The 72,089-nt window shown below is 35.3% G+C and overlaps 1 protein-coding gene across 1 annotated transcript; it reads right to left on the minus strand.

The window, feature by feature from the left end:
• Positions 1-8,272: 8,272 nt before the first annotated feature.
• On the minus strand, positions 8,273-48,413 carry Fam174a (family with sequence similarity 174 member A). The gene is made up of 3 exons (XM_004841731.3): positions 47,744-48,413; positions 31,559-31,693; positions 8,273-8,865 (listed from the first exon to the last, which is right to left on the minus strand). The coding sequence occupies exons 1-3, from the start codon at positions 48,172-48,174 to the stop codon at positions 8,862-8,864; spliced, it is 570 nt and encodes a 189-aa protein (XP_004841788.2). The 5' UTR covers positions 48,175-48,413; the 3' UTR covers positions 8,273-8,861.
• Positions 48,414-72,089: the final 23,676 nt, after the last annotated feature.

A 72,089-nucleotide genomic window follows, 5' to 3' on the forward strand; every position in this document is an offset into this window, starting at 1 on the left:
TTATTAATCATGTCTTGCACTATGGGCACAATCTCTGCTATTATTGGAATATTATTTCTGATGTCACTTTTTCCAGATCCTCTTTTGTTGCCAGTTTGGGGAGTCCAGGTGGTTGAGTATCAGATTGTTCCATCTTGTTTCTCTTTGGGGTTGCTTTAGGTGTTATGGAAGTGTGGTTTTGAGACTTCTTTAAGTGTCTTCTCATTTTAACCAGGGTTGAGGGGGGGTGCTGCTGGTGCCTGCATGGCTCTGCTCCTTGACCCTGGGAAAAGTGGTATGGTGGCCCAGAAGATTCACCTCCCCTGAGCTGGGGGCAGCTGTTCTCCTCAGCACTGGGGGTGCTGGTACGGTGGCCCAGAGGATGGCATTTGTCTAATGGAGTGAATCCCAATAAAGATGGAATAAAAGGCATAGAAGTCAAGCACAATAAGAAAAAGCAATGTTGGAAGTTCAGACTTTTTACCAACATAAAGTAGGGTTTGACATGTATCCAGCAGCAAGCATGTATTATTTTTAATGAAAGGAAAGGAAATCTTAGTGTGCAATGCCCATAGCCTAGAGGACAGAGTCAAGTGGTGCAGAGATTCTTTTCCCTGGACAAAGGCAGGGATCCAATCAACAAAGTGTTAATATGCTCAACAAGCATCATGTGGTGAATTAAGCTAATAACCAAGTATCATACATTTCACTATCACTCAAAGAGTAAATTTTAAATATTCTCATCACTGAAAAAGGTCAAATATTTGAAATGATGGATAGTTTAATAAATTTGATTCAACTATTCTGCTTTATATTAACAATCACAACATCTTTTGGTATCTTATTAGAATATACAGCTATACTTTGCCAATGTGCAATGGAAAAAAATTACAATGACTGCTATGTGTTTCCTGCCAGACCTATTCCTTTTTTAAATTTGATTTTTTTTTAAAAATTACACTTTTATATCACCATCTTAATAATGAGTATTTTGAGCAGCTATTTTGTCTTTTAGTTCATATTTCTTCTGTTAAAGAAAAACCATGCTTAAGGAAATTCATCTGATTAGTTTGAACTGCTTCCCCTAAAATTTAATTATTATCAAGTTATAGGCTTCAGTGCACTGCTGTTTTCATTTTAAACACTGACCTTTGGGAACCTAGCTGCCTTGATACAAGAAGACAAAGCCACATATACACATTTTGTCTGAATTTGCTGCCATTCACTATCATCAAATCTCTTATACATGCATGTGTAAGCTACCTTGGGTTTCATCCAAATTAAGCTTTCAGCTAAGTCCTGCCTCCAATACACTGACTACAATCAAAGAAAATACTCCAAGTTCTTTGAGGTATCTCCATACTGATTTCCACAGTGGTTGCACCAGTCTACACTCCCACCAGCAATGGAGCAGGGTTCCTCTTTCCCTACAACCCCACCAGCATTTGTTATTGGTTGATTTCATGATAGCAGCCATTCTTTCTGGAGTGAAATGGAATCTCAGCATTGTTTTCATTTGCATCCCTCGAATGGCCAGTGATGTTGAACATTTTTTCATGTATTTATTTGCTATTTCTACTTCTTTGTCTGAGAAATGTCTGTTCATTTCAGATGCCCATTTTTGGATTGGGTCTTTAAATTTGGGAGGTCTGATCTTTTTAAGTTCTTTATAGATTCGAGATAGTAGACCTTTGTCTGAGGAAGAGCACATGAAGATTTTTTTCCACTTGTGGGTTGTCTCTTCACACTGCTGGTGGTTTCTCTTGCTGTGCAGAAGCCTTTTAATAAGAAGAGATCCCACTTGTTGATCCTTTGTGCTAGTTCGTGGGCAACTGAGGTTTTGTTCATAAAATGTTTTCCTACACCAATGTCTTCAAGGGTACTACCTAACCTCTGTTCCAACTGGTTCAGAGTTTCTATTTTAATATTTAGATCCTTAATCCATTTTGATTTTAGTTTAGTGCATGGTGAGAGATATAGGTCTCGTTTTAATCTTTGGCAAGTTGAAGCCCAATTTTTCCAGCACCATTTCTTAAAGAGGCTATCTTTCCTCCAGTGAGGGTGTTTGGCTCCTTTGTCAAAGATGAGATGGCTGAGTGTGTCTGGTGTTGTTTCTGCACCTTCTAATCTGTTCTACTGGTCCTCAAGTCTGTTTCTTTGCCAGTATCATGCTGTTTCTATCACAGTAGCTTTGTAGTATAGTTGCAGGTTGGGGATTGTGATACCCCCTGCCATGTCTCTGTTACCTAGAATTGCTTTTGCTATTCTGGGTCACTTCTTGTTCCAAATGAATTTTTGGATTGTTTTCTCAAGGTCTATGAAGTATGGTGCTGGGATCTCAATTAGAATTGCATTAAATCTATATAGCAGTTTGGGAAGTATGGCCAGTTTCACTATATTCATCCTTCCTACCCAGGAGCAGGGAATGTCTGTCCATTTTCTGATATCATCTTCAATCTCTCTTTTCAGAGTGCCATAGTTTTCAGAGAAGAGGTCCTTGATTTGTTTCTTTAGGATGATTCCTAGGTATTTCAGTTTTTTGGATGCTATTGTGAAAGGAATTATTGTCCCTATTTCTCTCTCAGTGAGTCTGTCATTGGTGTAGAGGAAAGCTATTGATTTTTGTGTGTTGACTTTGTAACCAGCTACTTGACTGAATTTGGTTATTAAGTCTAGAAGCCTTTTTGTGGAGTTCTTGGGGTCTTCTATATAGAGTATCATGTCATCTGCAAATAATGACAATTGGAAGTCCCATTTGACCCCGCTATTCCACTGCTGGGGATCTTCCCCTAAGAATTAAAAGAATCATACCACAATGATATATGTGCACCCATGTTCATAGCAGCACAGTTTGTAGTAGCTAAAACTTGGAAACAGCCCAAATGCCCATCAACTGGAGACTGGATCAAGAAAATGTGGTTTTTTTATAAAATGGAGTACTACTCAGCCATAAAAAATGAGAAATTAGAGACATTTATACCTAAGTGGATGCACATTGAGGCGATACTCTTGAGTGAAATAAATAGGACACACATGAATAAATACTGAATAGTTTCTCTGGTGTGAGAAACTGAAAGTGTAAATAAGGACTAAATGTATAATAGGTAATGTGAAATAAGAAGAAAAGGGGCAAAGGGGAAGGAAGTGGGAGGGCTAGGGGAAAGGATAGAAGGGAATGGGATTAATATGAGAAAATGGAAAAATAGGAACAAAATCTTTGTAAATAGGGAGGAATGGAGCGGTTGAAGGGAGGGCTGGGCAAGGGTGAAAATAAGAACCAAGAGAGACTATGTAAAGGTGCAAATTTCCAATGATGAATGTTATTATATTGTGTACCTAAAATGTACCAATGATTAGAATGAATTATCGATAATACAAAATAGGAAGAAAAGGTCCAAAGGGGTAGGGGTAGTGGGAGGGGCAGGGGAAAGGAAAGAAGGGGAAGGAAAAATGATGAGAAATGGAAAAAATGGAAATAAAGTCTTTGTAAATAGGGAAGGGTGGAGGGGGTGAAGGGAGGGCTAGGAATGGGGAAAAAATAAGAACCAAGATGCATCATGTTAAGGTACAATTCCCAATGAGAAGTGTAATTGTGTTGTACACCTACAATGCACCAATAAAAGAATTTAATTAAAAAAATAAAAATAAAAATAAATTTAAAAAAAGAAAAAAAATAGAAAATACTCCAAGTGAGGACAGCCAAGTCTTGTCAATACACCAAAATAAAACTGAGCTAATACATTTTTTAAACTACTAAATTTTGAATTTTATTTGAAACAAGTGATCCCTGAGACAACTGCTTAAGGCTCCTTTTTTTTCCTTTTCTTTTTTGTTCTTTTGGTCCTGTCCTGCCTTTTTCAGAGAAATGCTTGCTGGCTGGAGCCAATCTTGAGATCATGAAAACTTTAAATATCAGAACTTTAAAACTTAGTCTTTGATGCTGAATTATTTGATATATAAAAGAATCAATCATAATCACAAACTTTATGACATCAGGTATTAGATAAAACAAACTCTTATTTGAGTTTGTGTTGCATGTAGCCAAGTACCACACTGGTCCTCCAGTGGCTCAGTGAATACATACAGATAATATCTTGTAATTTGCAAAGTAGAGGCTGCCGGCTCAATTCGGAAAAGAATTGTTTTGTGGGAAAAGAAAAAGAATCAGTTATAGAATAACCAAGTTCCCAGCATATACAAAGTAAAAATCAAACTATCTGCTTAGTAGAAATTCAATCAATTTTGATAGTGAATGTAACTAAATATTTCTCATTAATCCTTATTTTAAAAAGGACATAGTATGGTATACAACACTCTTAATACCAACAAATTAAATATAAGCTTATCTTTTCTAACTATGTATTTTAAAACACTTCTCTTCAGTAATGGCATAATGCCAGATAGCTACAAGATAAAAAACAATGTAGTCAAGTTGTATAGCTGTTGGGGATCTGAATTGGCTCAAGGATAAAATTCAGAATAAGGGAGAATTGGTGGCCAGAGAGGTATAGGTATAGGTATAGATGTAGATAATTTGTTAAAATCCTGTAGCCTCAGAACCATCATACTTCCTACAGAAGTCATCTTGTTCATCAAAACTTCTATGAATTACAGTGCCTTTGGTCCTACTAATAGTACTGGCTTTCAGTTCTTTAGATATTTTATACCCTTTACATCATGAGGAAGCTAGAGGTAAATAAAACTGTCAGCAGGTATTCAGAGTTCAGATGCTTTTGCTAGAAATATTCAGTGGTGTTTTGACAGACAAATAGGATAAGAGCAATAATCTGTAGACCTCTGTGGATGTGAGAAATAATGTTGATTAATCTACCTTTATCTATCAAAATCTGCTTCACTGTAGAGAATTAAAAAATAAAACCATGCGACAATATATTCAGTGAGAAAGACAAGAATAAATGATGAGAGCTAAAGTTAGGGGCTTAGATGTTGTCAACCCTGCTTTGGAGACAGAGTTAGGAAAAATCAGCCAAAGTTGCACTCTGTCAAGTTTTTTTTTTTTTTTTTTTTTTTTTTTTCAAACAGGGAGGTGAGCAAAGTCAGAGAGAAAATGAACTTCCAATATTTTTAAGCAACAGATGGGTACCCAGGATACCCAAAAAAAGTCTCAACAGATTAAGAAAAAAATATGAGGAATTTCGAATTTGCATTGTTTAAAAAAGCCAATTTGAGAAAAACTACTTGCATAAGTTTTTTTTATCTGTTCTAATATTGAATGGGTACTGAAGGAACCTATATAATAGAGCACACTCCCAGGTGTGCCTGGGTGGTTAAAGGAGGAATGGCCTTGTGTACTCTATATGGTCCCACACCTATTCCTTCCTGTATTATTCCCATGCTCTGTACTAAGAAGCTTTGCTCTGCCATGCCCGCCTGGCATGAAGTTTCTGCCTTGAAGAGTGTATACCAGATTTATAGTCAGAACAAGGGGCAAAAGTAGAATGAAAAGAAAATTTTGCAAAACTTAAAATTTTGTCCCAGAAGGAACTATGCATAAAGTTGGAGGTAAAGAATGTGTGGGTGCTAATGATATTAGTACAATTAAAAAGAAGCCAAGTAGTTTGTACAGGGACAAAAAGAGATCCCTTGAGGGCATTTTAAGAATCAGCAAGACCTTGACCCATGGCAGCCTCAAAGGGTGTTAACTTCTCATTTGATAAGAGAATTCCTGGGACTCCTGCTACAGAAGATCCTCCTAGGGAGTTGGTTTTCCAGCACTCAATTCAGCCATCCATGCACTCAGAAGCAAGTACAGTCATGGTCCAAGGGTCCCTGGCTACTGCTTTCAGACAGCTGATGTCAGCATTGTCCACATGAAGGTAGTTTTACTGTCCTATAGAATGAAAGAGCTGTGATGTCAGGGAGCCTTCCATCCAGATTTTAAAGGAAAGCCTGATAGGCCAGGAAAGGAATCCCCAAGAGGGCTGTGCATGAAGCTGTGGGAATATAACTGAATGTGCACTGGAGACCCCAGGAAGTTACAGAAAGTACAAGGAATGTGAAACATAGGCTGATCAAAAAGCTGTAGGGCATGAGTGAAGCCAGTACAAGACAGAGGTCTCATGGGCTGCAGCTGGCAAGGCTGTTGGGGTAGGGTTACCCAAGGCCTTTAGAACTCACATTTTACCATGGTATCCAGGGTACTAGATGTAAAGCTTCAGGACTTAATGTTTGTCTTCCTAGGTTGTGGTTTTGCTTCAGTCATATTCCTTTTTTCTTATCTCATTTCTCCATTTTAGAATGAAAATGTTTAACCTGTGTCATTGTACCTTTGGGTCAGGCAACTTGTTTTTGATTTTTCCAGATTTTTCTCAGCTTAGAGTTTGCCTAAGTCTTAGAAGAAACTTAGAATTGGACTTTTGAAACATGGTTGAATCACTGAGATTTTGAAAAAGGGATGATTGCATTTCTAGGTTGTATGTGAGATAGTTGTATGGTAGGTGAAATTATGAACTTCCTATTGTCTGTTTTGTAGATTGAGTATGATTTAAGGCATATTTGGATGTAAAATTGATAAAGGGTCAATTGTGACCATTAATCCTGATATATCCACTTCACTGGATTATGAAAGGACTAGAGGATTACAAAATTCCCTCCCGGGTATTTGTGTAGGACATGGCAGCCTGGCCTTGAGTAATATATATTATGGTCCCTGGCATATTCCTTTCTGGCATGGTTTCCTTGTTCTGCAACTCAGCCAAATAAACCAAACAACTTTCCTGTCTTCTGCCATGATGTTTCCTCTTTGGAGCCTGGTAACCATGTACCGAATCTCCTGAAACAAGCTAAAGTTTTCCTCCTTTAAGCTGTGGGCATCTTGATGTCATGTCTCAGTGACAGGAAAGCTGAATGACACAAATGACTATGTATGTGTTAATTAAAAATGATTAAGAAGAAATAAACTACTTGAATTTCTGACCACAGTGGCGGTCAGAAACTTCCGATTCATTGTACACATCCATAAATTACCCCCAAATCTTATGTATTTTTTTTTAATCTATGTATTTTTCTCCTGAAGTATGGGGCTCTGTAGATATCAATGTGTTCTCTGTAAATATCAATTTAAAATAGAATAATTTTATATAAGAAACTTGGAATATTGGCTTCCTTGGAAATTAAAAGCTGAGTCAGCATGCCAGGAAAGTATTTCCTCGTAGTTACTATTAATGAAAGGAGAAGAAAGCTGATCCCTTTGGAATAAGAAATGTCCTTTTTAGTGCCTGCTTATACACTATGTATATATATATATATATATATATATATATATATATATGCTGAAATAAAGATGACCTGACTCATTGTGCAAAAGCAGTTGACATATAAATAAAACTGTTTTGGTATTGTGAGCATGTGTGTGTGTGAGTGTGTGTGTTTCCTGGTGCAGAGAAACAAGTACAGGATCTCATGCATGCTAAGTAAGCATTCTAACACTGAGCTACATTCCTAGCCCCAATTTGACATTTTGGGTGGACAAATATAAATTTTTTCCTTGATAGAAGATTATCTATCCTTGTTTTATTGAAGTCTAGAGTGGCCTAAGAGGTTTTTGATCAATAAAATGTAACTGGAATTAAGATTCTCAATTTGAAGCAGAAGCCTATAAGGTACCATATGGTTCATCATGTCTGTTTAGTTATAAGACAATATTGGAAGCAGGGTTTCTTCAGCAACTTTGGTCCAGAGAAATAATAAAGAGAGGAATCAGAACTCATAATATACATGTGGCATGAGTGAGAAATAAATATTTGCTATAACCCACTACAATTCAGGGCTATCTTGTAATACTGTATATCTATCCTAATCTGTTCTTACTGATACACACATTTAAATCCTATCATCACAAAGCAACTGAGTTTATCATTCATTTTTTGTATAGATTATCTAACTTTTACAATGGGAAAAAATGAAGCTCAATGAGGTTAATTCATTTGGAGATGATGAAGTCAGTGTCTACATAACACTCTTGACTTCAAAGGAAATGCATTTACTTTAATTCCTCACTTTGCTATAGAACCATACCATTATTTTGCCATTAATTCTGTCTCACACTATATTATGAATAAATATAATTTTAAAATTAACATATGTATAAAATATCTAATCACATTAGATACTTGTATCTCACTCTGTATTTACTATATCACTTAATAGAGGCATCACAGTTTTTATTTTATTTTGTACCATGTACAAGTATGTGGAAGTTACTAAAAGATGAAAAGACTTTCTGAAAAGATTTTTACTAGAAGTCATATAAAATACATGTATTCATACATAATTTTATAGTCTTTAGGTTTATATTTTAAACATATTGTGTGTGTACCACATTAAAAGAATTTTAGATCACATGTATTGTATTGCATACAATAACTAATTTATTAATATTTTAAAAAATCCAAACAGCATAATAAATTTGGCTTCTTCTCCCCACAGAAATGGGAAATATATTTCAGTAAAGGACAATTTAATTATTTTTACATACTAGACTATTGTTAGGTTTTATGTTTCTTTAAAATATGATACTAGCAAAAATACATTAACTGATTAGTACAGAAAAGTTTACAATAATATGGCAAGCAAAAAACAAAAACTCATGAGAAAAAATCCTGCTTTAAAGAAAAATTTCAAATAAACTATTACAATACAGTTTATCCCTAACATTAAGTCCATTAATAGAGCATTTCTGTACACACATACAAAAAAATAACAAACTGTGGCATTTATTGCAGCAATACAAAATTAAAGGTCATAATGTATATGACTTAAATACCCCTCCCCCATTGATATAGTGGCTTCTTATTCCTTAAACATAGAAACTCTGCTCTTCATGGTAGAAAGATGAAGTCTGTTCATCAAAAGGCACATTCTTATCTGCAAGAAAAGAACATTATAAATGTCACTTTTGTACTGAACTGAAACATTTTAAAACATTCAGGATTCAGAGAGTAGAATAAAAAGTACTTAATCTAAACAAATTATAACAAAAGACTCCAATAAAACATGATTACTTTATATTACTTCAGATATTATCCTTTGAATAATAACTAACTTTTCAAAGAAATTTCATATATAATTTTATTGGTAATTAGAGAACATGCTATAATCACAATAAAATTACATCCTCCCGTAACACTCATAAGTGACTTCAACTGACTTATGTATCCTCTGTAGTTGTTAGTATATAGTTTCTTTAAATATAATTGTTTACCCATGGATGCCAGCAGTGCACGCCTGCCAGAACCCAGTCCCACAAACTCCGTGGCCCCCTGGACCATGCCACGGGGACGCCGCATGTTGCATCTGAATCCGCACAGCAGAGGCACCAGGGGGGAACATAAAGGCCATGGTTATGAACCCCAGTAGAGCAGAAGTGAACAACAGAAAGGGCCTTTCTTATGCTCCCCAATGAAAACTGAAGCCCACTGGGAAAGTGAAGAAAACTATTCAATAAAAGCACACTGGATCATTGTGGTTGGTAAGTTGATGGGACCAGCACCTCCCATAGAAACCCAGGCTCACTTGAGGGGGAGGACAGCTGGAACCTGAAGTAGAACCTTGCAGAGTTGAATCCTGCAGGAGGTCAGGGACCTCAACTCAGACCTTGCAGCCTGAAATCAGCCTGAGTCTCAGTAGACTACAGCTGGCTTGCTGAGACTAATCCACTTAGACCTGCACACTGCTGCCCACATTTCCTACCAGAGACATATCCTGAGGGAGACCTTTTTTTGTTTGTTTGTTTTGTTTTATATTTATATATATTCTTTTTTTCCTCTCTCTATCCCGTCTGGCTCTATATTTCTCTCCCTCTTTGTTCCTGTTCCTGTCCCATTCTGAATTTTTTCTCTCACTCTATCCTCTTGACTGTCACTTTTATATGAAGGTGAACACAATTTCTAGCTTCCCGATTGTTGTCAGTTTGTTCTGTACTTTCTCTGTTCTTTTGTTCTGTCTTTTCCTATCTTCAACACATCCCAACAATTTGCATGACCTTCCTGTGTCCTCTAGCCTCACCTCTAACCTTTTCCTCTCCCTCTGTCTCTCTACCCTTCCCTCCCCAACCCCTCCTAAATTCTTATCCCAAAGGGTAAATTTGCCATATTGAAGGGTCTACTTACTACAAACATATTTTGATCTAGCTCTCGAAGTTTAAGGGACAGATTCACTGCTACCACAAATTGTCATTTTCTAAGCTGTGTTTGATGCTAATTGTGTCAATTGGGTTAAGGTGTTGTGATTTATCTAATCAGTTGTCCTCCCTAGTACACTGAAAATGAGATTGCCTAAGAGTCATTAGAGACTCAAAGCCTAAAAAGTCCAGCTATACCTGGAACATATCTCTGAGAAGCAATCACTCCATAGGGACTCTAAACACCAGTAATAAAGATACTCAAAATAAGAAATATTGGAGTATCAGCACAGGAATTAAAGCAGAAAACAGCACCATCAACAGAATTAAAAATGAGAAGACACGTTAGCAGGACACAAACACAGACTTCCAGTTGGCAAAAGGCAAATTCTGGGGGAAATGAGGTGGAGAAGTCTGATAATCAACCACCTGGACACCCTGAACTGATAGCACAGGAAGTAACAAAACAGATGAATGAGGCTCTAGAAAAATTCAAAACAAATAATTTCCCAGATAACTACAGAGATGGTGGACAGAATGAAAGACATGATTAGAGGCTCTAGAACAGAAACAGATAAAAAAAATCGATGAGCTCAGAAACATGCTGGAAGCCATGAATATCCAGCATAAGAAAGAAATGGAAACCATGATAGCAAAACATAGGAAAGAAATGGAATCCATGAAACAGATTCAAACAGATATTCAGGAGATTAAAAACTCCACTGAAAGCACTCACAGCACACTGAGCAATTGTGAAGATAGAATATCAGATATAGAAGACAGGATTGTGGTTAGTGACCATGAAAACAGATATTTCTTCAAAATAGTAAGAGACAATGAGAAAATCAATCCAGCAGCTGCTAGATGATGCAAGGAATAACATAAGACTGATAGGAGTCCATGAAAAAGCAAGAGAAAGTACAAATGACATAAAAAATCTGTTCACAGAATAGTAGAAAACTTCCCAGAGGTAAAGAATTTGACATACAGATAACTGAGGCATACAGAACTCCAACTAAACATGATCAAAAAAAAGCTACACCTAGACATATAATAGTCAAGATCCCAGAACAAAATCCTATAAGCAGTTAGAGAAAAGAAATCACCTACAAAGGAAAGCCCATCAGAATCACAGCAGACTTTTCAACACAAACCCTCATGTTAAGCAGATCCTGGAGTGAAGTACTGGCAAGCCCTGAAAGAAAATAGCTTCCAACCTAGACTGCTGTATCCTGCAAAATTATATTTCAAAATTGATGGGGAATTTAGATACTTCCATGACAAAGAACACCTGAGAAATTTCATGAACACCAAACCAGCACTCCAAACAATTCTAAACAATATCCTAGAAAAAGACAATGAAGGTCACAACTCCATGAGGACCACCAGAGCAAAGCCACCAGGAAAAGCAAGAAACTAAAGGGAAATGGGGAAAAATAAAAAGGAAAAGAGCCAACAAAAGTAAAACATCATGGTAAGGATGAGTAAATATTTATCAACTATAACCATCAATGTTAATGGCCTCAATTCACAAATCAACAGAAATAGACTGACAGAATTGATTAAGAAGCAAAATCCAACAATATGCTGTATACAAGAAATACACCTAATTAAAAAAGACATTCATAGACTGAAAGTAAAAGGATGGAAAACAGTTCTCCATGTGACAGGAACTTGGAAAAAAGCAGGGGTAGCAATCTTATTTGCAGACAAAATAGATTTAAAACAAAAACTAATTAAGAGAGACAAAGATGGTCACTATATCCTTGTGAAGGGAACAATCCAAGAGGAAGAGATGACAATCCTAAACATATATGCACCAAATATGAATGCCCCCAACTATACAAAACAAATATTAATGGACATGAAAAACCAAATACGCACTAATACAATTGTAATGGGGGAACTCAATACCCCACTGTCACAAATAGACAGATAATCTGGACAAAAAATCAACACCAAAATTCTAGAACTGAACCTAGCTTTTGAACAAATGGACTTAATAGATGTCTACAGAGTGTTTGACCACACAAAATCAGAATATACATTCTTTTCAGCTGCACATGGGTCATTCTCCAAAATAAACCATATGGTAGCTCATGGGGCATGTTTAAGTGAATGCAAAATAACTGAAGTTACCCCCAGTATATTATCAGATCAAAGTGCAATAAAATTGGAGATCAATAGCATAAGAAACTGCAAAACCCCCCAAAACACATGGAAATTGAATAACATTCTCCTGAACAACCAATGGGTCACAGAGGAAATTAAAGAAGAAATTAGACAGTTTCTACAAGTAAATGATAATGCCAGTCCAACATATAGGAATCTATGGGACAAAATGAAAGCAGTTCTACAAGGGAAATTCATAGCAGTGAATACCCATATTAGGAAAACAGAGAGCTCAAATAAACAACCTAATGCTGAACTTCAATCTCCTGGAAAAAGAAGAGCATAACAAACCCAAAGATTGTATAAGAGAGGAAATTATGAAGATCAGAGCAGAAATCAATGCAATGGAGACTAAGAGAATGATACAAAACAAAATCAATGAATCGAAGAGGTTTTTTTTTTTTTTTTTTTTTTTTTTTTGGCACCAGGGATCAAACTTGGGACCCTGTGCTTACAAGGCAGGTGGTGGAACCACTGAGCTAAATCCTCGGCCCCTCCTCTGAGCTAAATCTCCGGCTCTGGTTTTTTGAAATAATAAATAAAATCAATAAACCCTTAGCCAACCTTATCAAAAAAAGGAAAGAAAAGGCTCAAATCCATGCAATTAAGAATGAAAAAGTTGAAGTCACAACAGATCCAGCAGAAATACAGAAGATCATCAATAACTAATTGAGAATGTGTACTCTAATAAAATGGAAAACACTGAAGAAATGGACAGATTCCTAGATACATATGATTTGCCAAAGTGAAATGAAGAAGATATAGAAACTTGATACACTCCAATTACAAACAGTGAAATTGAAAACATAATTAAAAATTTTCCAACAAAGAAAAGCCCAGGTCCTCATGACTTCACTGCTGAATTCTACAAGACATTTAGAGAAGAACTATCACTATTACTCTTTAAATTTTTCAATGAAATTGAAGGGAAAGCAATACTTCCAAATTCATTCCTGCAAGTAAGTGTTACTTTGATTACAAAACCAGTGAAAGACCTAACCAAAAAAGAGAACTACAGGCCAATCTGCCTAATGAACACAGATGCAAACATCCTCAACAAGATACTGGCAAACAGAATATAGAGGGTCATTGAGAAGATCATACACCCTGACCAAGTTGGATTTATCCCAGGGATCCAAGGATGGTTCAACATAAATAAATCAATAAATGTAATACACTATATTAACCAAGCCAAGGACAAAAACCATATGATCGATCTTCTCAATAGATGCAGAAAAAGCATTCGACAAAATCCAACACCCATTCATGATAAAAACCCCACAGAAAAATGGAATAGAAGGTCTTTATCTCAACTTGATTAAGGCTATCTATGAAAAATCAATAGCCAACATCATACTAAATGGTCAAAAACTGAAAACTTTCACCCTAAAATCAGGAACAAGAAAAGGATGTACACTATCACCACTCCTATTCAATATAGCTCTGGAAACATTGGCCACAGAAATTAGAAAAGAGAAAGAAATAAAAGGAGAACAGATAGGAAAGGAAGAAGTTAAGCTGTCATTATTTGCTGATGATATGATACTCTACACAGAAGAACTAAAAAACTCTTCCAAAAGACGTCTAGACATAATTGAGAGATTCAGTAGAGTAGCTGGATACAAAGTCAACACTCAAAAACAATAGCCTTCTTGTACTCAAATAACAGACTGAGAGAGAAATTAGGGAAACAATTCCTTTCACTATAGCATCCAAAAAATTAAATATATAGGAATCAATCTAACAAAGGAAGCAAATGACCTCTACACTGAAAACTACAGCACTCTGAAAAAAAGAGATCAAAGAAGATATAAGAAAATGGAACGACATCCCTTGTTCCTGGGTATGAAGAACCAATATAGCGAAAATGCCCATACTTCCAAAACTGATATATAGATTTAATGTAATGCTGATTGAAATTGCAACAAAATATTTCACAGAACTAGAGAAAACAATCCAAAAATTCATTTGGAATCAGAAGAGACCTAGAATACCCAAGGAAATTCTAGGCAACAGACACATGGCAGGGGGTATCACAATCCCCAACTTGAAACTACACTGCAAAGCTACTGTGATAAAACAGCATGGTGCTGGCAAAGAAACAGACCTGATGATCATGGAATAGATTAGAAGGTCCAGAAACAACTCTAGACATACTCAGCCACTTCATCTGTTTTTTGTTTTGTTTTGGTACTGGGGATCAAACTTGTGTCCTCGAACTTGCGAGTCAGGTGGCGGAAACACTGAGCTAAATCCCCGGCCCCTCAGCCACCTCATCTTTGACAAAGGAGCCAACCATCCTCACTGGAGGAAAGATAGCCCCTTTAATATACGGTGTTGGAAAAACTAGATTTCAGCCTGCCAAGGATTAAAACTAGACCCATATTTAACACCATGCACTAAACTAAGATCAAAGTGGATTAAAGATCTAAATATTAAAACAGAAACACTAAACTTGCTGGAAGATAAGTTAGGTAGAACTCTTGAAGACATTGGCATAGGAAAAGACTTTATGAACAAAACCTCAGTACCATGGGATTAGCACAAAGAATCCACAACTGAGATCTCTTCTTATTAAAAAGCTTCTGCACTGCAAGAGAAACCACTAACAGAGCTAAGAGACAACCTACAATATGGGAAAAAATTTTAGCATCTGTACCTCAGACAAAGGACTACTGTAATCTAGAATATATAAAGAACTTAAAAAAAATCAGAGCCCCCCCCCAATTTAAAGACCCAATTCAAAAATGGACATCTGAAATGAACAGACATTTCTCAGACAAAGAAGTAAAAGCAGCAAATAAGAACATGAAAAAATGTTCAACATCATTGGTCATTTGAGAGATGGAGATGAAAACAACACTGAGATTCCACCTCACCCCAGAAAGAATGGCTGCTATCAAGTAAGCAACCAATAACAAATGTTGGCGGTTGTGGGGAGAAAGGAACCCTTCTCCATTTTTGGTGGGGTTGCAGACTGGTGCAACCACTGTGGAAATCAGTGTGGAGATACCTCAAAGAACTAGGACAACAGGTCCCATTTGACCCATCTATTCCCCTGCTGGCTATCTTCTCAAAAGAATTAAAAGAATCATACCACAGCAATATATGTGCACCCATGTTTATAGTGGCACAGTTTGTAAAGCTAAAGCTTGGAAACAGCCCAAGTGCCCATTAACTGGAAACTGGCTAAAGAAGATGTGGTTTTTTAAAATAAAATAAGAGTACTACTCTGCCATAAAGAATGAGGAACTAGAGACATTTATAGCTAAATGAATGCATATTGAGGCCATACTCTTAAGTGAAATAAATGGGATGCACATGTGTAAATACCGAACAGTTTCTCTAGTGTGAGAAACTGAAAGTGTAAATAATGATTGAAATTAATAACTGATAATGGGGAATAGGAAGAAAAGGTCCAAAGGAGTAGGGGAAGTGGGATGGGTAGGGGAAAGGAAAGAAGGGAAAGGAAAAATTATGAGAAAAGGAAAAAATGGAGACAAAGTCTTTGTAAATAGACTTTGTTAGGGAAGGGTGGAGGGGGTGAAGGAAGGACAAGAAATGGGGAAAAATTAAGAACCAAGATACATCATGTAAAGGTACAAGTACCCAATGATAAATGTAAATGTATACCTAAAATGTACCAGTAAAAGAATTTAAGGAAAAAAATAAATATAATTGTTTAACTAATCCTGTTTCTAAGTTTTCAGAAATGAGAATTAATTAAAGATGCAGGACTAAAAGTAGAGTCTATGAAAACACAATGCTTTAGGTGCTAGCAATGTGGTATTTACAACATGGCTATTCATACATAAGACACATGCAATAAACACATGAAATGGTACAAATTTGCTCATTTTTCTCTTATTGACTGATTTATGGTAATCTGAAGTGATATCTTTATCATACAAATTTTTATAGATCATAATTTTAAACATAGAAATTGTTAATCCAAATCTTTGCTTTTAAGAAACTTCTGCTAATAACATTCATCTAATTTAAAATTTAGTCATACTAAGTTATATTCAAAGATGTATAGAGTTTACAAACTGATAAATCTCCATTGTTAATCAACAGGAGAGTAGTATTTAGAACTTCTCTGAAAATACATCTGAATGAGTAAAGCTCTTTTTCATATTATTGTCTTATCTAAATCTTTAGTTAGCTGTCTATAATAGATCTCTAAATGATTAGTATAAGGTAATGAACTTCTTATATTTTTAATCTGAGAGTAAATTCAATCTTTTCAAATATATATTACAGATTATTTTTTTAAAATGTAATGCTCTGACCCCATTTTACAATTTCTTGTACTTTTGATGCTTGAAACCCATTTTTAATTTGATGAAGAAATTTCAGGTTATTAAAAAAATAAATCTGTGAAATCAAAAGTGTCATTTCATAGAGTAGGAAAAAAAACCCACATAAGTACTAGGACCCAACCAAATTCTACCAGGAACCCCACAGAAACCTTCTGAATGAGAGTGTGTTGGGGATTCTAAAGAACACCTAGCAAATGGAACAGGATACTTTCTGACAGAGAAGTACCTGGAACAAAGAAATAATGTTTCAATATGTGTCTCCAGGAATGTATTCTGAGATCATCATAACCTCAAAGCAAATGTGAATAAGGATAACTGTGTATCATAATCTATCCTACTGCACTATGCCTGTTTCCTTGAAAGTTTTACACAAGACTGTCCTTTGCATAGAATGTTGCATTCCTTGGGTTTGGATTTCCTCACAACTCTAGTCTGTCCAGCAACTACTATGTGCTACACAGAACATAGTAGCAATTCCTTCCTAGCATAAAAAATTAAAAGCCAAACTTAATAATGAAGACATTTTTATCTATTTTCTTCACAAGAAATATTTTTAGCCAATCATCTTCCCACTTGAAACTTTGTCTTCCTCTGCATCCACTTAAATCAAATAATGATGTCATCTACTTCATCACCTTTCCAGGGGGAGTAGGAAGATCACCCCTAATTACTTTGTATGTCCTGAACCCTAAGCACTGTATCACACATCGAAAACATATCAATGTTTTCAATTCCCCCATCTTCTAACTCAGCCTCTATCTCTGCTGTGTCACCTCCTCTGAAAAACTGAATGAGCCTCAAAATATTAGACTTTAGTTTTATTTAAACTCCAATTCTTTTTTTTTCAAGAAAGTCAGCAGAATAATGTTCTAGAACCTAAAAATGATTGTATCACTCCTTCATTCACAAGTTTGATGATCTGTGGGCAACCTGAACTGCTAAAATTTACATCCTTGGTATGACAGCCCCAACAGCAACAGGTCAGCTTTTGCATGACCTGTATTCACAGAGGCTTCGGATCTGTGCACATCCTCAAACAGGGCCATGCTGTGGCTCATGGTTTCCACTCTCCTTCCATGCAACTTTCCATACCATGGGCTCTTACTTAATCTTATTACATTTTTTTAAAAATCACTGCAATTCAATACTACTTCTGCAGTGTAATCTTCTAAGTTGTCATCCCTAACCCAGCTGCTCTTTTTCAGGAATCTTGTAGCAGTTTAAAAACATGTGGAGAATTAGTATGATATGAAAAAACATATCCAAGATTTCCTAGTACCTGGAGAGATTATATGAAAGTTGTAAAAGGTTCTGGTAGACTCAAAGAAGCCTGGAGAAAGAATGGAATTAATTACACAGTAAAATAGGTGTTGATCTATTAACAGGAGGATTTATGGCCAAAAAGACAGGTTAGTAAATGCAGTCTTATCCCTCAACTGTGGTCAGTAAAGGTAGAGGACTGGAGGTACACCATCTCCTATCGATACTATTATAGTTCATAGTTTATAAGACAAATATTTTTCTTATTTCATCATCTTTGAATTTAGGAGGTATCTTCCAACTGACAGTATCTTTGTTTTTTTTGGTACCAGGGATTGAACTCAGGTCCTTGAGCTTGCAAGGCAAGCGACAGAACCACTGAGCTAAATCCCCGGCCCAAGTGACAGTATCTTATAATTGCTGTCTGGTGGTAATTCTCACACCGATGTAACTGCCTGTATACGCACAAGGCTGATCAAAGCTGTTTATTTTGCTATCACTTCAACTGCATCATAAATACTGCTGGTATGAAAAGAGATGAGTTTAATGATGTTTGAAAAATCTTTAAAACAATTATGTTATGCATAATCAATGAAGCAAAAATTATCGCATATATAAAGATATAACAGAATACTAAGCTAGAGTTTGATGTCAGAAAAGGAAGTTATTTATTTTACAGTACTAGAATGATGCAGTCAGTTCCAAACATTCTTGCCAAGAAACGAAGAACAATTTCAAGATGGGATTATAACCTAGATAAATAAAATCTGTTCATTTCTGTTCTAATAAGCTACTACATAGCAAGAAATCCAACTGCAAGTAAATGTGGCCAAATTCTCAAGAAGGGATTAAAATATATAAGCATTTTGGGAGGCCAGAGTGCACAATTCTTGCATAATTTAAAACCGTTTTACATTGCTTCACAATAAAATAGGCAGTTACTTCTTTCCTTTCCTAGTGCTTAGCCTAAAATTATAGTGTCTAAGATAAAATAAATAATAGTATAAGTCTCCAGAGAAAATTTTAACTTACTAGAAATAGCTGAAATTAGATCAAATGATTTTGATCTAGATCTGTGTTGTTCAACATAATAGCCACTAGCCATGTATGGCAATTTAGGTTAAAATTTCAATTAGTAAAAAGTAAATAAAATTATAAATTCATTTGTTCAGTCATACTAGCCACATATCAATTTCTCAAAAGCCATATACGGCTAGTGACTATGAAATTTTTATATTGTGGTTGCAAGTTATTAATGGAGTAAAGAAATTTTTCTTTTATGGCCCAATGTCCACAGAAAAGAAAAGCATTAAACATCAACAAAAACTAAATGAAAGTTCTGTTTGTGACCCATCTAAGAAAAGGCAAACATAATAGTTCCCTTTACAAAAAATAAAGTATGAATTATCTTACTAGAAACAAACCACTGGTCATCTTAAAATATAAATTTCTCTCTAAAACAAACAGTACTATAATACATTCTTATATTCTACTCACTCTGAATAATTGCAGTGTTTATTTTGATAATACATTATACTTAACAATTTATTTAGTGCTTTATAATTACAACTACTTTCAAATTGATAACTATTTGGATAAGACCTTCTTAATTAGAGTTTTTAGTTAAACAGTTGTATCAAATCTGCTTCCTGATTTTGATACACTAATGTTCACAATGAAAGTATTTTATGGCCAAATAACTTTGGGCACAAAATGTAATGAACACATACAATACAATATTAAATTCAATGAAGCAGAACAGGAAGTAGCCAAAAAGCAAATTTAGATCATTTTAAATTACGTACTTGACAGAAATTACTAGACTAGACTTGAAATGACAGAAGTACTAGCTGTTAGAAGCTGTTATCATTTTTAAAATGTCCTCTAGTATACATCATTATAAATAATAATAATAATTTTACTATTTAGTAGGAATTAGACATAATAGCATGCATATATTGTTTCCATTTATTACTCTGTCTGGTAAAGCTCTGTTTAAATATGTATTTCTGAGTGTGGCTAAGGGTATTTGTCTCCAACATTTTTTTTTTTTTTTTGAGAAAATTGAAGGGAACTTCTTGTCAGCATATGCTATCTCTGATTCCTCTTCAGTTTTTCTCTCTGAGGCAGCTGAAAACTACACCACAGTAAAAAACTGAGATTGTATTCTCAGTGTTATAGTTCCTTTGTCCAAAATGTTTTAGTAATCAAAATTAGGATAAGAGACAAAGGGGAACCAGACCCTAACTTCCACTGGCTGTCATGATGGAAACAGTGTCATTATCCAATCATCAGCCCAGAAAGAGGCACATGATACTGGGAAGCACTGAGGGACACAGGAGTCACAATCATGAGACACGGTTCTGGCCTCAGCCCAATCCATAATACACTATTATATGAAAAAAAGTTCCCTTAGGAAATTTAGTTTAAGTCACATATTGGCATTTTCATACGGTTTCATCTAATACAAAAAAGCAGTGAAAATAATTTCTTCAACCTGATGACAAAAGATCATTGTTAATATTTGCATGTATTTAAGGGCACATTAGAAGCATTCCTCTGAGGAAGAGTACAAAAAAGCTTATTTTATAAAATTGTAAGCAAGGAAACTCATGTACCTCTTTGGAAATGAGTTTCATCCTGTTATGTTTTGGATGGACTTTGGAAAATAAAGTGGAACTAATTTTAGAATCTCAAACAAATAAGACCACATTAGTAAGATATGATCTAAAAATAATTAGAAATTAATTACACTGTAGAGTTCTAAGACTCTATACTGCAGCTGGGAAGAAACAAGTCATACTCTTACTATTCTTCACTTCTAGACTTCTTTGGTGCACACTGGAAAAACTAAGAGTAAAGGGAAATCAGCGTTATAAGACAATGAAGAGAATGAGAATAATTATCTTTACAGGCATAAATAAGCATTAAACAAACAGAACAAGATTGCACTAGGAAGAGAAGCAGAGAGTTCCCTGAACTTTCCAGCCTCAGTTTTGCTATCTTTCCAATGAGAATAGTAGAAATTACTTTGTAAGACTATTCTGATGATTGTGTTGGTGCATATAACAATCCTGCACTAAAGGAGATATTTACTAACAAGCAGCTATTTTATATTTACACATTTTATTTGCTAAATCATTTGACAAGATTGAGTGGATTCACAGTATTTTATTTTATTTTTATTTTGCAGTGCCAGGGATTGAACTCCACCTCCTATGCGCTCAGCAACAGCTCTATCACTGAGCCTTATAAGCAGTCTTTACCCAAGGCTTGAAGGGCTTCTAGAAAAAGTTTAGTAGTTCTAAGAAAAAACTGCTTTTGAAGGGATCCTTTCAGGGCAATGATTCCAAACTTCAATTGCTTTATGTTTCCTGATAGTCTTTGTATATCTGCCTTTAATTTGCTCTGGTTGACAAAATATGTGACTAATATAATCAGTACAGCAACATATAATGCAAACAACTATTGTCACTAGTGGTTTTTCTACAAAAATGGCCATAAAACCTACTCCATGTACTGGAGGATATTTTTAGTGATCTTGGCAATTAAGAGCAGAATCATTTATAACAGCAACAACAGCAGCAGAAAGGACCCCAATTTCTCTACGATTGTACTACTTTACTTTGTATCTTTAGAAAGATGAATGTAGTTATCAGAAGGCTTGGTTTTAAGAATCAATGGAATACAATGGGAGGCAAGGAGCAACAGAGAGAATTCAAGTAAAGAAAGGCAATAAAATAAATAGAAAAAAATAAATGCTACTTCTGAATAATTTCAATATGTCAAATACAATTGGATAATAGCTTGGATTAATAAAAGATTTTGCACAATCCTAATACTTCACTAGTATACAAGTAATGTGATATATATACACACATATATATTCAAGTATAGAACCTACATATATCTCTTTCTCTGTATATAGACAAAATAAATGATCAAAAGGAAAATCAGTTATGTGAAAGTTATTCACATAATCAACCACTTTATTGAGTAATGTTTTAAAAAGCCAAATTTATGGACAAATTTCTTGAAAAAGAAAATTTAACAATGAGATAGGAAGAAACAAAACATATAAATACCTTTAAATCTATTTTTAAAAAATTGAATTTGTTACCAAAAGTCTTCCCCTCCAGAGGAAAAAAAAGTTCATTCTCTGATGGTTTCACTCATGGATTCTATCAAAGATTCCAGGAAGAGATAATACCAGTGTTAAAAAAAGTTTTAAAAACATAGATGTAAAAGGATCATTTATCAACATATTTTATAGTAAATATCAAAATATGACAGACATTACAAAAATATAGACATTATCTACATACATATAATGTATAATTTACGTGCATAGATGTATATGTCTCTCTATATACCACATATATATATATGTCTATATTTATATGATTATGGAAGAGATAAAAAGGATCAAAATGGATGGGGTGTATGTACCAATTCCCCATGATGAACGTATCTATTATGTATTGCAAATATATACTAGTAAAATAATTTTAAAAGAAAAAAAGTAGCCAGAGACAAAAAAAAAAGGAAAAGAAAATAATTAGTGGTAACATAAAGAAGATATCATGCCAAAGTCGGATTTATATAAGAAATATAAGGTTGTTGTAACATTCAAGAATAAACATACTATATTTACTACACTCACTAATTAAAATGGAGAGAAAGAGAATCAACTCCTTACACATAGAGAAAGCATTTGACAAAACTCAACATAAAAATTCATAGTAAAACTCTTAATTTAAAAATAGTAGTATGGGCGCCTCACCTGCCTGGCAAGCTCAAAGTCCGGAGTTGATCCCTAGTATCAGGGAAAAAACCAAAAAAAGGCCAAAAATAAAAAACTTGAAAATAAAAGTAGTAATGTCCAGGGGTGGTGGAGCATGCTTGCAATCCCAGAACTCAAGAGATTGAATCAGGAGGATTGCTATGAGTTCAAGGCCAATCTGATGTACACAGTCAGACTCAATTTTTAAAAAAGAAAAACCAAAATAAAACAAAACAAATTTATGCTTCAAAATAGTTTAAAAAATTGACAGCTTGGCCCACAACATGGAGGAGCAGAGCCTCCCCCAGCGCAGAGGAGGTGAACCTTCCTAGACACCATACCCCCCCCCCGCCAGCACCTAGGAACAGAGCCACCCCCAGCACTGAGGAGGTGAATCTACTGGGCCACTGTACCACAGCCCCCAGTGCCCAGAAGCAGAGCTGCCCTGAGCATCCAGGAGGTGAGCTGTGGAGGCACCAGCAGCACACCCCCCTCCCTCATTGAAATGAGAAGACACTTTAAAAAGTCTCAAAACCACACTTCCAGATCATCTAAAGCAACCCCAAACAGAAACGAGATGGAACAATGTGATACTCAACCACCTGGACTCTCTGAACTGGCAACAAAAGAGGATCTGAAAAAAATGAAATCAGAAATAATTACTCAGATAATAGCAGAGATTGTGCCCATAGTGCAAGACATGATTAATAAATCTAGAGAGGACACAGATAAAAAAATAGAGGAGCTGAGGAACACAATGGAATCCCAACATAGGAAACAAATGGAATCCATAAAACAGATGCAAACAGATTTCCAGAAGATTAAAAACTCCATTGAAAGTTTATGCAACAGAATGAGCCAATGTGAGGACAGAATTTCAGATACAGAAGATAAGATTGCAATTAGTGAACAGGAAAAGAAAAATTTCATTAAAGTACTAAAGGACCATGAGAAATCAATCCAGCAGCTGCTAGACGATGTAAAAAAAAATGGAGATGGAAAATCAAATAAGTACTAATATAATAGTAGTGGGAGATCGCAATACCCCACTGTCACAAATAGATAGATTAGACAAAAAATAAGCAAGGAAATACTAGAACTCAATCAAACTCTTAAACAAATGGACTTAACAGATGTTTACAGAGTGTTCCACCCTGCAAAATCAGAATACACATTCTTTTTTCTTTTTTCTTTTTGGTACTGGGGATCAAACTCAGGTCCTTGTGCTTGCATCGCAGGCAATGAAACCACTGAGCTAAATCCCCAACCCAGAATACACATTCTTTTTAGCTGCACATGGGTTGTTCTCTAAAATAGATCACAAACTCGCTCATAGAACATGTTCAAGTAAGTGCAAAGGAACTGTATATTATCAGACCATAGTGCAATGAAATTGGAGATCAACAGCAAAAGAAACTGCAAGAATTTCATAAACACATGGAAATTGAACAACACACATTTGTGTAACCAATGGGTCACAGAGGAAATTAAAGAAGAAATCAGACAGTTCCTACAATTAAATGACAATGCCAATACAAAATATTGGAATCTATGGGACTCAATAAAAGAAGTCTTATGAGGGAAATTCATAGCAGTGAATATGCATATTAGGAAAACAGAGCAAGCCCAATTAAACAACCTGATGCTGAACCTCAAGCTTCTAGAAAAAGAAGAGCAGGACAAACCCAAAACTCATATAAGGGAGGAAATTGTAAAGATCAGAGGAGAAATCAATGCAATGGAGACTAAGAGAGTGACTCAAAAAATCAGTGAAGCCAAGAGTTGGTTCTTCAAAAGAATCAACAAAATTGACAAACCCTTTGCCAACCTGGTCAGAAAAAGGAAAGAAAAGGCCCAAATCTATGCAATTGGATTGAAAATGGTGAAATTACAATGCACCCAGCAGAAATCCAGAGGATCATCAATACCTAATTTAAGAACCTATACGCCAATAAGATGTAAAAGAAAGAAGAAATGGACACATACCTAGATAAGTATGAATTTACAAAGTTGAACAAAGAACACCTAAAAATTTTAAATGACCCAATATCAATCAATGACACTGAAATGTAATTAAAAACTTACCAACTAAGAAAAACCTGGGTCCTGATGGCTTCACTACTGAATTCTACAAGACATTTAGAGAGGAACTACTGCCACTACTGTTTAAATTCTTCAGTGAAATTGAAAGGGAAGCAATACTCCTAAATTCATTCATGGAAGCAAGCATCACCTTGATCCCCAAAGCAAAGAAAGACTCAACCGAAAAAGAGAACTATAGGCCTATGTCACTAATAAACATACATGCAAAAATCCTTAATAAGATACTGGCAAATAGAATGCAGAAGATCATCAAGAAGATCATACACCCTGACCAAGTTGGATTTATCCCAGGGATGCAGGGATGGTTCAACATATGCACATCAATCAATGTAATATAGTATATCAATAGACCCAAGAAAAAAAACTATATCGTCATCTCAATAGATGCAGAAAAAGCATTTGACAAAATCCAACACGACTTTATGATAAAAACTCTACAAAAAATTGGAATAAACGGTTTCTACCTCAATCTGATAAAAGCCATCTATGAAAAACCAACAGCCAATATCATACCAAATGGTCAAAAACTGAAATCCTTCACACTAAAATCAGAAACAAGACAAGGATGTCCACTATCACCACTCCTGTTCAATATAGTTTTGGAAACATTAGCCACAGCAATTAGACAAGAGAAAGAAATAAAAGGAATAAAGATAGAAAATTAAGAAGTTAAATTGTCATTATTTGCAGATGACCTGATACTCTATAAAGAAGACCCCAAGAACTCCACCAAATGTCTTCTAGACTTAATAACCAATTCAGTCAAGTAGCTGGATACTTGGTCAACAAACAAAAATCAATAGCTTTCTTCTACACAAGCAACAGACTCACTAAGAGAGAAATAGGGCAAACAATTCCTTTCACAATAGCATCCAAAAAACTGAAATACCTAGGAATAAACCTAACAAAATAAATCAAAGTCCTCTTCTCTGAAAACTGTAACACTCTGAAAAGAGAGATTGAAGATGATATCAGAAAATGGAAAGACATCCCTTGCTCCTGGGTAGGAAGAATAAACACAGTGAAAATGGTCATACTTCCAAAACTGCTATACAGATTTAATGCAATCCAATTGAAATTCCAGAAGCATAATTCACAGACCTAGAGAAAACAATCCAAAAATTCATTTGGAATAAGAAGATACTCAGAATAGCAAATGCAATTCTAGGCAATAAAGACAAGGTTGGGGGTATCACAATTCCCAACTTGAAACTATACTACAAAGCCACTGTGATAAAAACAGCATGGCACTTGCAAAAAAATGGACCTGAGCGCCAGTGGAACAGATTGGAAGATGCAGAAACAACTCCAGACACAATAAGCTACCTCATCTTCGACAAAGGAGCGAAACACCCTCACTGGAGGAAAGATAGCCTCTTTAATAAATGGTGCGGAAAACCTGAGTTTCAACATCCCAAAGATTAAAACTAGTCCTATATCTCTCACCATGCACTAAACTAAAATCAAAAATGGATTAAAGATCTAAATATTAAAACAGAAACACTGAACTGGCTGGAACAGAGGTTAGGTAGAACTCTTGAAGACACTGGTGTAGGAAAAGATTCTATGAACAAAATCTCAGTTGCCCGTGAACAAGAACAAACAATCAACAAGTGGGATCCTTTCTTATTAAAAAGCTTCTACACAGCAAGAGAAACTACCAACAGTGTGAAGAGACAACCCACAATGTGGGAAAAATTTTTCACCTGCTGTTCCTCAGACAAAGGTCTACTATCTTCAATCTATAAAGAACTTAAAAAAAAAAAAAATTCAGACCTCCCAAATTTAAAGACCCGGTTCAAAAAATGGGCATCTGAAATGAACAGACATTTCTCACACAAAGAAGTAGAAATAGCAAATAAATACATGAAAACATGTTCAACATCACTGGTCATTCGAGAGGTCCAAATGAAAACAAAGTTGAGATTCCACCTCACCCCAGAAAGAATGGCTGCTATGTGAAATCAACCAATAACAAATGCTGGTGGGGCCGTTGGGAAAGAGGAACACTGCTCCACTGCTGGTGGGAGCGTAGACTGGTGCAACCACTGTGGAAATCAGTATGGACATACTTCAAAGAACTAGGATTGGAAGTCCCATTCGCTGCAGTTATTCCCCTGCTGGGTATGTTCCCCAATGAATTAAAATATTCACACCAGTGATATATGTGTACCCATGTTCAAAGCAGCACAATTTGTAATAGCTAAAAGTTGGAAGGAGTCCAATTGCCCTTCAACTGGAGACTGGATAAAGAAAATGTGGGGTTTTTTTTACAAAAGGTAGTACTAATCAGCCACATAAAATGAGAAATTAGAGACATTTATAGCTAAATGGATGCACATTGAGGTGATATTCTTAAGTGAAATAAATAGGACACACGTGTAAATACCAAATAGTTTCTCTAGTTGAGAGAAACTGAAAGTGTAAATAAGGACTAAAAGGTATAATAGATAATGTGAAATAGGAAGAAAAGGGGCAAAGGGGAAGGGGAAGTGGGAGGGGTAGGGGAAAGGAAAGAAGGGAATGGAATTAATATGAGAAAAAGAAAAAATGGAAACAATGTCTGTAAATAGGGAGGATGGAGAGGTTGAAGGGAAGGCAGGGGAAGGGGGTAAAAATTAAGAACCAAGAGAGATTATGTAGAGGTGCAAATTTCCAATGATGAATGTCATTATACTGTATACCTAAAATGTACCAATAAAAGTAATTTAAAAAAATTTTTTTAAATTGACAGCTAATGTTTTAAATAAAATAAAGGTTAGCTGTACCAGATCTTAATTTCTCTTTATCCTGTAATTTAGCATACTTAAACTCAAGGGATTAAGATATAAACATTTAGATTGTATTCTAGAACCCTTTAGCCAAGCCCCCTTTCACATCCTAAAAGATCTTACAGTCCTATTTCCAAAGAAGTAACTAACTTTTTCTTCACTTATTAAAAGAGAAAGGGCCGGGGATTTAGCTCAGTGGTTCTGACACCTGCCTTGCAAGCACAAGGTCCCAAGTTCGATCCCTGGTACCAAAAAAAAGAGAGAAAAATGGTATTATTCTTGATTTCCATTTGTTATTAAAGTGAACCACAATAAGGTCTCTATGCATGTTTACCAAAATGTAAATTGAGAATGTAGAGTACACTGATGAATTTGCATGTTTAATCTATATCACTGTACAAACATTAAAAAATTAGCAAAAATCCTGCCCACTGAATTACCTTGAAATAAAGTAATAGTAACTGGATTGTATATATGCTTATAACAAATAATCTCTAAGACAAAGGATGTCATAGGAACAAATACACCTGAATCTACACCTCTTGGAAAATGCTGCCCAGTTGTAGAAAAGGGTTTTGGCCACTTTACCCAAAATGAAAGACAGAAAAAAAGGGTTCATACTTATTTGAACTTTAAAAAAATACCACAGTACAGGGCCAGAATCAGTGTGTTATGTTAAGGATGTTTATTATTGTTTAAAGCAGAGGATAAGCTGTGTGTGTAGCTCAGTGACAGACTATATGCTTAGCATGTGTGAACCTCTGGATTCCATCCCTAGCAGCACAAAACAACAACACCAACAAAATGAGAATTTTTATCTCTATCACCTGCGTGGTCCCTAATCTCAGGATCCATACCTCTTCTCACTGAGCTATATACCAAACCCTTTTTTATTTTTCATTTTGAGACAGGTTCTCATTTAGTTCCTCAGGCTAGACACAAATTTCCCTCCCAGAATGCTGAGATTACAGGCATGCACCAGTATGCTAAGCTATAGATCTCTTTCTTTTTTTATGCTTAATATTATTCAATTGCTTCTTTACACATTTACATATATTTGATCCATTGTCCTTACACATTTTGTGTGTCCATTCATCCATCACTAGACATTAGGTTATTTCTATACCTTGGGTACTGTGAAGAATTCTGCATGGAATATAGTAGTGCAGACATCTCTTTGGCAACTGATTTGCTTTGGATATATGCCCAGAAATTGAACTGCTGGATAATGTAGGTTCTATTTTTAATGTTTTGAGATATTTTCATACTGTTTTCCATTATGACTCTATCAAATTATATTCCTAAACAGGGTGCAAGTAAGCAAGTATCTTCCACCCACTTATAAATCGGGTTCTCTGTTTTAGTTCTTTTTCTTTGATTCATAAGTATTAACTATATATTTTAAATATTAAATCATATATTTAAGTCAATAGTGATGACCCAATAAAGAACACAGCCACCCTGAATTTGGGGGGCAGGGGGTTGGACAGGACATCCTGGAGTGACCCCACAGGAGAGTACAAGTTTATTGAGCTAGGTCCTTTATGCATAGTGCGATAGGCTTGGGGGGCCTGAGAATGGCTGGGGATGGGGCTACAGCAACTGCCACTGTGACCTGCAGGGCGGCTGGTGAGCTGTGTCTTAGCAGAACAGGCATTGCTCCTGGGCTCAGGTCCCGGGAACCGGGTGTGGGAAAGGGCTGTAACTGGTTTTGTAGCTCAGAAACTCAGGCAGTTGGGGACAACAAAGGGAGGGCCCACCTATCAATCCCTAATTTGAATATCTAAAATCCAAAATGCTCTGAAATCCAAAACCTTCAGGAAAATATTCCAAAATCCAAAATCTGAAGTACTTTTGATTCCAAGTATCTTGGATAAAGGATATTCAAGCTGTAGCTTTCTCACCTCTTACATAAATTGCCTTTTCACTCTGTAGATTAATTCTTTGGCTGTGTGTCAGCTTCTCACTTTGATAAAACCCTAATTATGTATTTTACTTTTGTTGCCTGTAATTATGGGGTCATATTAAAAAAAAATGATTGCCCAAAGCAGCATCAAGTTTTTTCTCTATGTTTTCTTCTAAAAGCTTTATGGAATTTAAGTCTTTAACCCATTTTGAACTGATTTTTTATACACACCATAAAAAACTAGTTCTATTTTATTCTTCTGCATGTAGATATCTAGTTTTCTTAGCTCTATTTATTGAAGAGATTTTTTTTTTTTTTTGAGATAGAGTCTCACTGCATTGTTACTATGCTGATCAGGCTGGCCTTGAACTAACAATACTCCTGCCTCCACCTCCTGAATAGCTGAGATTACAGACAAGTCCCATGGTGCTCACATGCTGAGGGGATGAGACTGATTCAATGAATTCAATCACTTTTTGTGATTGGTCTGCTCAGGCTTTTTAATTTCTTTTTGATTCAGAGTGAGTAGGGTGTATTTAGGAACTTAACCATGTTTCTAGGTTATCAAATCAGTTGCCAAAGCATGGTGCATGATCTTCATCTTTGAGGTATTACCCTTCACAATTACTAAATATGGGACAGTTACTTCTCATGTCAACCTTTATCATTTATCAAGAATATTTGAACAGATAAACCAAGGTTCACAGTCACTGTCTCATTGTAGTTAATTTTGAATTACTAATAATTTTGTTTCTGTCTTCCCTTTCTACTTGTAGAGATGCCTCATATGTATCTATCTTGTTTAAAAATAACTATAAGAGCTTGAAAAATTATAATAATGATATAAAATGTAATACTCTTGCCATACTATTTAATCAGCACTTTCTTAAAGTCCTAATGAGAGAAATGATCTGCTATTCCCTCAGTAAGCCTTAGTTCCCAACTCTATTTCCTAGTAGTTTCCCTTTGATTCTAATGTATAAAGACAAGTACCTATTATATACAATGATTCAAACGTAAACATTCAAGTCAACAACTTTATCTTGCTCTTACCTAAATAACACTCAGCAACCACAATATTAGTCTTATTGAGAACTATACAATTCTTTAGAGTCCATTCAGGAGCTTTTCATCAGAAATGTTATAAACTTTTGATTTTATGTATTTTAACTTCAACTGTTTTAATAAGAGAATTAATTATTAATAAGCAGATATATTTTTGTTTGTATTTGTCTACCTAGCCTCTGATATTATTATTATATAACTGGCATTTAATAAATGTTTTGCTAAATGAATTAATTACTAGCACTACTGATAGATACATTAAAAAGTATACATAGGAGCTTTTAGTAATGCTGATAATTCATTTATTTCTAAATATATAAGATTTTAGAGCCCAATTTTTTGTTGTGTCTTCTTTTTCAACCACAAGATTTCTGTGGGTCTTTGAATTTGTACCAGAATCTGGAATCTTACTTTTCTTTCACCCAAAAAATCTCCCTCTATCTTAACATATCCTTCCTCACTGGGTGGAATATTTGTTGTCGCTTTTACTCATTCCATTTAGATCGAAACTAATTCCATAACCTTGTAATTTTGTTCATGCAAACCTCTTAGGGAGGTTCTTAACATACAGTGAGAAGAGATCTGATGTAGACATTATAACTACAGAATCAGACCATGAGCCTTTAACCCCACAATTCTGCCAGGAAGCACTAACAGCAAATCAAATAACCCAAATGGAAATCAAAATATTCTCAGAAAATAAAAAGAAAATCAAGTTTAGGGAATCTCTCTTTCCCTCTCTCTCATACACACATACACCACACACACACACACACCCAGAGTTAATACATATTGCACAAATGAGTAACTTAAAAGTCAAAGCTCTGTAACAAATTTGACAATAAAATCCTTTTGGGCCGTATTATACTGTTTGTGTCTATTTTAGCACATCATTGTGAATGAGAGCTACTGGCTGCATAGCACAAAGATTTTCACTATATAAACAAAATTGAATAAAATCTGTCAGTATAAAACTTGTTACACAAACATCTGATTCAATTTTTTCTAGCAAAAACTTGCTTCCTGACACATGCAATTAAACTCCAAAATACCCACCTTCTAGGATGACTGGCATCAAACAAAGTGTTATCATCATCCTCATCATCTTGTTCCAAAGGTGTCAATTCCATGTTCTCTATGTTAGTGTCCAAAACACCATACCTCCTCGTCTTTCGGTTTTTCCTTCTCATCCTATGAAACAAAACAAATTAGTGAATAAAAATTAGCTTAATGTGGTATACATAATCCTTACTTCATACTGTAAATTAAAAATAAATTATTCATGTGTTTTTAACACAGGAGATAGTCAATGCATAAAGCGTTAAATTTCAGCTACATCATCAAAGTGCCACGAGGGACTACTTATAAGTCATGATACAAAACTTACTCCTACATGTTTGGGCACCATAAATATTTCTCCTGCTCTTCTGCCCCTATCAGCTGTGCTGATAGCTAGTTCTTTAAACCTTAGCTCAGGTATCACATCTGTATTGAGGTTTTCTATTCCAGTCTTTGACCCAGGTCCTCCATTCCTTCTCATTGCTAAGAAGGATTAAGTATTTTCCACACCAGTAAGAGTAAGAAATTGTGTGTGGGAGGGGGAGAGGGGTCTGATAGCTCACAACCCTGGCTACACATCCGAAAAACCTGCTAACCACTTTTTTTAAAGCCCCATGTTCAGATCATAATAAAACTAGAGTTTCCATGGGTAGGAACTAAGTATCAATACTGCAGGAAAGCTCCACAAGGTGATTATAACGTGCTAAAACCCTCTGTCCAAGATCAGACATTCTTGAAGGCTTTAGGGATTGGCAGAATCACAATCACTTAGGAAATTATAAGAAATTAAATCTTCATGCCTAACCCAGTCCTAATTTAAACATAGAATCCAGAAGTCTATGTTTAACAGAAACTTCTTGAGATTTTGATGCATCCTGAAGTTACAGAAACATTACCCTACAGAAATGAAGATTTTAGGGTGTTAAATATATTATGATTTATACTTCTAGACCATGATTCTCTCTCCAGTAACTTTTCCTTCAAATAATTTAGCTCACCTTACATTCATATGTGCATACATTTATGTGGGTATTCATTCATGTGTCTGTCCTACTAAGTTCCATGAGGGAGGCAACCATGTTTGCTTATACTCAACTGCAAGATCACTTTCTAAAAGTGTCTGACCTGTTAAGGTGTGGAGAGCTAAATACTTGTTAAGAGTCAGAGTAATTTACAGCTCAGTGATCCCAAACCAACGCTTTCAATCAGTGTCTAAGTCACCAACAATGTGACAGCCTCAACTCCATAAGGAGGGAGAGGGATTTCACCAAAGTATCTATTTAAAAACAAATTAGAAGATATTTCAACAAGTGATCATAAACCTGATTTATTCAAATTTGGATTTACTTTGATTGATGTAATAAGATTGTGATAATAACCTTTTAGACTATAGCACTAACTGCAATAAGCAATGACCATGGGAAGTCCTGGAAGACAAAGGAACCAAACACACATGTATATGTGCACACTTTCCACAAATACTTGAGGCTTAATAAACACAAAGCACTATACTAGTTTCTGCATGTGTAGTGTCTGATCATAATAATCAAAATTTATAAATATTACTAAGCCTAAACAAAAACCAAGATAATATCCACCAATCATTGGTGGCAGACCTATTTATATTCCCACTTGAAGGTGATTGGTCAAATAACAGTGGTGCAAGCATAGTGTTTACAGTTTCAAATGTAAACAGTTGAAAGGGGTAAGAAATATTATAACTAGCAAAAATAAGATAACGTGAAGTATAAATTAGTCTTTTTGTACTAGAAATTAAAAATGCTCAGACTGCTAAATTAACAAGTACATATTTACATGTATGTATGCATGTGCACACACACACACACACACACACACACACCATGTAACCAGAGGTCTAAATAATTTTCTCCGGCCTGATAATTTAGGCTTTACGGGCCACATATGGTCTCTGCCACATATTTATCTTAATTTTTCATTTTGTTTACAATCCTTTAAAATTATAAAAAATTTTCTTACCTCCTAGACTTTACCAACTAAAAAATATCAATGGATTAGGATTTAGTCTGTTTGCCAACTTCTAATTAGAACTATAAAAGATATTAAAAGAAACACTAATAAAAAACTAAGATGAACTAAGACATGTGTAAGAGCATTGCCTCTGGAAAGAAGTAAATTTAGGTTATGATTGCTCCTTTAGTTCCTCATAGTTTAATAATATCTCCTTAAATATATGTTTGAGAGGTCGATGCTTTCCATAATTTCTTTTGATTTAAAAAAAAATGAATCCATTAACCTGATTGAAACTCCCTGGCAGGACTGGCTGTGCATACTGATAGTTATAACATCTCCTCCCTTTTTTTCAGTCTTTTGCTCCATTTTCTAAACCAAATGGCTTCCCAAACATCTGGCATTCTTAATCAATGAAGAACTTAATGTTATCTGAAGGAATTTTTGGAAATAAATTTGATTCTTTCAGGTCATATACATTATATTTTCAACCTGCTGCTAATCTGGTCGTTGCTTATCACAAGATACATTCATAAGTCTTAAAGTCTTATTCTTCTCCACTCTCTAGATATTCATTATAACTTGAAAGAATTTCTACCCTTGTAAGAAATGGCCAAACAAATCTGCCGAATATTATTTTTCTGTGTGCGGTATAAATATTTGATCACTCTGATTTGGCCAGTCTATATTGTCAATATATATACTCTCCATATATTTTATATTCTAGATTTGTTTAATCAAAGATATAAATGCTATCTTCCAAACGTGAATCTCTTTAAGAAAAGAACTGATTTCATACAAATAGGTATATGGGGCTGGGGATTTAGCTCAGTGGTTCCGCTGCCTGCCCCGCAAGCGCAAGGTCCTGAGTTCAATCCCTGGTACCAAAAAACAAAAACAAAAACAAAAAAACAAACATACAAATAGGTATAATATTGTTAAGTTCTAAATAAATATGGGATGCAGTGCAATTTAAATTAATACTTTGGTATATATTCTAATCCTACACGAATAAATGGAATTTTAAAAACCTGTATTATTAAATAGAATTTAAATTTTAAATGCTATTTCTCCCAAAATGTCTTTCCTCAGTCCACGATCATGATAGCTACATGGCTATAAAAACATGAAATACAATAAAATATACATATTATAGGCAGTGATTCTTCACAAGTGTGCATTATTGTTCAACAATAAAGTGGGTTTTAAAATTTTAACAGCTAACGTTTATGTTTTTCTCACAAAGAAATGTTTCACTAACTTCACAACATCCAAATTTTCATAGTGTGTTATAAACATATATTTAAAATATGTACATTTTTCTTAGACCTAATACATATTGAAATATGAAACCATATTTTGCTGGCTACTAATACAAAAATAGTAACTTTATCTAGAAACACAGAGAAAAAATTACAGAAGCCCGAAAAGGCAAAAGAAAAAAGCTGAATAGTTTCTTGTAATGAATTATGTTCACTCATAACATGGCATGCATGGTTAAATGTTTTGGATTAGATTTCTTCTAGATACTCAGGTTGAGATTCAAACAACTGTTTTAACGTAGATGCAGATTTCTTAAAATTTCATTATATTCTGGTTGGTAAGAACTATTTCTGTTTCAATAACATGCATAAGTTACACTATCAAAATAAAATTTCTAAAGCAAGCTTGATAAGATTTTATGTAAAAATATTTGATGCCACATAAAATAAACACAACAGAATAAAACTCCACTTCATTTTATTACTCTATGCAAGAGAGACCAATCAATGTAACTTGCTGTCTCTACCTGATTCAATTCATCTCTTTTTTCTTTTAATGGAACATTTATAGGGTATGTATTAGTATGGAATAACATAAAAATATTTAATTTATTCTACAGCACATTCAAACTAGGCTGAGGTATATATTTCACACGTGCGCATACACACTCCCCTACAACCCCCCCACACACACCACACGCACGCGCGCGCGCATGCGCGCCCTGTGTGATTAGGCACAGCTGAACAGAAAAAAATCTCAATAAATAAATATAAAACTACTCATACAGGATAGAATTTTGGTCTTGACTATTTTTAGTATAAAGATGACAAAGCATTAATTTCACTAATTAGTGACCAAAAATAAATTTGAGTCTGGTTTTTATTTTGACGTAGAAACATAAGGAAATAAATGTGAGTTACAACTTTAATGGTCTACAATCTTAGGAAATCCAAATTTGGTGCTCAGTAAAAATTCTTTTGACTGATCTTATATCTTTCTCATTTTCAAATTCCATTCCCATAGCACATCCCGTCAGTTTTCAGTTCTACTTCTTCAACAAGCTGACATCAGTGGGGATTTGGATGTGTTATGGGTAGAACTGTGTCCTCCAAAAAAGTATGTTGAGAGCCTAACTTCTAGAACTGCAGAATGTGATGTGAGAGACAAGATCTTTACAGATGGAAGTTAAACTGGGATCATTAAGGTGGGCTCTAATCCATTCTGTTGTTCTTAAAAAACAAGGAGGAGGAAAAAACAAGGAGGAGGAAAGGAAATTTGCAGACAGACATGCAGACAGGCTGACTATTAGATGAGCACAAAGCAGTCATGTATCTGTCAAGAACAGGCCTAGAAGAGGCCCTTTTCCCACAGTCCTCAGGATGAACCACCCATGCCGGTACCTTAAATTTGGACTTCAAACCTCCAAAACTAGGTGACAATAAATTTCAGTTGTTTAAGCCACCTCATCTGAGGGATTTTTCTTTTTTTTACCACTGCTCTACTAAATTCATAAATAACGTAAGACATTTATTAGGGGAAAGGTCTATAGAGGATAGAGAGGAAATTAGAAAAGGCAAGGAGAACTTAGAGAGGAAGAAGTAGTTCTGACACCTGTGAAGGGGGGAAAAAAGGACGACTGGGTAGGAAGAACCATGGCTTGCAGCAGATTTCCAAAGGATTCTTGATCAGATGACATGTCTCAAGCAGAGGCTACCCATTCCAGGAACCCCCTGTCAGTCAGGACAGCCAGCCTCTGCTACCCTCAGGCACTGGCTGGGAATGGGCTCATGACGGTGATCTTGGCACAGAAGCTGTGTCTACAGCTGTGACAACTAGAAGCTCTGCCGAACATGTGTCCTGCAGCTGGTCCTCCTCAGAGTACATTTCACTAATGCATCTCCATAGCTGGCCCAACTGCGAGGTCCTATTTTTTGTTTTCCAAGAATCACTGAAATTCTTTTATATTGCTCCATCATACTACTTCTATTATCTCTTCTCCTCTTACAGTAGATCCCTAATTGGGTACTCCAATCAACCCCAGCAACATATTGGCCTCCTCTTCAGCCCTCTAATCTTCAACAGGTTCCCATTTCTCAGTATTAGGTCAGGAATCTATAATATGACCTCCAAGGGTGAGCTCAGGATGGCTAATGCTAACATCTCCAGCTTCACATTGCGTTCATACCATATTCCACTTTCTTTTCTGCACTCCAGTTACATATCCTTCGCTCAGTCCCTTATCATGGTCATGCTTTTTCTAACATTAAACTCATATGTTTCTGTATTCATAATATTTCTGTATACCCCCAGCCCCACCCTAGCTCTCACCTTCCTTAGGGAAGCCCTCTGTTCTAGTTAGCTAGGTAACACTCCAATTATTGGCTCCATAGTACCCATGTACCTCGCTTTCAATGTTCTTATCAAAGGTGCACTTTTTTACATTTATTTAAGTAACAATCTGTTCTCCGTACTAGTCCTTAATTTCACAGCAACAGGAGCTGTATCTGTCTTGTTCACTGCTATACTCACAGCACAAGTTCTACCATAAAGATGCTTAGTAAATGTTAAATAAATTGAATGTAATACAAGGATTCACAATATACTGTCTCATGCACTTTCTCTGTAAAACATAGCTAAAATTTTAGCTATCATGACCTCTGTGATAAACCTGTAAGAAAAGTGTCTTCTGAAAGTACCCACAGCAAAACCAAAGGGAGCGCTCCAATTCCTAAATCTCAATATGGATCTCAGGAGGTGAATTATAGCCTTTCAGCTCAAGAGCAGAAAAAAAGTACTAGAATGTCTGAGTACATTAAACATGTACTCACTCTTGCACCTTTTAGATTCTCAGTTAAGATGTTTTAAGTACATCATAGGTGATTGTCACTCTTCCTACCCAAATTAGAACCACTAATATTTAGCTTATATTCTTAGTCACTTTCTGATTGCTGGAGGACAATACTCAACACCCACAACTTAAAGGAAGAGAGCTTACATTTTTCAAGGAGGTTCAGTCCAAAGTTGGCTGGCTCCAAGGCAGAAATGCAAGGGGAAGGGCATGACGGAGCAACGCTGCACTTCCCATGGCATCCAGGAAGCAGAGAGCAAAGGGAGCAGCTAGGAACAAGAAGGCACCCTTCCAGGTCACACCTTCAGTGACACACCCGCAACCAGGCCCAGCTCGCTAACAGCACATTCAGCTACTGAACTCGGCACTGGATGACTCCACTGATGGGCACAGCGCCTCCAGGATCCAGTCACCTTCCATATACACAGGAGGCTTGGGGCATATTTTAGATCCAAACCCTAATACCTGTGCAAAGGAGTTTCAATTTTATCTTTTGAGTATGCAAAGTTACCCCATTGTAACACAGCTACCCTTTACTGAAGAGCCAAATGGGCTTTTTTGTTTTCCTTCTTTTAAACTCAGTGCATTCTACATGGAATCATTTCCCATGGTAGAGATACTTCTGCCTTTCAGGATAAAGTGAGGATTTTAAACCCTTAAGATCATTATTATCAGTCCATTCTGATATCTAACAACAAAGCTCACAGGAAGTGTTGAGATGTGTGTGACCCCATTTTGACAGTCTCAGATCACTGTGCTTCTGAATTCCTTCGGCTCCTTTTGGTAATTTTTTCTTGGGTCCTGTTTAGTGGCCTGCCAGTTGCCAAGTTCTGTCACTATCAAAGTGTTGAGCAATGTATCATTAAACAGAAGATTCCTCCAGGAAGGTTTCCTACCCCTGTTCATCTCCAGTAAAATATTCACTGCTAATAGCCAAGGGTCAATGCAGAAAAGATCAAAAGCATGTTAAACCTATCTTTACGATACTGCAATATTGTTTTCTCTCATAGACACCTTCTGCACCTAGTCCCTTGTAATATAGCACGTACAGTCAGTCACTGTGCTTAGAGTTGCCTCTTCTTGAGAGTATTCTGGATGATAACCCCAGGTAAAGTAAATACCAAGGGAATGTCATATAACTTGGATTTAAGAGGCCCCATATGAAAGTGTATGGCACATAATTTCCTTGTCATCTCGCTTCTCCATCTTTACATGGATTTCCTAGTATTCTCTGTCCCTAAAGCTTAGGATTTCAGTCTTGAAAATCCTCCTGACCTCCATTTCTAAAAGTTCGGCATAGTTATTTCTTGATCAACTTTAAAATCCTATTTAAATAAATCAGTACTCCCAGGATTCATCCCTCTTGGCCTCTGACTGGCACTATGACCGACTCCTTCAGAGTTCTACAATCTCCTTCATTTTTCTTATTTTAACTCCATCTCCAGGCTGGTCACATCTACTTTCTTGCTGGTCACAGTTTCAGGTCAGATACCACACAGATGAGTATGTGTATACACACTCACATATATACAGGGCCTGCTGAAAAAATGTATACTTACTTCAGGAAAAGAAAAATTTGTATAAATACTTTAATACTAAATTTATTGAGATATCAAGAGATTAACACAAGTTATCTTTGACCTTTACAATTATAAGAGGTGCTCCAAGTAGTAGTCCTTAGTTTTCAGATATTTCTTTTCCTGAAGTGTGTATACATTCTTTTGGTGGAACTTGTATTTATAAATATATATATATATACATATATGTATATACATATATGTATATATATACATATATGTATATACATGTGTGTGTACACACAAAATAGAGGTTTGAAATTTATATATGGAGAATATATAAAATACATACATAAAATATAATATATATGTGTACTTGTATAGTACAAATATATGTATATATTTATAATGAAAACCTCTATGAATGATGAAAATTAAGGCATAAAAATAAAAGTTAACAATGATAGGGAGGGAGGAAAACATAGTAAATATGTTAAAAATATATCATAATTGCAATTCTAGGTACGAAACAATTCCAGTAAGAATAGCCAATATTTACTTTGCATGCATATAAGACAGGCATTGAGTTAAGTAGCTTATAAACATTAGCTTTTATAATCCTCATAACAGTCCTACAAGGTTAAGTACCCTTACTTTATATACAAAAAGGGAAGATTTAGAGAAAATTAAATGTGGGGCTATAAATGGTACATCTAGGAGTCATACAAAAGTAATTTGACTACATAGCAGGAGTTTTCAAACATTAACCTAGTGTCTTTTTAATAAAGCAATTTTAACCAAGGTCACAAAATTAACTGACAAAACAGTCATGATCCATAATACAATGATCACACATTATACAAAACTGGACAAACTTTTTTGTTGGAATATATTTTCTGGTTCATCCTCTTTTTATGAAATAATGGGTTGGCATCTACTTGCATTAACAAGTACAATTACTTTAATTGGTCTATCTTTTAGTTTTGACCACTGTAACAGAATCTGCTTTTGGTATACAGATGACGTTCTTCTTTTGGCTTAAGAGATCCATGATTTTGTTTAGAGAACAATAAAGCATAGCCTGAAGGAGTACATAATGATCACAATAAATGATGTGAGCCCTTCAGAAAAAATAGAATTTTTCTTTTGCCAGACCTTGTCTAGGGATGGGGAAATGAAATAGCTGAGAGAAATGAGATAGAAGTGAATATCTCTGGTAGAGATTTGGGAACATTTTTTTAATCAATAAAATATGAATATAAGGGTCTGGAAATGTAGCTCAGTGGTAAAGCACTTGCCTAGCAGGTGTGAAGGCCCTGGTTTGAAAGAAAAGAGAAGGGGAGGGAACAAGAGGGGAGGGGGAGAAAAAAGGCTCTTTTCAGGTCTCGTTCTTGCATCCTGCATCTGTGTAAGACATTAGTGTGTAAAAACATACCGTTTCGAGCTAAGAGTAGTCCTCCTACAGGGAGACAAAAATAAAAATACAGAATCTTGCTAATTGCAAAAAGCCACTGAACCAAATCTAGGCTTGTTCACATTCATGACAAGAAAACAGAAAACAAAACCAGAAATAAAAAAAAAAAACCCAGTCCTTATATAAGTCACCTTTAACTGTGTATTCTATTTATTAGCACTAAAAATCTAACTGATAAAAGCACTTAAGTGTCTTAGCCTCTCTAAGTCTCACTGGTATTTTCCATTTCCTCAATGCTTACTTCCTTGTAACTTTCTTTTTAAGAATCCTTCAAATAGACTCTATTAGTAAGTCCTCTATCCTGAAAGCTGATCATACGGTTTTCCAGCAATCTTCAATCTTACAAAAAACAAGTCACAGAGATTCCCACTGACTTTTCATAGCTCTATTGTACACTTTTTTTTTCAGCTTAGCACAGAAGTTGTATTAGATCTAGATCATTAAGTTTTTCATCATATTTTCTCCTCAGAGATTGCACAGCCCAAATAAAGAACACAACAGATTTCAAGTCGTGCTCCTTAAGAGTCCTGATTTCTACAGAGGTGTGGCCAATAAACACAGTGCTACTTTTAGCTAGTTTACATATTGGGGTCCCATCACCAAAAAAAGATGGAAAAACAAGGCACTAGACATGCTGTCATAGCATCTGCCATGTCTACTGGTCCCAATCCTCAAAGAAAAATCATACCACATATAAACTTTTCAATAGGAAGTATTGTTTTCTACCACATAAAATTATCCAGTTTCACACACAGTAATATGATCTTGAGACTTTTCTAAACCAAAACACTCAATCTCTAGGCTAAATTATGACCTATGTTGTGGTCCAGACTCCAAAGATAAGACAGCCAATCAAAATATCTCCTTGGGAGTTCAGTGCCGGGATGATGTATACATATATGTGTATAAATAACCACAAGGCAGTCTTAATGTGTGACAAAGATGAAGGGATTCATGATGACACTAAAATATGTATTGGAAGGAATAACAGGCCATGGAAAACCAAAATTAAGAGAAAGCAAAATAAGAGATATCAGAAGCTATGGAGTAAGAGAAATATACATAGTTTTATAATTATGTTAGCCAAAAACAAGAAGGAAAAAGAAAAACGGGCAATTAAAGAATAGATACAATTTGTTTTCTATGGCATCATCACTTTTTGAAGTTAGGACAATTTTGCAATGAGTATTAATGTGTGTTTATATATGTATACTTCACAAGAAAACAAGGAGAAATAATTTAAATCAATTTAATTGCAAAATCATTACCTGTATATTATTTATGGTTATGGTATGTGTTTTACTATTCTAGAAGGTGCAAGTTCATCCCAGTGAAAGAGTAAGAAATGTAATCAATCTATCCCTTCACGAATTCATTGAGTAGTGCAGAGAAACGCCAAAAGTAGAACTCAAACTCTGGGTTCTGTGGGAACCTGAGCATTTTTCCAGGTGTTATAACCTTCTGCTCTATCCCTTTGTATGGCTGACATTACTAGAGCTCTCAATCACTTCCTCAATATACACACTTAATCCCTGGCCTTTGTATAGTTAGACTCATGTACAGATCTGACTGGAATAAAACTTGAATAGAACTAACTGTTCCATTTCTGGGTGGAGGTAGGAAAAGTTTGTGCATTCTCTAGTCTCTCTCAATAAGCTCTGCTAAGTATGGAAGACTTAAACTGAAATGGCAAAATCCTAAAATCATAGTTAGATTGCTGAGTTACCACATAGAGCACAGCTGTCCTGGAAAACAGTGTGTTTAGATGCAGCTGACAAGTATGTAAGGTTGAACTTCATCCCTTAAGATGCCAGGGAACTGTGCTTCCCTAGAGAACCTTCTGTAAAGATGGAACTATGCTGTAGTGATATGTCCAATACTGTAGCTACTGATATTATAATTAAGCACTCAAACAAGGCTAGTACATCTCAAGGACTAGAGTTTTTAATTTTACTTAATTGCAATTAAGTTTTAAAATTGCCACATACAGCTAGCAGGCACCACATTGCATAATACACACAAAGGATTATAAATACAAACACATCATGATCAGAATTACATTCTGGAAAGAAGAGTGGTATCTGTGACTCTTAATGGTTACTGTTGGCTGGATTAGCAGACGCATCACAGATCAGAAAGGGGCATGCCATTGGGAGGTATATCTCTAGCTGGCACTCTTCCCCTTTGCTGTGGTTCCCAGTCACCAGGAAGGGATCAGCTTTGCTCTACTCCACACTTCTACCATGATGTTACTGAACTGGAGCCGGCTACCCATGGACTGGAATCTTGAAATTGTGAGCCAAAAATAAACCTGCCTTCTTTAATTTCTGGCTATCAAGTAGTTGTCCCAGTAACAGCAATTCTAACTAATAAGCATGGGAGATAAATTGAATAAGATGTATATTTGGAATGGAGAAAGAAGTTAGAAAAATACCTAATACAAAAACTGCTATTTTGAGCCTAAGCTAATATAAAGTCAATGACATTCACAAAGTAGTGATGTACTCGAAACACTTAGACACTGAAAATGGATGATATAAATGGCAACCGAGATAGAGAGACTTTGGTGACTCAGGTTTCTAGTTTGAGAAACTATGTAGATATGATGTCATTCACCTAATTAAAACAGTGAGGCCCGTGTTTGCTCAAGGATAAAAAGGACTCTCAAATTTGAATGTCAGGAGTCTGTTACTTCTGCCCAATAAGGAGCTGGGTGACTATACATGTCTGTAACTTATAAAGTAAATAATGACTTTGCAGTAAAGAAATTAATTTTGGATGGATCACTCAGAACACACAGGCAGTCCAGGCCACAAAGGAGTAAGAAACAAAGGGTGCAGACAACACTGAATGAAAGAGAGAAAGTCATTCCTTTCCATAAACTTTCAGTGAGTGTCTTTGGATTACAAAAGTTGGACACAGCCTTTCATTCAGACCCTGCTTTCCAGGACTTTAGAGTTATAGGACAGTCTTAACAGCAGAAGCAAAAGAAAAAAAAAAAGTTTCTAGAAAAGCAAGAGAGTAGAAATTCAAAGAGTATCAGAAGAGATATCCTAGAAGCCAACGTAAAAACCAGTGTATCCATTGTTACTGAACAGAGGAAGAACAGCCATAAAATTGAGACAATGTGGTCGCTAGTTATCCTGGGCAAGAACAATTTCAGATGGCACAATGAGAAGTCAAACGGCAACATGGAGAGGAGAATGAAAGGTGGAGAAATGGGAACATTGCAAGGACAATTTCTTCTCCATCTGCCGTGCTATTTCTACCATGTGAGCTTTATTTAGATTCCCTCTCCCTGTCTTCTCAGCTTCCTTACTTTCCTTTACCTCTAAAAGTTTCTTCTAAGGGCTGGGGATTTAGCTCAGTGGTGCTGCCACCTGTCTTGCAAGCACAAGGTCCTGAGTTCAATCCCCGGTACCGAAAAAAAAAAAAAAAAGGTAAAAGTTTCTTCTCTACTGACTCTTAAGCACTACTGGTATTTAAATAGACATGTTGCTATATCTTCAACTCTAAAACTTCCGCCTACCTGCACATCTAAAATCATTGGGGAAACAGAAAAATACAAAAAGTAAAAGTTAACTGAAAGAACATTCAGTTATAGGCCAAGTTTATAAATGACCCATGTTGATTAGAGACACAGACTTCAAGTTCTCTATACAAATATAATAGTTTTTCTTATGGTATTAAGTGGATTTTCAAATGCCCTTGTTTAATAGGAATGAGATTTCTGGACAGTTTCCTTCAACTAGTTTGATCACTTATTGCTATATTCTTAAAAGTTCACTACATTATTACAAAAAGCAAAGATCCTCGTTCAATAAATGAAAAAATACTTGATGACAAACATTATTTCTTTGTTATCTTTAAAGTCCCAATCTCCACCAGTTTGGTGGCATAATAGTCATTCAAACTTACCATGAACCAATTTGCTTAAGTTAAAAAATATAGCTCACATAATACTTATCTAATTATTTACATAGTTGATATTCAGCATCAGACTACAAAAATGTCCTAATCAGTATGCCATACATGCAAATGGTTACTGATGAACTGAGACAAAATTCCTCTCAGCTTCTTAGGTCACTAGGCAGGTCCTAAGGGGAATTAACATTACAAACATAGTCTTATACATTTATCCCTTACAGATAGAAATTTCCGTGTGTGAAAATATAAAAATACATTGGGAAGCACTCTCCTGGCCTTAATAAACCCGACAAATTAGAACTTATTTACATTTGCCTCTCAGAACTGCAGATAAAACAAGTATTTCTTTATAAATTTAATTATCACGTGTGAAAAAAAATGAAAAGACTACTTTAGAAGCACTCATAGAATTCTTGTATTACAGAAGAAATAAAATAGAAAAGTAAAAGAAGAAAAATAATAATCTTTATCATTACTGTGTCAGCTTTCTGTCAGTCTGATGAAATAAATACCTGGAAATAACAACTTAAAAGAAGAAAGACTTATTTTGGCTCATGGTTTAAAGGTTCCATCCATGGAATAAGCAAATGCTTATTCAGTGTCCACTGTATGTTGCACTAGGAATACAGAAAAGAATAAGATGAGTCTCTCCTCACAGATATTAGTATGTGTTCATCTCAGGACACCTAATCTGTTCCTACTGTGTTCCTCGCATATATTTTTCAATTTCTACAGAAACTAATCTGATAGTTCTCTAGATCATTTGTGGCTTCAAAATAGATACTATTTCTAGCCACATATTCATATTCATTGTAACTCAATCAAATTAAAGCAAAACAATTTGGAAGTTTTATGGAGCTCAATATAATACAGTTTTACAAGTAAAATATTCTTAGTGTCACCTCATATCAATTAAAGAAATAATGATTTTGGCCCATTCTTCACCTTGGCACAAATAACTGATGCTGGTTCACTGTCACACATATTTGCAAGTGGGAGCCAACAGGAGCATCTACCAAAATGAGGATGAAAAGCATAATCTGGAAGCAGAAAGTATGGGTCCTGAACATTGCCCAGATTTATTAGCATCAATCAAGCTTTGGCTGTTAGGTAGCCAAATAAATTTAGAACTTGGACTACATGAATGTGATAGATGCTGCTTAAAGAATGCAGTGTTTATTAGCCATCGTTCAGAATTTGGCTGTGCCCATACAACATGATACCAAGTCACCCAACAGAATCTGATGGACACACTCTATTTTTCCAAGTGGCACAGCAGTGAAGACTGAAATGCCATGCCAATAAACATTTGTATATAAAATTATAAATAAAGCCAAAGCAAAAGGAAGAACAAATAAGGGATATACCAAGAAAATTATCACCCCATCCGTAATTTATGTTAATACAAAACATAATAATTAGTGTATCCTGGATCTTTGTAGGAATTATACAGACAGTGCTAAATAACAATTGTACAGTGAGAAAAATAATTTGCTTCAAATTTCTTTTCATCTTTCTTTAGATTAAGAAGTCTTAATTTGTTGACAATAAGGGTTTAACATCTGTAGATCATTTTCTAACTTCCCCTGTAACAAAAAGCAAGCCTGGATTTGGTGGCCCTGGTGAAACAATAACAACTAACTCAATCAAATTGCTTATACTGGTGGTTCTCAAAACTTTAAATTCTTTTACAGTCTTGAAAATTACTCAGGGCTTCCAAAGAATTTCTATTTGTATAAATTAAATACATTATTATTAAAATATTAATTAAACCTAAGAAAATTTTACAGGCCTATTGATTAAAAATTCATTATAATAACAATTTTATTTAAAAACTATGTTCAAAAAACAAAAACGGTGAAAAGAATGGCACTTAAAAATTTTTTTTTCAAATCTTTTTAATATCTGGCCTAAAATGATAGTAGAAAATAAAAACAGAAAAGAGGTGAAATTTCATATTTGCTTCCGCATTCAATCATTTGCAATGTGTTGTTTAGTTGACGGACATGAAGAAAATCCAGCTTTATACAGACAGAACTTGAAGAGAGGAGGAGCATTTTAATAGCCTTTCAGATACTAGTGGTTATTCTTTTTTTGATACACCAAAACTTGACAAGAGTTACTTTCTTAATGTTAGTTGCAATGCAGAATCTGAAATGATAATCAATGAATGTTTTGCACTCTATAAACTTATACAAGAATGTACTATTTGGAAAATAATTTTAATACTGTACATCACCAGAATAGGTCTCAAGACAGATCCCCTTCACGATTCCTAGGACCACATGTCCAGAAACAGTGGCTTACACTACACCCCTTTAATGAGAAATTTAAACCAAGTGATGTTAGTTTTCTATTTATAACGAAGACTTGGTTTTTTTAAAGAAAATTTTTGGTTTAAACCATCAACTTAAAAATATACACTAAATAATGGTACAGTGTAGATAATTATGGGAAAAATATGTAGTTTGGAAAACAATAAATGAACAATTACCATTCTGCAAACCTACTCCCTACTCGCATTTTATGGAGGAAGAAACTTCTAGACAGCTTCACCTCAGCTTCCTTTGGTGAAGTCCTGGCTCTGTAAATCAACTCTTCAGAGATGGGGCTCCCAACTAAGTACAACTTGGGCAATACTAACATATCTGATTGGAAAAAGCTTTTATTCCAAATTTTATAAAAATAAAATATCCCTAATAAGGCCCTTCTTCAGGACTATTATTGCAGTATTGAACAAAGCACAGTAAGACCTTCAAATATGTAAATAACCTTCTCTTAAAGCATCTGCATTTTGGTAGGCACAATTTTGACAAGTTAATTGCAAGAGAGTGCACTGAGCAGCAAGGGAGAAATATCATAAGATAATGTGATGGAAACTCAAAGGAGTATGAGATTCCTTCCATTTCAGGGAGTGTCCTTTGAGGCTGAAGGAGCTTCAGCTCGACGGAGATTAGGCGCTGGGGTACTGATTTATAAATGAAGACAGCAAGCTCTGGGCAATTTAAGCCCCCCTCCTCAAAGGTAGCATGGGTGACTAAGTCACCCTCACATTCTCCCTGGGGTAGCGCCCCCGAAGCTGCGGGCCGGAGGGAGCAAGGCGGGTCACAGAAACGGGTCGGCCCCTGTCAGGCCGCAGGGTGGCCATCGAGGCTTCGCCTCACCTGACCGTCCTGACCACGAAGTACACCAGCACCGCGGCGCTCACCACCATCAACACGGACAGGGCTCGCTGTGTCATGGGTTTGTCGCCAGGGCTGGGGCTCACAGCCAGGCCGCCCCCGACGGAGGCTTCCCCAGCCTTGCCCCCGAGATCTTCCGCTGCGAGCCCCGCCCCGGGGTTGCTGCCATTGCCATTGCCCTCTGAGCCATGAAGTCCTGCGACTTCGGCCGGAGCCTGGCCCGGCGACTGCGCCGCGGTGGGACCCGGGGACAGCGGCGGCAGGGTCCGCGGGCCAGAGTCTGGAGGCCCGGGGCCCGGCGCGGCCTCGGCGGCCCGCAGCACGGGCGTGGGCCCGCCCAGTGCGGGCAGCAGCAGGAGCAGCACGGAGGGCAGGAGGCGTCCGAGGCAGCAGCGGCAGTGCCCGGCAGGCATAGTCCCCAGGCCGTCCTCTCACCACGTCGCAGCCGCCTGGCCCGCCACCCTGGCTCCACGAGAGACCATGGGCGCGCTAGGAAAAGTGGCGGCCGGATCCTGAGCTACTGCCTAGGACGGCAGGTGGCAAGAGACAGCAGTGCCTGCCGCGGCGGCGGCGGCGAACCGGAAGTTCGTACATCTCAGCAGCCACTGCTGCTAGGGACTCTTACAGTTGCTAATATGGAGGGGCCCGACGCACTTTGTGACGTCAGACGTTCAGAGAAAACGGCGCACGCATAGTGATGGTGACTAGACTGGCAGGACCATTAGGGACTGTTTGCTACTCTTGAACTTCTGTATTTAATACAAAGGGGAAGGTCTGGGATAGGTGAGAGTGAGAAAGTATTAAAAAAAAGTTATGTGTATCAACTCTTCCCATACGGGAACCATAAAATATATGAAGCTCATAATTTGAATTATTTGATGGAAAACTGCAAAAACACACCTAATCAATAACCAAGACTGATTTAGTACCCCACCGTTTGATGACAAAACAGACTATTTTTGTCTCCAGGCCCCCTGACTTTACTTACATCACTTTAGACAATGTAGAGTTGTAAATTCTTTTTCTGCCCCTTTAAAATCTAAGTCTTTTTATAAAAGGCTCTTGTCAGTTACAGGAACCTGGAAGTCATTCCTTTAAAATGTAAAAAACAATAGTGCCCTATCTCTTAATTTCTGTGGAGGATAGGGCCTTAACCTCTGCGGGTTCCTTCAAGTTGTGAGAAAACTTCCAGTGGTGGAGACAGAAGAAAGTTCAATTATTCTTTTGGGTATAGTCAAGTATTAAGCACAGGTGGCCTTTGATCTGCCTACCCAAGCACTTGAAACTCTCCAGCTCTTTGTTTCTTTTACTGAAATTGAGCTCAGACTGAGTTCTTGCAGCACTCCCCTATTGCAGAAAGGTAGAAAATGATCAAAGTATTTTTGTGGATGTACAAATCTGCCAAAATAAAACCTATTAGCATAACTAATAAATGAGGAAGAAAAAAATTACATTAGTGTATTTAGTGTTTTCTATGTATCTATAAACTTTATTAATAGTATTACATTGTAAACATATATAGAAAAACCTCAAAATACTACTAAGTGGAAATAGTAACTATATATGGTAGTATATCTGGTAATTAAATTGGCTATGGTAATCATTTCACAGTGTATATGTGAATCAAATCATCGTAGTGCACATCTTGAATGTGTGAAATTTACATTGGTCAGATATACCTCAAAAAAACTAGGGAAGAAAGAGAAATATATTTAGGCTCAAGCAAAGATAACAGTAATAATCACACTAAGTTTGAATTCTGAAGTGTATGTTATAAATGAAAACTACCATGTGATCTACATTACAAACTTTCAAGAGGACAATTTTAAATAAGGTGGACAGGATGAGTCTTAGCTGCTTTTGGGAAACTGGAAGATACATTGCTTCAGCCTGATAGAATTGCCAGGAGTAAGCATTTGAATGTTGGCTGAAGAAGCCCAAATGTCAGCTTCCAACTGATATTTATCAATAATAAAATAGCTTGCTTGATTTCCCACCTTCCTTACATAGATCTTTGTCCCAAACCACATATTACAGAAAACTGGTATGTCGTAAGGCCACTCTTCCTCGACCTCCCAAGAAAGTCCAGCATTATGTAGCAGACCCCTCTGCCCAGTATTAACAGGCTATAGTGGCACAAGCTTCTTGCCCCTCCACAATTCGGCTGTGTTACATTGGAAGTAGCAGAGCTTGGCTGAGTTCACTCCCAGTCAAGGTCAACTGACTCCAACTGAATTCTTCCCCTCTGAATTAGCCCTTTCTCCCTTTCACCAAAGAGATGCTTGTGCCCTCCTTCTATAGTCCTGCCTGCTTGATACTTGTTATCAGCAGGTGTCCCAAGGCCTTCCCAGCTTGCCCCCTTCCCACACTTGTAATGAGAAAACACTGAATGTCCTGGGAGTTCTTTGTCTTTACTGCCCAGAGCAGCTTTGATCACCCCAAGACTCATTTTCTCAAGTCTGTATCTGTATTTCTTTTAATTCCCACTTTCCTATCTCACAGATATTGTACTGGCTTTCAGGAGGCCAGGACCACTGCAGGGGTCTCTGGCAATGTTGCATTGCTCTTTCCCGATACACTCAACTCAAGGAAAGAGTAGAGAAGGAAAGAAAGAAGGAGAACATGCATCGTCTTTCCTATCTTCCAAAATATGATTTTACCCTTCTATATTTCATCTTTATTAATGGGATATCTTTCCTCCAAGTGCTCAGGCATAAAACTGTGTTTTGCTTGTGCAATTTAAAAAAATACAACTGTGAACATATACTTCTATTTAGAATAGATTTCAGATAGGTACAGAGTTACATGCTTTTAATTCCAGCAGCTTGATAGGCTAAAGCAGGAAGATTGCAAGTTTGAGCCCAGCCTAGGTAACTTAGTGACTAGGAAGACCCTGTCTCAAAATAAAAAAAGAAATAATAAAATGTCTAGGTATGTAGCTTAACATAAAGGCTCTGGGTTTAACCCCAGTACCACACATACACTTAAAAATTAGATTTCAAGTTAGTATAATTGGTTGTTTCTGAATTTTTCTATTAATATATTACACTTTTATTTGTCACTTGAATTATAGTTTGTCCCAAGTACTAAAGATGTAAAATACATAAGAGATAAAAGTTTCTAGAATACATTGTTATCAAATTTCTTAAACTCACTGCATACTGAAAAAAGGCCAATATATTTTATCAAAGACAAAAAAAACCTCAGTCAACCAAACTATCATATTTCATGGAAACATAATTAAAAACCACTGACCTGTTGAATAATATCAGAACTCACTGGCTTTAATTGAATAATGATTGTGAACATGAACTACCTAGTATCTACCAGATTTCATGCTATCAGATAAACAAATGATTAGCTTGTTTCACCTTCAAAAAATACACCATAATTGTTCCTATTTTACAACTGAGGAAACTTCAACATTGGGTAATTGATTTCACCAAAACTCATATGATTAGAAACAATAGAGTTGAATATTGAACTCTGGGAGTCTAGCAGAAAAAGTGGATTATTATATGAGACGTTGTATTCTCCTAATCAAACATTTCTATGATTTAACTCTAGCTTATTTTCTCAATCAACTGTTGACACAAAATGCTATATAACCAATAGCCAAAAACTCTCTGTATTATACAGAAAATAAGAGTTTCTCACATATCTTCCATAAAGCAGATGTTGACTGACCTAAGCTGAAATTGGTTCCAAGCCGCAGGCTTATTTCATGTTTGTGTCCATTGTTTCCTCTCTTATTCTTCTAGAACAAGAGGCCTGTATAGTCAGGATTTTCTCAAGGTTAAGGTCAGACAATCCAAGTGTTTTATAACACTGAGCAGACAATCCAAGTGTTTTATAACAATAAGGAAAAAGAGCAACTTTGATATTAATAGGATTTCATTTTCAGTTCAGTAGAATGGAGGAAAAATTCAGGACATATTCTCTGGTATCAAAATCTCCTTGTATATCCATTAAAGATGAGGATCAGCTATAATGATCATTTATTAGCATACCTATAGAAGGAATCTCATGCTCTTCTACCTTAATTGGCAGAAAACTCCCACTTTGTTATGGCTCACACCTAGATATCCTCCATAGCTTCCTCCAATCATAGGTGAGGCTTTTGGGAGTGACTGGATTATGCTGTATGTTACTGGATCCTGGGTATGTGATAACAGATTAGTCCACTAATTAGCTTTGTGTGGTTTTGGGTGTGGATGATGGATTTACTGAAGAGGGAAGACCCACCCTAGGTATGGGTAGCACCAATCAATAGACTTACAGTCTAGATAGAATAAAAAGGGGAAAAAAAATGAACGCACTGCTGTTCATGCCTGCCATACCATGGACTGTTTTTCCTCTGCTGTACCACTGTGCCTTGATGCCAGTCAACTATGGGCTGAGCCTCTGTTGCAGGATAAAAGAAACAACAGAGACCACTGGGAAACAGGAAGATTTATTTCAGGTTTTAGCTGAATACCGGCTCAGCAGACTAATGTCCAAAGGACAAGTGGAGAACAAAGAAAAGTTTCCAGTTTTTAAACATTTGGTCAAAGTGGGGTGGTCTTTCTAGTGACGTAGCAAGGAGTTTACAGAAACAGGACAAGGACAGGTAGTTTTGTAATTTAACCTTGAAAGGAGATAGTCTTATGAATAACAGAGTGTCATAAACTTTGTTTACAGGACACAGTTTTAGTTTTATCTTTACCAGAAGAAGGAGTTACAGCTACAAGGGAAAGGGGAGGGGTGATTCAGGAGGGAGAAACTGCCCAAGGCTGAGAAGAATTTGTTTTTCTTTAAGTCTTGCTTCACCTCTACAAACTGTGAGATACAATAAACCTTTCCTCCTTTAACTTGTGGGTGTAGTGTATTTTGTCCCAACAACAAGGAAGTAACTAATATACACATCAAGTGACAGAAGTTCAAAAAAAAAAGTTCAACGAGTTCAACAGTCTAGAAAAGAAAATATGAAATTGTCACAAAAAGAACACAAGAGAGTTATTATAAATGATCATATGAAGACAGAATTGTAATGTTAGACAACTAAAGGGCAACAATTCAATAATAAGAAGGAAATAAAAGTTTTCTTTAAGTAGGTAGAGCATAACCAATTAGAAATGTGAATAAATTTTAGAATTCAAAATATCTGTTCAAGAAAAATGTCCATATACATGGGCTGTGATTCTTGAAACAACAGAAAGCCACATAATTTTTTTTTTTTTACAGAAACACAACTTCCCAGATGCCCTGCAGCTACTAAGATTTTCAGCAGAATACAGAAGTCTGTCTTATGAGGCGGAGATCAGAGTGTTGGGCTCTTTCAGTGAGTAGAATCTGTGGTACAGGGGATTAAGAGAAGGGAGTCTGTGGAGGTCTTGAAGGCTGGGAGAGTTTCCCACAAGTCTGTGGCTGAGCGTTTGGCAGTTCATCCACAAGTGGCAGACTCACTTTAAGATCCAGCAAGATTCTTAAAGCAAACAGTTTGGAGATTGACTGTCATCAATTTAGAGTGTGGTATCAGAGGGCTGAGAATTTAGAAAACAGATCAATAAGAACTACAGTCTACAGAACAGAGACATAAAGTTATTCCAGAAAAGTGAATGGGAAGATCAAACCCTTGAATTTGTGGACACAATTAAATGTATATATGCAGAGAGAGAGAGAGAGAGAAGGAGAGATTAAAACTGATGGATGAAAAGCTTTCACTTAGAATTTCAAGATCAGAAATGAGTAAGGATGATAAATAAAATGAAGCTACATTTAAGTATAGCAGGAAGACACAAATCAGAGTCCAAAGTAGAAAAATCTTCAAAGCAGCTACAGAAAAAAGATGTATTATATACAAAAGAACAATAACACAAATGAAGGAACGTTCTCATCAGAATCAGTGGACAAGACAATGCAGTAACATCTTCAAAATGCTAAAAGAACACAAAAAGCTATCATTCCTGAATTCTGTATCCACTGCAAATTGTTCTCCAAAAGAAATAACACAAACATATATTCAGACAAATGAAAGCTGAGGAAATTCATTTCAAGCAGACTGTATTACAAGAAATACTAAAGGATATTTTTCAGCTTGAATGGAATGATAGAAACTTCAGTTTACAAGTGGAAAAGGAAATTAAATTTGTGAATACATCCATATTTTGATCCTCTCAATTTATTAAAAACATCTGTTTTTAACCATTTCCAAGTTTATTAAAAGCAATACATTTTTTTACAGAAATTATGAGCACCCATTTTAATGTAGGTGAAAGTTAAAATACGGCAATACTATAAAAGTCAGAGAGGTGCAGCAAATAATGCTATACCTGTGACCTTTAATGGAAATTTTTAACTTGACTGAATTAACAGATGCTGGAGAGATGACTGGATGGTGGGGCACTTTGCTCATCATTGAATGAATCCACTGATGTTCATGCCTCAATGTGTTGTTAGGAGGTGGTACCCCTGTGGAGGTGGTAGGTCACTGGGGATGTACACTCTAAAGGGCAAATCTCTCACAGGTGCTCTTTTGCTGAGCTCTGTCTGAGTCCTTGCTGCCATAAAATGAGCAGCTTTGCTCCAACATTTCTTTGTTCCATCTTTTCTCCATGATGTCTCTGCCTTGGAGCCAAGTGACCATGGACTATACTTCTGAAACCATGAAGTAAAATGAACCTCTCCTCAATTACGTTACAGGTATCAATTTTTCCTAGCAACAGAAAAGCTGACTAATACAATTCTGTTTCTTATTTCTCGAATAAGACATGTGACATGTGAAGTTGGAAATGGTAAGTAGGCCATGTATAAAAAGAATTATACAGTTCTAAGACTATTGCCTTCATGATATGTGAGGTGAGAAGTGGAATTTGGGAAGTAGGAAACCAAACTATTAGGAGTGAAATTTAAATGGCACAATAGTGAAGCTCAGATAGTCTTAATGTTAAATTAACACAGAATATTATTAGAATACCAACAAAAATATTTTATTCTAGTGAAAATAATGAAGAGAGTTATGTGCTAGCTTTCTGTGACTGTGATGAAATACCTGGTGTGAGTCAACTCAATGGCAGAAGTATTTATTTGGGCTCAGTTTCAGTGGTTTCCATCTGTAATTGACTGCCTCCATTCCTGTGGGGATGGAGACTAGATAGAGTCTCCAAAGTTGCATCCTTTAGTTCTAGTCCTGCCTCTTATTTCTATCACCCCAAATAAAGCTATCAAATCATAGTCTCATCAGGAGATCAATCCAGTCGAAGTTAGAAACTTTATTATCTAGTCACTTCCCCAAAATTCATCAGACAGCACCCAAGCTCTTAACACATGAATGTTGGAGGACATTTCAAATCCAAGTTATAACAAGGTCTAAGAAAAAAATAATATAAAAAAAGCTACAAACAAAAACATATTAGCTATTTCTCACTATGGATCATGAAAATGACATCTTTATAACAGTAAAATTAGTATATTTATGTTTTCAAATTTGAAAAATTATCATTCAATTACTCCAATACCTTGGAAATTTCTAGTATTCCAATATTTTATGCTCCAGTGTATATACATATACTTTTATAATTATTTTAGAATAGCACAGTATATGTAATTTGTATTTCATTTTTAGAGTTCATATCAGAAATATCTACTGTAACTTTATTTTTTCCCTTTTTATTACCATATATTTGCAATGATAAACACACACATTATGGGGAATTGGTACATATACATATTATATCTTGATCCTTTTTACTATTATCTCTTTGTGAACATAAATTTTAATAATTTGCCATATATGTTTACTACGTGAGGCTGTTCCCGTAGCCATGACACTTTATTAAATATATCCCTTGGTATTATTTTAGTTAAATGTTTTCGATACCTCTATCATTTAATTATTTCTTATGTGACCTAATTTTAAAGTATTCTGTAGGGAGACTTTTCCTGTCTTAAAGATTGTTTTTAGTGTTTTTCCAGGACTGGGAGTGTAGCTCAATAGTTGTGTGCTTGCCTAGCATGGACTAGGTCCTAAATTTGCTCCTTAGCACCGTACCAAAACAGAAAATTGTGTGAGATGATTGAAAAATAAAGGTAGATGGAGCTTAGGCAAATACTGAATGGTAAATGGCTCTCATTGGTTGTAGCTGAGCAACCAGCCCACAGAATGATAATTGTGAAAAGTAAACTCAAAACTGTAGTCCAAGCACTGCAAAAATGCAGGCAGTGTTTGAGATCACAGTCAGGTGTGGAATGATATGGCTTTCACTGCTCTCATGCCTTAGAAGATTAGGGATTATATTAATGAACATTTAGTCCTATGTGGTAGTTTACCATTCCCAAGATGAGGGATTATATTTTGACAGTGAACTAAAATAACACATCACTGAGTTTGAAAGTTAAAATATTAGCATTTTGTGAGACAGGGGTATGAATGTGCTTTGTACTGTATGCCTTAACATTTGTGTCACCAAGTACATTGTTTATGAAGAGAAAATGATGTTGCAAACATCTATAAGGGAAGTTTCCTGAAGTGCTGAAGAATCATTGTAGTAGATGGACCACGGGGCTTGTAATATGTTAACAGATATATCTACAATTGACTTGTATAGGATCTTTTCAGGACAGAGTTGGGATTTGGTAGTTTATACTTGAAGGAGTCAGAAGAGGGTGGGAAATTAACATTTTAAAGCCTAAAATCTGGACAGACATTTCAGAAATTAAGAATAAAGTTCACCATGGCACCTGAATGTGTACATTTTTGTAAACAAATCTTACCATTCCTCAGTTGAGCTGAAGCTCAAATTATACAGCTTCTGAAAGTTTTTGATTTTTTATACCAAATATAGTTAACTTTGCAAACCGTATATTAAACAAAAAGAACAATGGGACATATTTAATATTTCCATACACATTTTAGAAAAAAGTACTTGTTTGTTTTATTTTTCTTCATTTTTTGTAGCTATTTTGAAACAGATAGCTACCAAGAACTGTGTGGGTTTCTTAAATATACTCTGTTGATTTTTTTTTGTGGTTGTTTATATCTTTGAACACATCATCTGTATTTTCTCTTCATTATTGTTTTATACTGACAAATTTTCCCATTCTTTTATCCTTGTTTTCCTATTGTACTTTAAGTTTGTCCTAAAAGCTTTTTATGCACTTTAGAGAAACTAAAATGTGAGGAAATAGGCAATATTTATCTGAAAGATTTTTACTATTTGAAAGATATATAATTTCTTTGCATTTCATAGATAAAGCACTTATTCCCAAATTAATCCACAAGGAGTGCAATGTTGTATGAAGTTGTCTTGGATCTGAATTCTCACAAATGTATCATGTCTTTTTTTATCCTATGCTTTATACCAATAGTTGACGTAATCCTTCTTTATGTATGTAGGGTGGCTGTCTGAGAATTAACCTTTGAAATTTCACACTAGAATTAGTTCATTATGGCTTCCCTAAGTGAGCTATTTTTGCAGCTACTTTAATATTTGTGAGCTGAGTATTGAGCTAAAAGTACCCAGGAGGGGTAGATAAATTTATACATAGTCAACTGGAAGGTGACGGTCTTTCCTAAAGGTAGACATTGTCACTTTCAGTCTTTCTTTATACAATAAGATACATAATTTGATTTTATTCAAAGTAAAACAAATTCATCTTTTATTTATGATTACTTTCTGATTAACAAATAAAATACATAAAAATGAGAAACATCATGTAGCCAGCACTACAGGGCACATAAAATATATGTATAAACTGTAGAACTCATTGTCAGGTATTTAAAATCTTCTGTATTCTCTATTTAATAACAGGAATTTGCAATGGCCTGTGGTATCTAACCGAAGTTCCTAGCACATGGTTAGTATTCAAAAACATTTGGTTAATTTATAAAATGAATAAGAAAGTAAAATTTCTAGCTTTGAATTTTAATAATAATTTTTCTGGATCTCTTATACGTGCATTACATTTCTCTCTAAGGATTAAAGAATGGAAAGATGTAATGCAAACTTTTTAGGTTAATTAAATTCCCTACTTAAAATTGAAAGTGTAGAGACTTTTAAAACTATAATGAACCATGGATGGAATATAATACCCTAAATTCAGTACAAGAAAAAAAGAATATGTAGAGAGTGTGTGATTTTTTTTAAGGTACTGAACACTGTGAGATGAAGGACTAAACTAAAATCTTTCGATTTTCAAAACTGGGAGGTTTTGGGTTACATAATATTTTCTAATCTTCCATTAAGACTATACCCAAACAATTAAACAATAATTTACTCCATGATATCCATAAGAAACTTAGATTAAAAATTAGTTACAACTATAGTTAATAAGAAAAATGAAAATTAAATTATTTTTTCTTCTTAATGAAATTAATATAGATAGATATTTAATATATTTCAAACGTTTGATTTTCTAGCTATGATACTATTAAAAATTATTTACCATATAATGAAATTTTGGGAAAAAACACAGAGCCCAATGTACTTGCATATCTTCTTTGAATCAGTGATTTTTACCATAATCCATCTACTTCCATTCTTCACACTCTACCATGTTCAGGAAAAGAAAATTGGATCTTAGAAATAATTTTACTGAAAATGAGGAGTAGACAGTGGGAAGTTGAATTGTTAGGGATTAATCTGGGAGAACTGTGAGTTGTGTTTTTTTTCTTTTGATACTGGGGATTGAACTTGGGAACTTGCACTTTTGAGGCAGGTGCCAGAACCACTGAGCTAAATCCCTGGCCTGTGAGCTTTATTTTTAAACAACCATCCTTCAGTGCATTAATTCTGATGTAAGTGTTCCCTTTCCCCTTTCTCTAAAGAGTGCAAACCATCTTTACTTGTTTTATTGAGTCTTCTTCTCTTAGAACTCAATATAAAAAAATCTTCTAGCACATCTTTCCTAAATAGTCTTTGGACTGCAAATGTCTCTTGCTCAACTTTGATTACTTAGCTCTGCAAACTGGTGAGTATGAGCATACACTATTTCTGCTCTATTTAATCTGTTTGAGTTTCTATCATTGTAATGATTATACAGGAAGGCATAGTTTTGGCAGATGGGTCCAGTTAGAATAATACATTTCCATCCTTCTTTTTCTTCTTTTGATATGTTTTAGTTTCATAATACAGAATGAAATCTCTGTGGTGGTCAAGGAGGAAAAATGAAGGACTCATAAATGAGCAAATTAGAGTTTCATAACTTCTGTAATATATTTCTAAATTCTTATATTTTAAACTACAATGAAGTCAATTCATATATTTAAGAGCAATTTCTTTTAGACCTTAAACAAATGTAGTACAGAAACTATTTCATTTAATTGAATCTGAAGTGCAAAGTTTTTAGTAAGAAAACAAACACATAAAAAACTGATAACTAGAATTTTGTGTTTTGAACTGCATGCAATCATTTTTTTAAAAATGCAATATAATAGGTTCATGATTAGGTCTTTCCTATTGTCTGGGAATTGGTAACTCTGAACCAGAACTAGTGACATGAGGATTAAGCACCGGTTTTTCTAAGGAGGATTGAGACACACAGAGGGAGACCTTCTTAAGGGCTCACTGGAGGACACTACCACTCCTGTCATACTCTGGACAGAAAGATATCACTGAAAATAGAGAAAGAGATATGACAGAGGATTGCTGAATAAAAAGACCTCCAAAAAATAAGCTCATTAAAATATTCCGCTCTCTAAGTTTACATCAAATAAAATATTCACACTAGCATGGAAGTTTTCATGGTCATTTTTGCCAAGCCTGCTGTGAAATGATTCTCAGCAGATATCATGTACCTACCAGCTGGGCTTCCACATTATAGAACTACATGCAGAACTTCTCTCTGGAAAATAAAATTTTATGAGTTATAACTTTGAAGCTTCTGCCTCACATAACATAAGGAATATATGAAATAAATCACTAGACTATGTGGCAATAGTCATATCTGAAATATTTAAATATAACTAGCATGTACCTAGATTTTAGCTGTATATAAATATGCACTGTTAGAACATAGATGGACATGATTATTTATTTTTTAAAAGAACTAGTAATGCTTAAATAATATTTATAGAAAATATACAGATGACCACCAGGTTTGCTAATTTTATTATTTCCAGGCTTTTAGATAAAAATTGCAATTTCAACATTTTTCAGTATTCTATGGTTTTCCTACTTAGTTCAGAGTACTCAAAATTTTAAAATCATTTTATTTAAAAAATCTTTTAATTTATTTATTTTAAAATTATTTTCATAAGTGTTCATACTATACTGATTGTCTTAAATAATTTTGTTTTAAAATGGAGAAAATAATTACCCAAAATCTGTTGATACACTACATTTAAAAATTAAGCATATGTAAATATCAGCAGTAGGGTCATTCTTCTTTTAGAGATTTGGGCCCATAGAATCAGCATCAGTTGGAGACTTATTAGAAATAGAAATTTTCAGTTACCAGCCCAAATTATTGAATCAGAAAATGTGGGGCTATACTCAGAAATCCGTGGTTTACAAAGACTATGTAATCTAAGTCATGGAATGTTAATAACCACTGTAAAAGGTTATCACCATGACAAAGACTGCAGTAGTTTGATAAGATTAGTTTCTTCCCTAAACAAAATCTTCTGATTGTAAAGTATTTTCAACCTTGGGTATACACTAGAATAAGTCATGTAGAATTAAAATTTTCTGATGCCAGGGCTACAATTTTGATTATGTATGCGAAATTTTCAGAGGGGGTAAGAATCAGATATTTTCTAAAATATCCCAGGTTACTCTATTGTATGCCAAATTTGGGATTACTGCATTTATAGAATAAGCCCTCAAAAGAGAGGGGTGTCATATAACAATTATAAATATACTTCTTAAGAACTAGGGCAAACTTTTGAGAAGATAGCAAGAGGTCTTAATGCAAAGAAGGCAAAAGGCACCCATTGCCTTGGGAATCCTACATTATTAAAACCATTCTGATGGCCAAATTAATGCATGTCTAGATTTTTCTCCACTTCTTACAATTTAGAAGAAAAAGGAATACTGAACCTGAAGAAAATAGCTATAAAAGAAAGACAATACAACATATCCTAGACAAATTAGGACTGATAGATTTGAAAACATTAAAGGACTATACAACCAGACTCTACAAACAAAATTAAATAAATAATACAGGAGGAAAAATATTTTCAAGACATGTAACAAAAGAGTTAATATCCATGATATACAAAGCACTCTTACAAGGGAGAGTGATATAAACAATTTTAGTAAGTTAAAAGCAATTTTCATTATGGGTGCAGAGATTAAAGTACAAGAATATTTATTGCTGCATCAATTGTAATGACAATATATTAGAAATAATTTTGAGTGTCTTTAATTTTAACCATGTTGGTGGCCATGTAGTGTTATTTAATTGTTTTACCGTACATATTTTTGATGACTTTTGAAGTTGAGAGGGTTTTAATATACATATTGGCTTAATAGTCATTTTGAATTCCCTCTTTTGTTGAGTCTTTGTTGAGTTTGCTGAAAATATGTACATAAAGTTAATCAAGCAGTACCTGGAATTGCAGTTACTCTGTACACACCCCTTCCTGGATTATCCCTATTCTATTGTCCTGACATCCAGAGATATTACCAGAGAGAACTCAACTTGCTGTTATGATTCACCTCTGATTGAGTTTCCTGTCCTGAAAATGTGTTTCCCTCTATTTATGTAATTATCTCACTGTTTCTTAATGTATTCAGCTGAACACCCAGATTTTGAGTCCATTTCTTTGCTAGCATGAATATATTGGACATTCAAATGTAATATAGACTGTCGTTCAACTAAGGGACCATTACAAAGTATTTAAAACACAAAAGGGAAATGTCAATAAGCACAAATTGCTCAGTTAATGAGAAAAGGAAACACTGGCTGATTTAAGAGCTCTCGTGTCTGTTAGTCCTCCGAAGAGTGATGGAGAAGAAGCGTTGGCACAGCAGTTTGCATGCAAATTCTCCCAAATAAGAAATCCAGAACACCATCAATTCTATGGTAGTTATTCTTAGAGATATGTACTCATATTTTGACTTAATAGATAGCCTTTCTCTAAAAATAACCTCTTCTCATTGTAAACAATTCTGTTAACATACTAATTTAATAAAAAAAATGAAGTAGCGCTTCGGGTGTATCTCAGTAGTAGAGTGCTTTCTAAAAACCTAGGTTTGATCCTCAGCACCATAAAAAAAATATATTCCCCAGGGAAATTTATAAAGGAAGTAAATGCCATACAAATTGAAAATAATCCTTTCTAGTGTTTGACATATATATGTATATATATATACACATATATATGTCATTTTTCACTCTTGTTAAGAAGCTCCATTCTTTTATGAACCATTAAGAAACAAATATACTGCTAATTTAAAAATAATATCATGGTTGCCTACCATTTATGATTTTTTAATATTTTATGAATTGACAAAGATTTTCAGGAAAATTTGGACAAATATTTTAATTATATGTAAAACCTACAAATACATAAAAAATATATAGGCAAAATGAATTGGTGAAAATATTCTTAAATTGTTTTTGCAGGAGATACTGAGTGAATTGAATCACTTTTTGTTTTGGAGTGACCGATGTACATGTTTTCTTTTTTTCTCCAGAATATGTGCTGCAACTACAAGTGCACAGATGAACCCATGTTACTTACAGTAAGGTTCTACTGTTGCCTTTTTTAAAGCTACTAACTCCCATTTCGCGTTTGGATGCGCATTCGAAGGCAATTGTCAATAAATCAATTATGCTGCATCATCAATAAAAAGGATAAGATTTAGTTCAAAGTCAAAGACGTTAGAATTTCAAAACAAGGTAAATATCATTAGGTAAGACACCTGGGGATTAGCTATTGCTGCCATTTTAAATGGAAAGCGAAAAGGATGCAATGTTATTTGTACACAGGAGCCAGGGTGCTTGAGAAAAAATGTTAATCATGGAGGGATCTTGCAGCATGGAGAAAGAGCCTACAGTTGGAGCTGGGGCCTTGGCCATATCTCTGCTGAAATTGCCTTCTACAGTAGGAAGAGGAGGAAAGAGACGCCTTGCCCCTGGCCTCCTCCAGTCACACACTAAGATCTCTTATTGGTTAAAATAAAAAGAAAGCCAGATGTAAGGAGCCTGAGAACTAGGGTTTACAGAACAAAGGATGAGTGGGGAGCGGGGAGGAGTAAGCGACCAGATAACCAGCATTTTAGAGTTGATTAAATATGACATTTCCCTGTCACTATTCCTGTTTTTTGTACTGAATGTGGATATGAAGTGCTTGCTATTTTGTAAGTTATCTTTGATATTCACAAAGTACTTCAGTTAATATGTCTATATTTCAGTTATATTTATTTATTTTGGTTCTGAGAGTACTGCACTGATACAATTTATTAGAGACTAATATTTGCACCTGTATGTAGTTTTACAAGCTTTCACTATTTTTTATATTTGTAACATTTTTTGCCTTCCCCATGAAAATATTAGACCCTAAGAGATTCTTCAGAATAAGTTTAGATGAGTTTGTTATTCTTTGTATTTCACTCTTTTACTACCAAATGGAGACAACTGACAACTATTAATTCATGGTGAATTTATATAAAATGTACCTGAACATAAAAGGTTCAGCATACACTGAACAAATTACTTTCATCTTTCCAGCTATTTCTTTAAATAATTCTGTGCAATTTCCCTTTTATGTTTTAGGCAAGTGATATACAAGATGTGACCAACAAATACAGTAAATATTTAAAAATAGTACAGTAAAAGACACACTACTGTTAATCCCCTTTGAAATATTTCCCCTTATTCTTGCTACTTTCTGAAGCAGTTCTGGAATGTCTCTTTCATGAGTTTTTATGAAGTGTGATAAAAAAAATTACAATGAATGCTGTTTCCAAGTGCTTCTAAAGAGAAGGTAAGCCTGTAAAAGCATTATGGTATGTTCTCATCTACCTTATTCCACGGTTCTGGCACAGTGTGCATTCTAGCTCTTCCACAAAGTTGAAATGACCACAAAAGGTAAACATTTTGAATGGATTCAGGACATCAAAGCGACCATGACAGCACAACTGAAGAGAATGATAGACTAAGTGTGTTAAAGGGGAGTATTTTGAGGGAGATTAATGGCAATGTGTCTTTTATTGTAATACCTTTTTAAAATAAATTTTAAAAATTACCAATTTTCTTTGATCTCATTTCAATTTGCAAATAATTTACTCCCTAGGAGTTCTCACCTTATTCACTGCTTAAAAAAATTAAAGGTATGTCCTGGAGCAAGTAATCTGATAATGGTGGCTACAAAAGAAACAATGTGATCTACAGAAATGTTTTGGAAGCACATGAATTGTCTACTTTGTTATAATAAGTTATAAGATGTAATGGCAGTTGCACCATTGTTTTGCTTTGATTTTGATAATTCAGGACTCTTGAACTAGAAATGGAAGGTGTTATTTAACTTTTCTATCCTTTTTTCATTAAGTTAACCAACATAGGGAGCAAACTGAATGATAGACATAAAATATAACCCTCTCTCTTAAAAAAAGAAGTAAAGGCCGGGGATTTAGCTCAGTGGTTCCACCTCCTGCCTCATAAGCACAAGGTCCCAAGTTTCAGAAGTAAAGACAAAGAAATAAAAATACACTGATAAAACTCATACTTTAAAGGGATGGGAAATACTGCTATTTAACAATTATATAAAGATACAGAAATGTAATTCATTTTTTAAAAATGTGCAAAGGTAAAAACTAGAATATATAACAGAATCCCCATAAAAGACCTTGATTTACTTTGACAATTAAAGGAAGGTTTTCTGCAAAAGAGACATTTAAATATAAATCTGGAAGGTGAGAAGAAGCTAAGAAGACAGAGTAGAGTAAGCGTATACCTAGAATAATTAAGTAATTTACCCATTTTTAAAAAACAAGCCTCTATTTCTATTGAATAAGATCTTCTTAGCTTAATAGCTATTTCATTAAAATGTTTAGTAAAATCTATTCTTGACAATTAGTAACCAGGGCTTTTTATTTCAGTTTTTCTGTTTGAAGAGCCCACTAGTTTAAAGCACTATGATTTTATTTTTTAAATTACTCCCATCCTTCATCTCCTGTGGAGGTGCCTGTTGCAGTAATATTAAATAATATAGAATCTAACCTTGGTCTTTGCCTTAGAGACCTCACACTTGGGGTGGTGCCACTTACTGCCTAAGGGTTTCCTCAGGAGATACTCCACATTCATGCATCTCCAAATTCCTGGGGTCTCTATTGCATTTTTCAGCTTCACACTTGGAGCTTCACACGGTCCTCTTTGGAGCACTCTGCCTGCCTGCACAGCACATCTTTTGAAAGCTGGGTGGAAACCTCTCTGACCCCACAGCTTTTACATTCTGCATGCTCATAAAGCTAGCACCACAGGGAGAATGCCAAATCTGCAGGCAGCCTGAGCAGTAGCCAAGACCCCTTGAATCATGGGTACAGATGCCTCTGAGTTCCCAAATCGCTGAACTGAAAACTTATTAGTCTCAGAATGAGGAGCGCTCTGTGGGGTATTTTCTCAAGGCAAACTCATTCATTTTTTCACTTTTAATCCTGCAAAGAGTAGGATCTTATTGATCCCTAAGGTGCTTTCCAGCCATCGTTTCTGATGTAAAGTGGTGGTTTCAGTTTAAATACTAATCTTTTATAAAAACCATGCTCTCATTTGCCCTAACTTTGCAGACACTTCTATTTTGTGGAAATGACAAAACTTTTCACATCTTTGGGCTCTGATACTTGCTCCTATTTCTCATTGAAGTTTGGTTAAAAGCAGCTAGCATTACCCAAAATAGCCTGAACACTGGGCTGCTGTGAAATTTCCTCTACCAGATTAATTCATCCTTCACTCTACTTTCAGTCTTTCCCAAAATTTGGGGGGATATTTTAGATCTAAGTTATAACAATGAACTGAAATCCAACCAAAAATAATAACTAAAGGAATTTATTTGCCTTTGAATATTAATGTTTATTTTCATTCATTGTTCTTGACTAAGTAAATCCAGGGACTTAAAATGTTATCAGAATGCTGATTCATTTGGTTTCACATTAATAAAATGCCTGAAATATGAACCATTTGGGATGAACATACATACCTCATTATTGACTTTTATACAGTACAGTTCGCCTTTGCATCTGTGTTTTTATCCAACTGTGGATCAAAAATAGTTTTATTTCTCTTGTACACATGTAAGCCCTTTTTGTCTTGTCATACTCCCTAGAGTACAACAACTATTTTTTTGTAAAGTTTCTGTTGCATGAGGTATTATAAGCTGCATAGAGATGATGCAACATACACAGGGGGATGTATGTAGGTTCTATTCAAACAGTATGTAATTTTACACCAAAGACTTGAACTTTTCTGAATAATGGGGCCTGTGACTATTCTGTGAATACAAAGGGGTAGCTGTAATTATATTTTAACACGTTTTAAAAATTCAATTTTAATTGGAAAATATTACCTTGTTCTGGTTACTTTTGCAGGAAGGGGAAACATGTCCTTCCTAGGGAGTATAGGAAGGAAAATATTCTTTTCTATGCAGTTAATAAGAGTATAATTTCTAATTCAGAACTAACTAAATTGATTATATAATGATTGTCAAGAATGATTTTCAGATTAGCTCTTCTAAAACCAAAGGTACTTGGTAGATAGCTTCTTGGGTCTTGATAGATATAACTTCCAATGATTTATTGACTTGTACCCAGAATAGACATATATTAAAATATGTGCTCTGATGTTTAATTATTAAACACTGTGAGTACTTTACTGTGGAATATACATATTTAAGAATTCATTTGATGGCATACTTTCCCACTGTTCCAGCAGAGGCTCTAGGGCAGCAACGGCAAACCTATGGCATGGCTGCTGCTGCAGCAGGCTGTGTTTTTATCATTGAAAGCTCTAAAAGGTTTGCCATCACTGCGTAGTCCTGCTCTTTAGGAATTCTTGTGTCCCACCTCACTTTAGAGGAACAGTCTTCCTATTACATTGATAATTTTTGTGTGTATTATCTTTATTCTGTCTCCTCTCCCCCCCAATACAGCACAGATTTTTTTCTGTATCCTGCTTAATCTATCAACTTGTGTCTGACTCTGGTTTAGCAACAACGTAGAACATGTGAATTTGGGGCTTGTCAGAAGAAGTAACCTTACTTTACTGCTCAGTGTCTTAAAATCTTTGTAAGCTATTTCATAGCAATTAAGTAGTCCATCTGTCCAGCTCGTAGAATCTTCAGAGTATGGTGTCATAAGAGCTTAATGGGTGGTCTGTTATTTTCATCAGGTATTTAAAATGGGCTGCAAGTAACAAATGGTTAGAAATTGTATTATTTATTATTTTCAAACATATTATCTGATAAGACAATTGTCTTTGGTGTCTGGAGGAGTAATAAATGAGAAAACTGACCTATTTTCGTATTTTGGAAGCAATGGCTCAAGTAGTTTCTTTCCTTTTTCTTTACTGTTAGTGTAGGGCCAAATTAGCTGATCAGTGCTTGCTACTATATTTCAGGGTATACATTTGTGCCACTATTGAATTTATACAATTATTTTGTGTACCTTTGCACAAACTCTTTACTTCTTTTCGTATTTTACAGTGTGTTTTTATAAGCTGCCTTGAATCATTTCCAAATAAACTGACTTTACAAATGTAAATAAATGAATAAATAATAATAGTGACTGAGGTTGTATGTAAATCTTTTTGTTTGTTTTGTATATTGTTTTACATGGTGCATAGTTTTAAAGCTATTTCTGAAATGATTCCTAATATTATAATTTTGTAGATTTTACTGTAATTATTATTAATGTTTAAAAGCTGCCAATGTATCTCCAGTATAGTAAAACAGAAAAGTAGCCAGCATGGAAAAATAAATTCAAAACATTTTAAACAAAATGTTAAAGCAAGCTACCCTTTCCCACACTTGAGGTTTAAAACATATTTTAGCCATCACAGCTTTTGGTAGATGTACAGTTTGCAATCACTTATTCAGAATATCTAACAAAATTGAATATATACTCAAAATATGTCCACACTGTATTTCAGTTGTTCCTGCTGTGGGATACATATTAATATACACTATTGTGTGTGTGTTTATATGTCTCTGTGTGTGTGTGTGTGTGTGTGTGTGCTGTGATAGAAACACTGATTCTTAGACAAAACATTGAACATTCTCTTTATAGAAACCTCTAGCACTGAAAAGATATGCAAAACTTTAAAAGCATTGCTATTTATTTTTTCACCACAACAAAAGCTACTACAGCTCTTCTCTGTTGGTAGCCCAAGTCCCCAAGAATATGCTATGCGCTCACAGAAACTGAAGAGGCTTCCATATCACATGTCTCATATTAACCTTAGCTGAGGCTTAGGTCTATGGCTAGTATAATGTCAATGCTCATTAATACTCAGAGAATAATTGATTCTGTGGAAAAAGACAGGCCCTCCAAAGTGGACCTGTGACTTGGTTACTTTTGTCAGGGAAGAAAAATGTGCTCAGGCTGTCAAAGACCACGACTGCTGAAAGAAAATGAAATACCTGTCTGGTAGCTCCTGGGCAGAGGGCTGACATGCATTGCTGTGCTTGAAATTATGGGTGATTTAGTGGTGGATACCAAATGTGTGCATTGTTCTACTCAGCTTCTGCTGGAGGTATCAGGTAGGTGATTCTTAGAGAAAGGAAGGAAATATGAGTGGAAGTTCCTTCAGAGGTCTGCAGTGAATATGAAACTATGAAGAATTTACTCTTAATACACTAAGAAAAAATTGTGATTGTCTTTTTTGGACTGCTACACACACACACACACACACACCCTAAAGAACAAACTCTCCATGAAGTAAACAACTAGGCAAGGAAAAGTAGAAATAAGACACTTCAGACTGGAATGTCTAGCGAGCTAGAAAGTGAATATTTGAAGCAAAGCTACTCAGATCTATATTCTATCTTTCGAGGATCTCAATATATTGTGTGAAATAATTTCTAAACTAAAATAAGGAAAGTATGCATTCAAAGATATGAACCTAACTGAAAGAAAGTAAAGAATGCTTCTCGTTTTTACCAAATTTATTTCTGTCTATGCCTCACCACTTGTCTGTCAAGATTTGAGCTGAGGGGTAGAATCACTGTCAGTGATGCACACTAAGAAGTTTATGATGTAGCTAGAGCCTCACACAATTGTGGGAATTGCTGTGGAAGCCTATGCAGGCTCCTCCTGTGGATCCTGTGCTAGGACTCACAGTCTGGAAAGGAAGGCTTGATACCAAGCAGAAAACATAAAAATTACATGTATGGAAAAAAATGGGGACCCATGTCTGTTTTTTAATGCCACCTGAAGCTGGCACCATTTGCCATAGAAATAAAAACAAAACTTAAAGCTCATTATTCATCTTAAGTTCTTTAATAATAGAATTTTAACAGCTTATATCCACAAACTCTTCAATGGTCTACAGAACCGTAAATATTTTTCCCAGCATAAAAAAATTTTTACAAGTCAGAATATGAAATTGAACTGCATTCAATTCAAGGGTTCCTTAATCTCCTTTTGGAGAGAATGTCTATGATTTTCTAAGTAGATAATTCTCAGTGTAGTAAAGGAGAGTCTTTCTTGGACATTTTGGAATCTGTGCACAGATTCAACTAGTATGGTTACTATTAAAGGAAATTGATTGGTCTTGTGGAAAAGAAGACCCATCGCATTCCTACTCTTCTGGGTTAATATTATTTTGTATTAATTTCTATAAACATTATGTATACTAATCTACCCCAGATCTCACAAAGATATCCACTCATAGTTATCCAGGTGAACTGTTTTATAGTATTATGCTTTTCAGGAATTTAGCACCAGCTTATACATGACTGGTGGATGCATAAAGTAGTAATGCTATTCATTCTTTTTTTAGGGAAGAATGTTGAAACCTGGGTCTTTAAAAGTAATCAGTATGAGATGAAGTAGTCATACAGTTGAGTGGAATGATACTTTCCATTCTAGTTTTGTTTTCATCAAGATAGATCCAATGTTATAAGAATTCTTTCTTTTTTCTTTTTTTTTGTTTTTCAGACAGGATCTCACTACATAGTTCAAGCTGGCCTTGACCTCACTATGTAGTCCAGGTTGGCCTTGAACTTCTGCTCTTCTACTGATCCTCCTGCCTCAGACTCTGCAGTTCTAGGCTTATAGCCATGTACCACCACACCCGGCCTATTGTCAGAATTCTTATATAACAGGGTTTGGCACTTCAGTCTTAGAATTTATGTCTGTTCATTCAATCTTGAATTTTTAAAATAATGTGAAGAAAAAGTGCTGTAAAATTTTTGTGTAAATTTTCCTATTTACACAATGTTGTATTGTTAATTGTACTTTAAAATATTTGGAAAGTTAGAGGGAAATTGAGAGGAAAAATTAATAAAAAAGAATTATTCTTTAACAATGTAATTTATCAGACATAGTTTAATACTGATAAAAGTGGAAACAAGCATAAATATACTGCATACTCATACTAAAAGTCAGCTCACAATAATAAGGACATTAAAAGTAACTGGTTATATAAATATAGTAGTTTTTAATTATTACTCTTTTTCAAAGAACTAATTTTTCTTTTATAATAATTTATTGTCTTTTTTCATAAAACAAATATGTAGTAATTCAAAAGAGGAGGAAAGTCAAAGAAACACAAAAAGTATTGTCTATGTCTATTCATGCAATGATTTCTAATTTGTCTTTTTTCTATGAAATTTGCAAAACATAATCTTTTTCCAAATCTGAATGTCAGAACAAAGTGCATCAAATCACTACAATAAGTTTTAAAGAGAAAAGAAAGAAAATATTACTTTTAAACTTTGTCTTGAACATGTGGTTTTTGAAAGGGATTGTTTCATATCCAAATCTTGAAATATAAATGCTGTACTAGTTTTGTGAGACAGTATCAGGTGTGAAAGTAATGTAGCTTTGGTTTGATGTTGTATTATTCATTGAATAATTTAATTCTTTGACATGAATGTTATGTATTAAAAATTAATATTTTGTATATGTCAGAAAAAAATTGTGAGTGAAAATTAAGGAAGACTTAGAGAATCTTGGTTACAGTTAGAAACTTGTTCCCATTGAAGTTAGGCAGTAATTTTGTATACCACATATCAAATTTTCAATTATGTTTGATAATGAAAGTTTTCTGGGGAGCCTGTAGAGAGAGGTGACCTTGACCCCTTGGGAAGCCCTAGTTGGTCAGAAGATCAGTGAAACGGTCTAGAAGTCAGTCAGCCAGTCAACCAATTGATTTATATTTAATTGCTACAAAATGGAGCATTTCAGAATCTAAGAGAATGCAAACTTTTTGGGGACTGTAATGACTTGATTATATTCTTCATCTAGGCTGCATGTGGGAAAAACTTTTAAAAAAGGATCACTTTCTGGCTGAGAAGTTTTAATCTCAGTATACGATGCCAACTCGTCTGATTTACTCAAGTAAATTAAATCAAGTGCTGGTTTTGTCAAAGCATCCATACTATTTGTGTGGTTCTGATCTTAGCCAAAGTATCAGGCTACAACATGCTATGTATGCTGTTCATCCTGAACTTAGTGCAGCTTCCAAGGTATTTTTAAATTTTTCCATAACAATTTTTTGGTCCATGGCTTGTTTAGTTAGAAAATATCTTAGAATTCTAGAATTATTCTATTCTCTTTTCTCCTCACTATGTCAATCATGAGAGTGGCTCTCAGCAGTTTCCTATAACTTTCTGGTACACTAAGGGCCCTTTCTAGTGTAGCACTTCAAGTTGGTCATTGTGTAACATTTCACTTTCACACAACCAAATTTACAAACTGTTTTAGTGGTGACTATCAAATAGGTCATTAAATTGAATAGGAGATACTATAGAATAGGGTGTGTTTCAGTCAGCTTTCCAGTACCATGACAAATATTGAGATAATCAACTTATTAAGAGAAAATATTTAGTTTGGTTCAGAGTTTTAGAGATTTCAGCCTCTAATTATTGTTTGGCAGGGGACCTATTGCATGGCGAACATCAGAGTAAAAAATATATGGCAGAACAAAACTGTTCACATCATGCCAGGACAGAAGAAAGGAAGAATGAGGGGCAAGTTCTCATTCTCCACTTCAAGGCCATGTCTACCATGATTAAAACACCTATCCTTAGATGCCACCTCTTAAAGTGTCCACCGCCTGTCAGTACAACCAAGCTGGAGAACCATGTTTTCTGCACATGAGTTTGGGAGGGCATAGCAGGGTACAAATTGCTACAGGTGAAAAGTAAGAAGCCTGGAATGCTATCAATCAGTGCTAAAAATATAGTTAC

Source organism: Heterocephalus glaber, unplaced genomic scaffold (assembly GCF_053883595.1).
Source record: "Heterocephalus glaber isolate CG9 unplaced genomic scaffold, H.glaber_assembly_v1.0 deba00001465, whole genome shotgun sequence".
Taxonomy (NCBI): domain Eukaryota; kingdom Metazoa; phylum Chordata; class Mammalia; order Rodentia; family Bathyergidae; genus Heterocephalus; species Heterocephalus glaber.

Excerpts from the sequence above, each read along its gene's own strand:
- Fam174a (XM_004841731.3), bottom strand. The coding sequence starts at position 48,174 with ATGCCTGCCGGGCACTGCCGCTGCTGCCTCGGACGCCTCCTGCCCTCC. Across the intron at positions 31,694-47,743 it reads TTCGTGGTCAGGACGGTCAG|GATGAGAAGGAAAAACCGAA; the intron begins GTGAGGCGAAGC and ends TTTGTTTCATAG.